This window comes from Anopheles cruzii, chromosome 3 (genome assembly GCF_943734635.1).
Source record: "Anopheles cruzii chromosome 3, idAnoCruzAS_RS32_06, whole genome shotgun sequence".
Classification (NCBI taxonomy): domain Eukaryota; kingdom Metazoa; phylum Arthropoda; class Insecta; order Diptera; family Culicidae; genus Anopheles; species Anopheles cruzii.
Window position 1 is genome coordinate 59,526,561 of NC_069145.1, and position 60,948 is coordinate 59,587,508.

At 45.6% G+C, this 60,948-nt stretch overlaps 1 protein-coding gene across 1 annotated transcript; it reads left to right on the top strand.

Moving 5' to 3' along the window:
* Positions 1-4,197: 4,197 nt before the first annotated feature.
* On the top strand, positions 4,198-57,243 carry LOC128270700 (angiopoietin-related protein 1-like). The gene is made up of 2 exons (XM_053008114.1): positions 4,198-5,224; positions 57,179-57,243. The coding sequence occupies exons 1-2, from the start codon at positions 4,198-4,200 to the stop codon at positions 57,241-57,243; spliced, it is 1,092 nt and encodes a 363-aa protein (XP_052864074.1).
* The last annotated feature ends 3,705 nt before the right edge of the window (positions 57,244-60,948 follow it).

Below are 60,948 nucleotides of genomic sequence, written 5' to 3' on the forward strand. Positions count from 1 at the left end.
CACCAGAAGGAGCAACGAAGCACTATCAGCTGTTGGTAGTAGCAATAGACCGCTGAAGGACATCTTCCATATGCCAGTCAATACCAGCCTGATGTAAGACTGTATCTGGTGCCCTGGGGCCGCGGAGTAGCAGTAGTACACACCATATTCTACTGCGCGCGGTGCAAGCGAGATAGGAAGGAGTCTGGAACAGGATACTATCAAATGGTCACGAATCTTTCACTCATAAAAAAAAACAAATTGGTTGATCAGCATTAGTCACTACTTTCATTAATGATCGTCCTGGTTTCTTTGGGCAATTCTAATGGTCTTAAATTTGGATTAATTATACGTGAAGTCAAGTAAAAGAGAATTAAAGTTCAATTTTTGGTAACTCCATCAGAGGAAAATGTTCCTCTGTGAAGGTCACGTTAGAAACGGAAAATACTTTAGTTACATGCTGCAATGATCACCATGCTTCATTAAGTACGAGTTTTGATTGATTCGTCTCCTCTCATGCCAACAATGGAGTGTAGCGTATGCAAAATAGAGTGAAACAATTGGAGCACACATTCGCACTTCGAACACGCCGATCGGCGAACAGCGAACAGCATCCGCCACACACCTGGACCAACCCCCGGGAAGTCGCTAAATATTTAGTGCACAAATCGTCGCTGCATTTGCGCAAACCCAAGCCCATCAGCTGCAGAACCGGTGGCGCAGACACCCACAGCCCAGGATGATTCGGAACCAGCCTCCCGTGGACTTGTGCCCGTGACCATCGGCTACTAATTTGTATCGACATTGTTCCGCCCGCCGGTCGGCAGACCGGCTCTCGTTGGCAAAAAGTTACATCCGCCCGGAAAGGCCGCTCCGCATTCTGGAAATCAGCGCCTCGATTAACAGCCACGGCACACAGGGTGGAGATGCATTTTGAAATTGTCCGAGATGTGTGTGTGTGTGTGCGTGAGCACATTGTGCAAATCGATGATGGTGGTTTTTCTTCACCGGCGTGCATTGTGAAGTGCTGATTCCTCCTGAAGGACGCACACACACTGGGCGATTCTGTAAACGTTGGCCGAATGCACCAAAACCACACGGGATGGGCCACCTTCGACGTCGTCGTCCTTGCCGATCGGATGCATTACGGTGATGCGTGCGGTGCGTGAAGCAATGGCTGACTCGGTAGGTCCTGCTGCTGCACCACATCATTACCAGCAGCAGCGCCGTCAACATCAACAATCATCGAACGGGCCGAGGACGCGCTCGATAATTATGATGATAATTAATGCTTGCGATGATGATGATGACGCCTATCTGCAGTTCGGCGATCGGACCACCGTTTCACAACACCCGTCAAAGCTCGACTGCAGCGGGACCAAATGTTGACTTTTGATCGATGAATAGTGTTCACATAATACTATTGAAATAAAATCCCTACGTATGGGTCGGCCGATGTTTGCTTAGAAAAACAATAAGCACGAGGCAGTAACTGAGACGAGATTTCTCAATATTTTCCCTGAAACCCCCAAATCTGTCCCCGTTTACTTAAGCCGATTCGGTGACACATGAGGCCAATAATGCGACAATCATGCATTCATTACCCTCGCACACCCGTGATCGATAATGCACGGCAAGGATGTGTCCAGAAAGGGTGGCTTCCGTGTCCGGCGGCCCTCTGCGTGGATGGGTCTTGTTCCGAAGGCCACTCCCAACCGCCGATGACGATGACGAGCTTCGCGTCATTTCCGATGTCATTTCAAACGCGGCCACCCGTTGGCCGATGAGTTTAATGTTTATGAAATAACGTTTGCATAATAATTAAACATGATCCCCCACGGTGTCGCAGCCGGGACAGCGCGTTTGCCGATGCGCCGTCCGGAAGCGAAACTGCAAGCGGCAAAGCACAACATAAAAAAATGTCACAACGAAATCGATGCTGACCGTTCCGGAACCGGAGCCTATGCTGCGTGTTCGCCCTGCACGCCCAAGCATACGGCCCGATTCGGGACGGTGCACTCGCCAGGGAAAATAGTTTGACCATTAAAATTACAATGGAATACAAATTAGATCCCTTCATGCTGTGGCCTCCTCGACACGAAGCCATTCGGGCGCGACAGTCACGGACGGATTTTATTTTTATGCTCACCGCGCTCGTGAATGGCGTTAATCGTTCAAAACTGTGGAGTGTTCGATCACAAAGCTCATTAATCCAAAGCTGGGCTCTCCACAATTTTAGTCATTAACTTTAAGGAATGGCAAGAGCATGAGTAACGCTTTCAAACCATCCCCAAAAGTGTGCCTGTCAATAGCGTGTTATTTGAAACAGATGTTAAAACAGCATACAAGCTGAAACACACCGTAACGTGCACCGTATCTTCCGTTACGCACTTCGGTGCACTCTGGGCTCGTCAGGCTCGGGCGTTTTGTTGACTATTGCATCGGAGTTCTGCGATGCGTCACCCCAACCGGGCGACTAGGACTCGCCCGTAAATGGGGCCTAACAAGGATTGGCAACGCATGGCGGTCCTTTTGGACGACGTTAGAACGTGAGCGTGTGTGTCTGTGTTCGCATATTGATGAGAGTGGTGATCGTCCGATGTACTGAGCTAAAATTGACGAAAGGGAATAAACGGTCCAGCGGAAAAAAAACTCACTCTCAAGCATTTAACACTAGATGCGACATTGAAGCGAAAAGGATTCGCACCGCATTGTTGCACCGCGCCATGGAGTGGTGACGGTACAGTCGAACCTTGGTTAGCGTTTAGTAGTTTATGCTACCAAAGAAGCTCATTTCGGTACGTTTTGTAAGAAACCACATCGCTACTAAAGTATAGACCACAACTTGTCAATCGATCACTAAGCAGATTTAGAAGTTGTCTTTAAAATTAGAAATCAACAGTAAGATTAGTAGTCGTGATTGTTATTGAATTGTAATGACAATGAAAACAATGGCAATGGCACAATACTGTGTTAATAAGCAAACGTGGGTGCGGCTATAGAAAGTTGACAGAGTGTATAATTGTTGTGTTTTTCGTCGCCAATTATTGTAACATAGTCCCTTTTTTAAGGCTCGTAACTGAGCTGTGCAGAAAATAGGAAAATATGAAAAATTTATTTCCAAAGTTGGGGGTCGTTCAATCATTCGTCAAAAACACATTTCATTGAAGCTCTTTTCCACCTCGGTGGCTGTCTTAATAAGCAGTATTGTGATTCGGAAAAGCCACATATCGTGCAAGAGAAGCCAATACACCCACAACGAGTGACTGTTTTGTGTGGATTATGGCCGATTGCTTCTTCGGCGAAATTGAAGCTGAGAGCTTGGACGACATTTGGTTTCAATAGGACGGCGCTACGTGCCATACAGTGACAGCCACTATCGATATTTCTGTTACGCAAACAAACCAGCAACTTTTAACAAATTCAAGATACTTTTGGCGAAATAAAACCAGATACAATCGAAATGTACTCAATAATAGGTCGACCGAATGGGATATTACAAAGCCAATCGTGGTGATCATTTGACCAAAATTGTTTTACATTAAAAAAATCAGAATCAACCTTTCAATCGAAAGTTCAAGCATCGAAAAATATTATCCGGTTTTGTTTTATGACCAAATGAAAAAGTGTGCGCTTATTTAACCAACCTGTACAAAGCAAATGGCAATCATGTTGTCCGACGTGTGACTTTATGTTGCTGCTCTTGTATGATTTGCTTTTGACAAGATACGATATTAATGGTCAGTGATGAAAAGCCTTAATGTGACTGAATAACGTGTTAAGAGTGCGCACTTTTTGTTCATTACTCATTGTTAAAACTGAAAGAAGAACACAGTCCAAGTCTAAGTAATCAGCAAACTTGTTCCACCCATTGCAAAAGTGTGCATCACCCCAAAGTTCGCTGTTTGACAAACACATTACAGTGTCACATCATTATTTAGCTATGTAATGAAGATTCTCTTATCACCAATTTATTTATAAACCATAGAATTTAATGTTAAATCAAGTTGCTCTCAGCTACGTTATCGCAATTTTAACCAACACCATGTTAACGCTTACTTTTGCGGTTCAGTAGACGAAAACGAATGACGAAGACGAGGAAGATTCTCACGTCTTTACTCCTATATAAAGCGAATTCTGGACGCTTGAGGTCATTTGTGTATTTTGGAAACGATAAGTCAGCAGAGTATCGTAGTGTCGTGAGTGTGTTTCGAAAGCATGGGGCAGCTAGCATGGACAGTGTTCTTGTGCATCGCCAGCAGTGCTAGATCGGGTGACACGATTTTCGATGAAACTGATTCTGACGCACCATCTACTGCTGGCTTTTCTGGATATGCTTTCGAGATGCTCATGGCAAAGCTAGACTACATGCAGCACAGTGTTCTGGAACTACAGACCGAATTGGCGAAGCAGCGGGAAGAGCAAGCTGACAGCAAGGCGCCCATGACCGAGGGACTAGACCACATACAGCACAGTTTTCTGGAGCTACAGGCCGAATTGGCCAAATACCGGGAAGAAGCTGCGCAAAGCCAAAATAACAGCGATAAGAGCCTGGTCGATATTAAGAGGATCGTGCAGAACAATCTCGATTCGATGCGTCGATTGGAGGATGATGTTGCGCAAATACTTACGCGTGTTACAACGAAGACCAATCCTCTTTCATATGCACCCTATCGTTCGTGCAGTGACATTCGGAATGCACAGTCTGGAGTATATATTATCCAGCCGAACGATGAAAGCAACCCTTTTATGGCGTACTGTCAGCGGGATATGAAGGGTGTAGACATCTGGTTGGTGATACAGCACCGATTCGACGGATCGCTAAACTTCTATCGCAACTGGACCGAGTATCGAAATGGTTTTGGTGACATTGAGAAGGAGTTCTGGATCGGACTGGAACGACTATATCAGCTGACATCGGGACGACCTCATGAACTGATGGTTGAGCTAAGAAACATTAACGAGACTTATAAATTTGCACTCTATACAGCATTCGAGATCGGCAGTGAAGCCGAACATTACAATCTAAAAACCCTTGGAGCGTACAACGGAACTGCAGGGGATTCTCTGTCACAACACAAGAATATGAAATTCTCGACGTACGATCGTGATAATGACTTGAGAAACGGAAATTGTGCCAAATTATTTGAGAGTGCCTGGTGGTACAGAAACTGCTATCATTCCAATTTGAACGGGCTATACAAAGATACAGACAAAACTAAATTGAACGACTGGACCTCATTCAGTAAAGAAGGACTGGCCTTTTCACGAATGATGATACGACCAAAAAAATCACTATCTTCTTCTATATTCAATTATATATGTAAGTAAGCCCATCTACACCATTCCTAGCGACCCTGCGAAATCATAACACATGATTGGAATGGGGTCTTGCAACCCAAGCAGTGACCACCAAACCCATAACCTATCTAAATGTTTGCAAGTGCTGGTATCATACTAGGGCAAGTGTTGCTCGACAAGCGGGCCACCAAGGCACCGAAAACCGCTGACCAAGCATTGAGGATTCATTGCGAAAGATCAAGCAGGAAGCGGCAAATGTTCACTTAAGTGACACACGGCAACGTGTCGTCTCGTTCTCGCTCATTAATCCATAGGTTAAGAACAAATTGTAAAACACTATACTATAAACCGTACATATAAACCGCGGACAAATGGGAAATAAATCATAATTGAATTCAGATCTGGAACATGAAGACTCTGTTCATTTCAGTCCTAGCTGGTGGTAGCCTTTCGGCTCACCCTAGCCTGGATGCTGACTAGAAAGAACTTCCTCCTTCTTTGATTAAATGTTCAGGCGACGAACATTACAGTAGTAACGTTAGTAAATTGTTTACTCAACTGAGAAGATTAATGAACTGCGAAGTAGAAGAAATGCTAAACTAGGAAAGAATTATAACAATATATTAACCGACTAAAACATACAAAGAAAATTTTCTTTTTTGATAGGTTTTATTTGGGCTGTAAAATTAGGGAAAAATAGACTAAATTATTAAATACAAAGCGATACTGAAGTTGACAGACTTAACTAACTTAGATCGCGGAAGGCATAGACACAAAGTGATTAATTGTTTTATTTGATGCATTGATTTGATGGAACAAATTTACTTCTTGTCGGTAATATTAAACTTCATATTTCCACATTGAATCACGTTATATTTGAGAAAGGTGACATTTAGAGGCTTTCGTCGCCATGCAGCTGCAGCTGCTTCACTAGTCCGCCACCGGGTGCAGTTTGGCCAACGTTACACAGATTGTTGCATTCCGAAATTTATGCAATATTTAACTTGCACTGCCTCGACCACATTGACCGCTGGACGCTATCGACGAGTGGTTAAAATCTTCAATTATCGCAGCTCAACCATCAGTTCCATTCCACGACGTTTGGACGTGGCCAAAGCTGACAGGCTTTTCGAAAAGCGCCACTAACTGAGATTGAACTGTACACTGTTGGACTTAGCCGGACACTGCTGGCAGGGCTCGAACGCTCAAAGCGCACTCTGTAAATGGACGTTATTGATTTGGAGCCTCGACCCAACTCTTCTTCGACATGGCTTCAGGGCAGGGAAGCTGAAATCGGTAATGTGTAAATGCAATACGCCACCAGAATCACTAATCACACATACACACGCACGCAGGCGGGAGAGGACAAAGTTCTCACAGCCCTCGGAAATTGGCATTTCGAAAAGCGCACCAGCTCCAGCGTTGGGACCGATTTCGGGACCCATTCTGAGTTTTGCATTCCGCCGATCGGAAGAGGAGCACAACACCCCCACCCCACACGACTGCTCCCGCGCGCGGTGGTGGCAAAAGTCGTGATTATCGCGCGAATCGCGAACGCGATCCGCCCCCCCCCCCGGCGCTTCGCGGATCGTCCTCGCGCGGGTTTGGCCCAGTTTTTAATGAGGACCGAACCGTGAACCAAAGGGACACACACATTATGTGGCGCGCATGTGTGCACGCGCGGTCGCTTGACAGTTTCGGTGAATTTTGTTTTTCGGTCGTTCGCTATCCTTATTTTTGCTGATTGCGAAAAAAGGTCACGAAATTTACACCCCACACGTGTGCCTCCCCGCACCAGGGAACCCCGGAACCGCCCCGGGAGCTCCGGGTGCGCGATCGTTGCAGTTTTGCAGGCCAGCGGCGCGACATTTTTTTTCCGCTGGCTTCATTTTCGCGCCCGAATATGGTTCGTGCGTGTCATCGGCGAGATTCTGTGCTGTGAACGTGTGACCTCAGCTGGGTGGCAGAAATGTGTGCCCCGCGATGTGCGCAAATTAAATCAAACAAGCGCGTAACGAACTGATAGAACAGAGAGTTTGTTTTTTTTCGGTTTCTATTGTTTCTGGTTGTTGGTAAATGTAAATACCGCGCTGGTTGACGCTAACCACGGATTCAATAAAGTGTGTAAGAGATTTTTTTTTGTGTTTAAGTAAACGAATTAAGGACGATAGGATACTTTAGCAATATTTAGAAGACTTATTTATTTCTTTAAAGATCACCAGATATTATCGTTTTCTTGGAATTGACCACCAACATTATAAAATATAATCTCAACCAGACAGACAAATAACATGTTTTACGTATGCTTCGTGCGGATGCGCGATCGTGCCGACACCTGGAAGCCCGCCGAAATGTCACCTTGACTTTTGCGCGAAAATAAAAATGCAACTCAGCTCAAGAGCGCTCATCAGGAAAGGCGAGACATGGTTACGGTACGCCACGTCATGTTCGCCTTTTCCACGATCAGCTCCGGTGTCGGTGTCCCGGTCGGATGATGTGGCCTGTTTGCAGCAACCAAAAAACAAGCAAACCCAGCCAGCAACCGACCCAGGACGCCACCGGAATAAACGAATACAAACAAATGCCACGGACCGACCCACAGTCAACCATTTGCCATTTTCGCCGTGTGCCGATGAAATTAGACGTCCCGCTCCAAGTGACAATATTTTGATTAATAATTTACTTTCATTATTATCGGGCAAGACCGGGCGAAGCTATGCATGCCACCTTCAGGGTGGGAAAACCACCGGAGACTTTTCACCTTCACCGAACTTTTCACCTTTTCACCGAACTTTTCACCTTCGGCACGGGTTACGCCAGAGAGTCTTCTGCGCGCATCCTAGTTCATTGCATGAAATTTTAAAAATAAAACATAATTAGAGCCACTTAATATTGACGGAATCACCAAATCATCTTGCCCGAACTCCGAACTTTACTCGTTTTTGAAGTGATGTTGACTGTTGCCAAACAAAGGCCATTATCTCTTCGCCGTCACTCTTGGGCTTTTACCATATTTATCAAGATTACGGCAAGGTGGTGGGCCAGAACAACAAATTGCTACTAAATATGTATAGTGGCTTTTAGTGGGTAGTGGGGATAGTTTTCACTTTGCCTGGTCAGTTAATATTGGATCCTCGGAGTTCTCCTCCGCTGGTTGCCGGTTCGTACGCTTGGTCCTGGTCACCGTCCGACGAAGTGCAAACTCACGAAGTGCACGGTGCATTTTATTTGCCGACTAAATGAACCTCACGGAACTTTCGATGATGGTCTGGTCTGATCCTTCGGCCAACTTTCTCGATAGCAGTAAACTTAGCAGGTACACTAGCACCACCAGCACCGGGCGCCGGTTACAGAACCACTAGCTTTTCGACCTTTTCCCGAAGCCAATCAGACGAGCGTGCGGATCACAGTGTGCGGCACAGGCTGTATCGGACAAACTTTGCATTTATCGAAACACGAGAAAGTTGGGCTACTTACTGCGTGCGGACCGGCCGCCACTCGCTGGCGGCGGGGACCATCCGGCGGGGCGATATGGAAAATTCGAAGTGCCACCAATCGGGCGATGGGCAAACGAGAAGGTGACCGATGACGATAATGATGATGATGATGATGGTGATGGAGGCCCCAGGATAAAGACGGCTCCCGTTCCTGTCACCATGGGAGATACTTTAATTCAATCCCTTGCGCCTGCGGCGCCATCGTGACCGACTCGCACTATCCCTCCGCGGCCCTCTGGCTATCTGGCCCCGATCCGAATCCAGCGGATGCCGTCCCATCGTTCCGGAGGGGAATCCGGGAAAAAGGTTGCTGAAAGATCACTTTTGACACAACTTGGCCGGCGGAGCAAGAGTAGAACTGTATCCTTGACGGGCAGGATGGCCGGGGGGCGTCGGGTGTCGTATCCACCGCAACCGGGGATCGTAATCTGGCGTCCTGGCTTCTGGGCAAGTAAGCGATAGCGATAACCGATGAAACTTTACCGATGGAAAGTTATCTCATGATGAGGTGAGAACAAAGTGGTTCATCTCTAGGACTTAGAGGGGGGCCGAGAGAGAGAGATAGAGACTCTCAAGGAGACAGAATACAAACACCTTGTTTGTTTTTTTCTTCTCCATAACACCTCGAAATGGAAAAGAAATGCAAAAAGGATGTTTCGCCGAAGCTATGATTATTATGCGAAACAGAGTGCCGGTATCAATGCGCCGCTCGCGATGAGACAGGGCACGATAGAAGCGAGGACCGCAAAGAAAACGGAGACGAGAAGATGATCCTTGAGACCCCACCGTCGGGCACGAGAAATCGAGGAGGAGCCGCATAAACTGTCCCGAGACTACAAACGAAAAATGATGATTGAGTCGTTGAGGTTTGCCCCGTTTGACCAAGCTATGATCGAAGATAAGTGGCTATCAGTGGACAATCGTTGACAGAGAGCCGGTACGGTGATGACAGGAGGTCAAACAAAATGCCGTCAATGCCCAACTGAGGTGGTCAACTGTCAAAGTACGTGAAAAGCACTGCATTAGGTGAAACGAAAGAGGAATTCCATTCTCGTACGTGTTTGTAACTTTCACAATGTCTCTAGTCTTTCTCGAGTCCTTTCATAGCTTTCAAACCGTAGAATGAATCGTCTCGTTAATTTTTTATAATTTTTTATAATATCATAAACGTCATCAGTCGTTTGAATTCAATTTTTAAGATTTGGCTATTTAAACAAAGATAAGTTGAAGTACTCAATCCAATGACATGAATTCATACTATAAGAACTATATTTCATTTACGGATAAGAAAGATTTGCTTAATGAATTTAATTTACTTTTAAATTAATGATCAAATCATGAAAAGCCTATTCCAATCTCAGACCCAGCATATCGCTCCACATCAAAAAAGCACGATGCCCGAATGAGTCTACGTCAAAAAAGTTCATCTCAAACTGGTAACCGCAACAGCAAACTTAATGGTCAATAGAAGATCTTACACAAAGCGGGTTTGCGCTGTGAGTTTTGAGTTTTCCATCAACCGAAACCCCCGCACAGAGGACAGACAATTCAAGTAAGTTTAATTGAAAAGTGATATCGCCACGTCCGGCATCTCGGCAGCGGCCACCAAACATTCCCACCCTGATGCTGCAGCGTCACCGGGGAGCATTACTCAATTACAGCGGACAACATTTTGCCTCCATTTCCGGGGAACCGGAATCAAAGAGACGCAACCCGGGTGGGAAGAAAACACCGACCGAAGCTCCACCGGAGAACAACCGACGCTCATTAGCAAGATGATCTGCTGTTGTGTTGCCACAATCAGGCAGCCTCCGGGCAGCCTCCCATCGCCCCCGGCTTTCGGGGATGCTCCGGTGCGGCTCCGGGAGTTCAAGAAGTAAATAAAAAGAAGTAGATTGCAGGCCCTGGAACAGGTCCTTTCGAGCGTTTACGATTGAAGCACGCCACAGCGTGCGGGAGCAAAGCAAAAAACCAACACCCCACGGCACAACAATGGGGAGCAGAAAGTTGGCAGAAGGTCCTTGCCGGCCGGCTGCCCCGTCGCTCCGTCTCGTTTCAAACTCATCAGATAACCGGTCCGACCGAAAAACGACGGCCATGACGCATTATTTGCTTTATTTTTATTTTCAATTAGTATCCTTTTTCTCACCAGCACAAACAAAGGGGACTCCGTCCCGAGGTTCCGATTTTGAAGGTCCCACCTCCTGTGGTGGCCATCGATTGCGCAGGATGGCTGTGGCAGCCGGGAAAGATTTCCCGGGAGGTCTGCCTACCGTGCCGTCCTGGCAGAGGATGTCGAACGTGCAGTTCTTCTTCTTCTGCTGCTTGTTGGGCGCGACAAAAGGACTCTCGGTACTTTCCGTACCGAGGGGGTTTTGTTTTGCGAAGCCCAGATCTGGGTACGATAGCTCTCGGGCTCTGCTGGCAGCAGGAAAGGATTCGTTTTGCCTTTCCGTGTGGCGAGGTTTGGCCGGTGCGGCTCTCCATTGTTTGCTGTGTTTTCATTTTCCTATCTTCACACTTGACACCATGCCCTCTTCGAAGGAAGGTTCGTCCTTTTAAGTACTGCACGGTACTGGCCACCGATAGTAATCATGCTCAATTATTATGGTGCTGCCTTGGTGCTGCCAGGACTCGCGCGAATTACGGTTACGTGTTACCAGTAAGGAAACGTAATCAACTGTTTTATATTGATTTTTTCACATTTCAGGCTATATTGCATCCTTTACAAAGGACTGTAGGTTATATTGATTGATTTTTTAAGTTGTCTTTCAGATTTTTATTGTCTTACAATAACTTTTCTACTTAGAGCATAAATCAACAATCAATTCTCTTCAAATGTTATTGTGGGGACTATACAGACAAATAATAATACTTGAAGGTAGATATTTTACTGCATCTAATTTAAAAAAAACCGCTTGAACCGAACATTGTTAAAGTTAGAGTTAGCGTACATAACGGAACGACTGAGTGAAAACCAAAAAAGTTATTCATTGCAATAGATTCGAACAAATATTAGATTAAATAGAAGTTGCGTTGGATCGTTAAACATCATGAATTGACGTTGGATTTATGAAATTGGTAGTCGGTGTTCATTTATTTCATTCCCAGTCTATGCTTGTGGCAGAAAACATTGGTTTGCAATAGTATCCAACGGGAAGGCCAGGCATGGTGCGTAAGCCGGATATGCTGTTCCTGCTAAACCTCAGAAACAGAAGCCAAAATTGATATGTTTTTATAGATTTGCTTAGCCTTTTTGTCCCTTTTCGTTCCTATGTTTAAACGAATCGTACAATTCAATTCCCAATTGACGAATATTTGCCGCTTACCGGAAATAAGGGATTGTTTGAAAAAATAGGCTCAATTCTATGATTCCATTAGTTTTCCGAAGTAAAAGCTATCGTAATCGAATGTTTCGGGGATGGTCTAAAACTAGCAATAATGGTCAATAAAATGTACGTTAGATGGAACATCAGTTTTTTAGTCGACTCACAACTGCATTTTATCAACAAAAGGGTTTGGGTCTTTTGAAAATATGGTACATATGTATTATTGAAAACCGCTTTACTAGTAAAAGTTACAAGATTTTCGTCAACCGTTACAACTGTCACACGAAAGAAATTGAAAAAAAATTTAATAAAAGGATTATAATTGTCTTAAACAAAACTAAAACATTTGGGTTCATGAGAAGGATGTCAAATGCGTGATTCGTGAAAAAAAAAGATGATAGTTGATGAAGCCCAAATTTGAACTATTTTGTACCGTTTTAAATGCCTTTTTCTACATAAGATGAGTGAAACATTTTAATTTCAATAGGTAACTAATAGATAATAAATTCTTAAGCACCAATTTCGAACACCAATCACGACCATCTATCAGCTAGATTCCCAACCATTCGCATCGTATCACTTCCCGATAATTAAAGCAGCTTTCTGAAACAAATACAGCTGTTGATGATGTTGGGGAATCATTTCTTTAAATAATAATAAGTCCCTTTTTCGATGGCCCCTTAATTTGAACTTGTAACTCTTGCGTCTCCAACGGGTTCACGGTCGGCTAAGGAAAGCAATATTTGCTTAGGAAAAAGGACGAACAAACGGAAAATAAGGTTTGTGGGCTGAGAGCCTGTTTCAGGCAGCCCATTCTTTTGCACCTTTTCTCAAAACCCTGTTAAGGGTTCCGTCCATGAGCTGCCATGCATCAAATTGTTTAAATTGCCCGAAAAGAATAAAATACCGCAACACTAAAACAAAAGTTTTGCAACTTTTTTACATGGCAAAGCAAACAGGACGAATGTACGAAAGTTAAACAATTTCGGATACAAAAACAAACCGAACTCCATTGCTGAAGTTGCTGTAAAATGTATGATATTCTCATTTTGCATCAAATTCATCGAAAAGTTTTCTACCACTTCCGAAACCAACGCCACCTTTTTATTTTCGGAATATTCTGTTCACGCATTTGTTATTTTGTTCATTGTGAAACATATCACTTTCGACAGAAGCATCACGGAGGAAGCTTTTAAGTTTGCTTTCAAAGTTATTAATGTAATTGAGGCTTCTAATTGTAAGTTGATATTTAAAAAGTGCCTTTGTTCTGTCATCAAATAAAAAAAACTTGTTTCGCTTGGACCAAACACGAAACCGGAATCTATTAACAATTGATCCGTGAAATGACTTTTATCAACCTTCGACTTACTGACCCATAAAACGGAAACAATTATGGCGTTAGCAAATAAGACCATAACTTTTTTCTGCTGATGGCATTGTCCAGTAATACGATTCTTTTGTGTGAGCTGTAGAAATTCCGCACCTTGGCGCACAATGCTGGGCTTCGAAGTTCTTCAGTTCGACGGAATTACCTGCCATCATCGCCGAAAGGAACTTCTTTATTTAATTAAGAAAGGACCCCGTTCAATCTCCACGGAGGTCAATCTGTTAGTTAAGTCCCATCAAACGCACACACACTCGCTCTCTCTGGCAGGCAGCAAGGTGGAAAATCTGAGATTGGTCCCGAGAATGGGGTCACAAATCAGGGCACCACATCCTACGTCACGGCACCACCAACAGATAACCGACGACAGTTTCTGCGGTGCCGGTTGATTGGTCTCCAAAGGGGACCACCACTAGAGGGACCTTTTGCACCTTTTTCTTCGAAAAACCGAGCCGTGTGTCCGGTCCGATTGCGTTAGCCAAATCTCGGTTGTGCTGTAAGAGCATTCGAAGAGTGGAATGAAAAAAAACGCGGCCCATTTTCTCGCCCAAACAGCTGCTCAATGGGAAAATCGAGATAAAAACGATAAGCTCGAAAAAGTTTGCTCTATTGGATTTGGACGGGACAGTGGAAAAGTTCTACGCCGGAAAAGCCGCTCCAAGCACATAACCCTTCCGCGGGCTCGGTTCCGGAGGGTGCCACCGGTGGGCGGCGGTGGGGTTTATGATACAAAGTTATTCTCTTAACGAGCCTACCATTAACCCAGTTTGAATGGCGGAGGTTGATATTTAAAATCGTTTGCGTGGATTTGGGAAGTTCAAGAAAACCAATTTCATTCGAGTTAATGCTAGTTTGCGAAATGTTGCAATAAAGAAATCAACTATCAACAGCCATAAACGGGCGGGTGAAAGTTTTCATTGCCGATGAACACATCACCCAGCGGCGTGCGGCGTAAGGAAGAAGCATACGAAGAACTGTGTTACTTGAAGTCCCATAAAACTTTAAAAAGCAGTACGTCTTTTCAATCTGCGTAAAAATAATGGTTAAGAATAGTAAAACAACGCCGAAGTAACATCAACTTATAACAATCTTAAGATAATCAATTTAAAACCTCTAAAAAGAATTAAAATATCCGAAAAAGCCATTCCTAAATTCGTTCACACGTATTGTAAGGTTGAAGAAAGCGAAAAACTAAAAACCATTTCAAATGAACACGACCATTAAATATACCATACAATTGAACGTACTCTAAAACAGCACGACAACAAAACCTGCACAGGAACGGTAGCGTCCTGATTAAAATGTTAATATTTTTTTATCTTCTGGCATGGCACCGATTCTGTCACGGTTTTTTTTTTCTCCAACGACCACCATCGGCTTTCCTCGGAAGGAACACCGCCACAGTAAACAAACATTATGGCTTTGGTGCGACCGGGGCCACATCTGTCGGTTGGTGTCCTTATTTCTTTCCTCTCAATAGTCTTGGCCGCCATTCCCGTGCCCTTCCGGGATGCCAGTTTTTTCCAGCATCCACTATTGAGGTAAGGAAAAAAAGGAAAACTTAAGTTAACGTCTTCTTCAAAGCCTCTCGTGTGGGCCGCGGCCACAGCAATCTGGTCGGCGAGTATTTTCCAGCTGATGGCGTCTCCGTCGCGCAGAACCAAGCTATTCATGCTTCACGGCAGCACAACGAAGCGAATGCCTCGCTTTTCTAGCTCGTACCTGCCGCGTCGAACCCTTTTCACACGGACCCGGACCCTTAAGCTCGGCGAAGAAAGCCCCGGAATGGGCGAAAAAACATAATTCAACTTCTTCATTCTTGACGATATAAAACGATTGTGGTTCACGTGACGGAAAAGTTCGCGTTTCAACGCGCTTCCGGCTTCCGGCTGAAGTGGCCCCCGAAGCTGTCAGGGAGCTCAGGGCCACGGCGCAACACTGTACGGACGAGTGTAAAAGAATTCGGCTCGGGAGATCACGAGCCAAATCACGCAGGCATCGCTGGTCCAAAATAAAATAGGCGGCTCTTAAATAGTTCGGATGTTTGTGTGCGGCCCAGCGGAGCGAAAATATCACCTTCCGAGTGGTAAACCCAAACTGGGGTCAGTTTAGAAATGTTGTTTTGCTGACAAAAACACATGAATAAGCATTCAAAAATGGGGAAAATTGCAAACGGTTAAGCATCACCGAATGAAAGCTAAATGCTCAGCGTAAGAAATATGCAAAGCGATGCTTCGAATCGTTTGAGAAAGATATTTTGGAGAAAAAATAACATTCCTCAGATAACGTTTACTATCAGATATTCTCATTTTACTACATTCGCTCACGTTATTTGACTTTCACGATAGGAGAAGTCTACGCCTAGGGCACGTTAAGGCTAGAAAGGATATAAAAAGGTAAACAAATGGTGATAAGGAGAAAGCTAACCGAACAAGAATTTATCAAAGAACAGGACACAGGACATTCTAATACCTAATTTTATCGATGGGCAAATTAAACTCCTGTTTATGCATCAATCAAACAAAAATGCGTTGCCGACCAACTTTTGCCTTGCATCTAAAGTCCTTTTGCCGAGATACTTTCATTAAAGATTTTAGATTTTTTTTAAATTTTCGTTTAAAAGGCACGGCAGGGATCAGTACACGACAACTGATTAATTGTGATTGATTCTGCAACTTATTTACGATTTATTGCAACTTTTTTGGAGCTCTTTAGTAAATCTGTAAATCTCGTATTAAAAGCAATCGAGATATTAAAACTGTCATTGATACAAAACTATTCTGAATTTTATTCGGAATATTCGATTCTTTTGATTACCGTCTCGTAATCTTCTTTATCCTGTGATGAAACAAATGTATTACGCATTCGGTAAACATTATCGAAAATATCCCTATTCACCACACATGAGCCATTCATAGTAAGTATAGTATACGCTCAGCATAAACACGACGACGACACTCTCCATTTTAAGCCGAAACACTCCACAACGATATGCATCGTAGCCATAGAGGCACTTTGAGGGACCAGACTTTACGACAACAAAGTCTCCTAGAAATACGCGAGGACGCGAACCGGAAACGATCAGCAGTGGCTGTTCGATACACGACGCCCGACGTGGCCCCGGACTGCATTTCAGGCCAGAGGACAAGCACCTTTCGGACGGCGCCCTACCATTGGCCAAGCCAAGGTTCAGCAGTTATGAACAACTTCCTCAAACTTGTTGACACACAACTCCCTCGTGCGCCAGGATATGGCTGGTGCTGGGTGGGGCTGGTCTCCACCCGTCCTCGCAAATCGCAAACATCTCGCTCCAGCAATTCCGACTCGCAATGGGAAACATTGATTTCGATGAAGTTTTAGCTAAATGCCCCGTACCCCGATTGACGTTCCGTCCGTCCGTCCGTTCCGGCTGAGCGGTGGAGCGCAAAGCGCCAGCGAAGGAAGCCAACAGCAAAACGTCAAAGTGCATAATTTAAACATCAACATAATATGGCACTTATATCCGATTTCCATGACAAACAGTCAATTCCTGCTGCTCCGCTCGGCGGCTGGCATGCCAAGTGCCGGGCTCCCCGGAAGTACCTGACGCAGCATGAGGCTCCGTGTGTGTGTGTGTGTGTCTGTGCACGTTTTTTTACCCTATTATTATTTCATCCATATCAAAGGCGAAAGAGCAAGACGGGCCGGCGACGTGGCCCGATCCCGTGTGTCTCGATCGGTGTTGGATGTCGGATAGGATAGAACGTAAACAGTTCCCCGCCAGCGACCCGACCCCGTTTCCGTCCACCGACCGTCGAAGCCACCGACTTCCGGCGGTACACTAGAAGTCGGTTGCCACTAACGGAAGTCTCATCTTTGCCAACGAGCATTGATTTTTAATCAATATTCCACCACACCGTCGGCTTCCGCCGCCGCTCCGCCAGCTGTTCGGGTGCTGGTGGGAGGGTTGTGGGTGGGTAAGGGCGCGGCAGTGGAATATGGAAAGAATAAATAAAATTCGTCTGCATCCTTTTCTCCACGGCAACGAAGTTGCTGAACGGAGCCAATATGCTGGAGCTCCTGCTGACTCCTACCGAGACCACCCAGGGGGCGGGGAAGACAAATAGGACCGACAGACGGGGCAAGGGGACGGTGTCGGCTGGCCAAACAGGTTCCACGCGATACGCACCGTTGCGCTCGCCGAAGCCCCCCCGACAGGATTCCGATCACAAACATCGCCCGCTCGTTTGATCGTCATATTTTTGCTGTCCTCGCCACGTTCGAGGGCCGGAAAGCGAAACAGCACAACCGGCGCGGTACCATTGGAGTATGAAGTCACAAATCGTCCTCCGCGTCACAGGCACGGCGTCGTGGCTGCATTTATTCGTTCGCGAGCTGCCGCCTGAAGTGCGATTTTGGTGATGCATAAATGGATTGATCAGGTTTGGGAGTCCTTTACCTTCGCCAATCCGATGCGAACGTAATTTCATGTAAGAAGTGTTCGAGTAGCTCCAACTTCATTCGATTCAGACCCGCTGGAGCATCACCCGGAAGGTGTGTTCTTGATCAGCCACGCTTGGATTGGCTATAACCGACATTTAAAATTTTAACATTGTTGCTCTATCGAATAGTATGTTGAATCAAATGGTGCGCGATTGATTTGTTGATAGGACAGGATCGTCCTTAAATCGTTGGATCGCAAGTTTGAAATCTATTTTGGAGTTAGTAGAAGCATTAAATTTCAGTATTATTCATGGTTATTGCGGAAACGAATAGCATTCAAGCCGGTAATAACTTAGCTTGTCACACGCAGACATGAAATTTAAACATTCGAATCCTCTTTAACTTGTATTTAAATGGAATTGATTTCTATACATAAAAGTAAAATGTCAATCAACAAACCGATTTCATTCTATAAATCGCTGTGTAGCAAGTTTGCGTGAAACAGAACGAAACTATGTTGCCAATATCTAAGGAAAACATCTTAAATTAACTAGCGAATCCGTACAACTGCGTAGTTGTTTGCACTAACAACCCTTAAAAAAACTCAACTGTGGAACGAATAAGTGGAATTGTTTTACTAGACTCTAAAATGTTCTAAGATGGATCCACCTATTCCAAGAATGGAACTTTTGTTTCACAGCAGATTCGAACCTCTGGACAATAAAAAAGCGAATAGTTTGAGCATTGTTTGATAGTAAAGCGAAGCGAAGTAGTCCCCGTCAACTTGTGGCAGCCATCAAGATCTTGGAGAAGCGCGAAGAAACATAGAAGTCTTGCTGCAAAAAGAGCACCGCGATCCACCGAAGCCCACCGCCGCAAATTCCCATAACGCACCATTAAAGTGCGCCCACTCGATGATCATCGACACCATCGGCCCTGGAAGGAGGCAGAAATTTACTACCGTCGTCCGTCGGTTGGCCGCGCCATTTCGTCGCTCGGCCCCGCACGAGTTCCGGTCCGTGGCCGAGGGAAAAGATCTAAATTGAATTACAACCGCCGTCGCCGGTTCCGGTCGCTTCAATCGACGTAGCTGACCGACGGCCGTCGGGATCCGTCGGAGCGTGGCGTACCCGGACTACCCGGGAGCAGCCCATATAACGTGCTGCTGTCCGGTGCAATAATATTAATGAAAAATTATTTATTTATTGCTTCCAAGGTAAATGAAGCAGGTCCGTCCAGCGCTGAAGCGCTCGGCTCGGCTCCATCATCGGGGGATCGCATGGAGGCGCCGATGCGGTTTCGCCAAAAATGCTCCGGGACTGCACGAGACCGGAACTTTTTCACCGGCCACCGGCCATACATCGCCCATTGACCGGCGCCCGGCGCTCCTCGACGGCTTCCTTGAGGGGTGATTGTGCATTGTACCAAGCGGCACTCTTTAGACGTCCTCTCCAGATCCGGTATCATGAACATATCCGTCGTTTGCCGGTGTTTTTTTTTGCTGTTCCTTCTTCGTGCTCTACTCTGTTCCAGAAAGGGACCTGTTTTCGCCGTGAGTCGCACCGTGCAAAAGAAACAACAGGACATGAGCGTGTAATGGGCGAAATTTACGCTGATCATTTATAATTTCGTTTGCTGCTCACTCGCCTTTCCACACTGGACGTCTGCAGTTGATTGGCTACCGGAACTGGAAATTCTTCGAACCGAGAGGTGGCCGAACGGCAAGAGGGAATGTTGAAGAATTTATCATCCCGGTGCAAGTGCTTCGGACACCGCCGGTTACCTTGCCGTACTTTGCACGATGAAAAGAGCTTTGAAATTGTGTAAATGGCTCGGCAGCTTCTGCAGTTCTAAATACGTATTACGTCATCAAGCGTCTATTGAGTTAAACATTTGGATGTTTCTTTCGCACTTTGATTTCGTCACAGCTAAGCTTGCTTGCAATTTTACTGTCACAGCTAAGCTTGCTTTAATCATTAGATTTAAATGTGATTAGCTAATAAAACTATATTTTTTTTACATAATCATTAAATAGTTTATTCAAATAATTAACACCAAGAAAGCTGGCATGTTTACCTTTATAAGCTGACCACGGTGTTAACGGTGTTAAGAGTTGAGTTGTATAAAATCGATTTCGATTCCGCAATTGAAGCACCACTTTTCAGCATGTCTACTATTTTGTAACCACTATTTTTAAATGACTAAATTCAAGTTGACACTAGAGCAAGAAATTACAACAAAAAACAATTAAACAATTAAAAAATGATGCAAATCTTTTGAACTAGATGCTTGGGACCAGGATAAGTATCACTTATAGCTACGGATAGTTTGTATTAAAAGAAATAGGAAAGTACCTGCTAAGTATCTCAACAGCAGCAAATAACCAACAAACAGAAATTAAATTAAATGTCTCTTCATATTTAAAAAAAATGTTGTTCAAACTGGATCAATCTAAAACCGTCAAACAATCTCATTAAAAAACCAAATAGGTAAAACTACAGCAACAGCAAAAGTTAAACTGTGAAAGAATAATAAACCATTCAAATGATAAATTTAACAATACAATGTGATTCGATAGTTCAGTGGGGAATCAATCGCAATCATTCTTCCTTAGACTGTCTAGACTCTAGACGATAGTTAAAGAGAAAAATTGTCTTAAAATATGTTGTAACTTTTTTGTATATGTAACTTTCGAAAGTATAAAAACTATACAAAACCCTACCACATTTGTGGTTCCCTAATGGTGGAAACAAATAAAGCAAACAAGGCAGAATCCACAGCGCAAAGCGTCTACCACACAGCGATACCGCGAACGCGACGATTGAATTGTACGAATAAAGGTCCCGAATAGAGTCTGGTGCCAATTACGATATCAAATAAAATCGGTGCCCGATATCTTTGGCGCACCACGCAATTTGTTCTTCATCTCTGCCGATCGGGCCCACGCTGGGTTACAGTGGAGCGAGCGGCTCTCGAGATAGGCCACCGGCAGCCAGTTCCCTGTTGGCCTCGGACGCTCCTTGGTCCGGAGGCTCCGGAGGCTCCCAAAGACTAGCCACCACGGTCGCTCGAGACGGTCGGTTGATTCAATTAAATTTATTAATATTAACTTTTTATCTTCATCGCAATTCAAGCGTTGGCACCAGGTTTATCGCTTTTAATTAAAAATTATTTATATGTTTTCCAACTTTCGTAAGTGGTTTCTACGACCGGCCCGGCCGGCTAGGCCGGTGACGATGGGACGACGGTGAAGAAGCCGGTGTATACCCCGGAGTCCGGAGTAAAGATTGTTTGGCCGTGGTCCGCAAGTCCACGTAAGTCCCACAGGCTCTGCTCGACATAAGAAGATCGGTGCGAAACTTTTCGCACCGCCAGCCACCGGTCCGGAGCTTATCAAAAACGCCGTTCGCCGAGACCCTTTCGGCTGGACCCCTGATGCTTTCGAAATCGGATTTATCGCGCTGGCCTTTATTTGCGGTATCGGATGTGGAGCACGCGATGTGTCCTGGACTCGAGGTTCCGTGGCCGAAACGGAAACGGACGGATTCGGTAATCGCGATGGTGCGGATGGGCCACATACTCCGGGCGCGTCCAGGTGGCCGCTGTTAATTACCTACAAATTATGTTAATTAAATAAATGACCCTTTCCATCGCGGGCGCGGGCGCGCGCGTAATCTCAGCGCCGGTCCCCGTGCATCCGGTTACGTGATCTGGCGACCGTAAATGAGCAAATGAAATACTTTTTTCCAACGAAATTGTGTTAAGCGTGTTGAGGTAAATCTGCTACCATAAACGCAACGCGGTGCGTATTTGCCGCCGACTTCATAGGAGCACTAGGTCAAGTGAGCGATTTGCAGTGAACACTTCAAATTTTTAGTTAACCCATAAAACTCAACCATTATGAATATTCTTTCAACAAATTTACCATTTGTGAATTTTTCTAATGGCATTAAAAATGTCCATCGAACAAAAACATAATCTCTGTAGACCCCCATACTTATGTGAGCAACAATATTTAGCCGACTTTGGCCACAAGTACGTTGTACAAGTGCCCAGATGCTTCTCGCCGACGACGGTTTTTCCACACAAAAGCTGATAAGCGTAGCCCGTACGACCCGTAAAGCGTGTAACAGATGCCCAGGGCCGGGCCAGCGTAACTGTTTTAAGATTTTATCAGTTTGGCAAAGATTTGAAGTTATTAAATTATATTACTCCAGCGCATACCTAGGAAATTTCGCTCCATAAAACGTGACTTTGCCAGCATCTTTGCCAGCCCCACAACCAACCTGCTCTCGGCGGGCACAGTTTAGTCCGCCTCCCCGGGACGTGCTGTTCTTCGCTCGTTTGGCCGCCGCATCCTTGTTGCTGGTAACTTGTTGGCAAACTATGGCAAGTGATGCAGCTATGAATCGTTTTTAGTCGTTAGTAGTTTTTTTGTTTCCCTCCGGCGGCGCTGTGTACCCGACGATAGTTACTTCCATCATGTGCTTGAATTTGTGTCGCAACGGCACATAACGCCTGGTAAAAAGTGGAGGCCTAAAACAAACCCGTAGAAATTATTAGGGCAGTTTATTTTATGCTTCAAGAGCAATTTGCACGGTGAATGGTAAACAATAGATAGTCATTTAATTTAAAAATGCATTTTCGCAGCGAAATGCCTCTATGGTTTACGGCGTACATATCCGGAACGCTTTTTGGCGCTTTTCGCGGAATAGATGGGTTTTTGGTTGTTGGATTTATCATAGTTTTACAGCTAGGATTTGCCATAAGGAATGCTCCAAAATGCTACTGCAAAGTTTACTTCCTTCTTTTATGTAAAAAGTTCGGTTAATGTTTTTATTCTACGATTCCCAATAAACTGCAGTGATGATGAACTGCACTATGGACAGAAACCCCCAGATTGGCTGCATATGCCTTTTACGCAGAAACGGTCCAAAACGAACGTTTTGCAGTCGGCTTAATCCTATTACGGGATCGTTTATTTTCCCGTTTTAATTTCAAATAATTGATTACCCATTCACACTCCACGTTCGTTTATGCTCCATGCTGTGTGTGTGCGCAAAGTCCGGTGCTTTCGGGACGGCAACGCGCTAGCAACGCTACAACCAACGGGGACCAACGTAGACCAACGGAGCGAACGCGCCACTTGGACACTTGACTGGGGATTATAAAATTTACTAGTGAATAAGTTATTTGGAAAACGGTTTGCGATCGGCGGATAACTGAACACGAGAATTCCATTTGTTTGCGACTGACCGACCGACTCTTCCGTCTACCGTCGGCCCTGCCGTCTGCGTCGGCCTCGCCTGAGCCACCTTAATTAGGATGCGATCGGGATGCGCGACATGCCATGCTAAAATTCTTATTTTATTCTATTCCACCCGAAAGCAAAATAAAAACCAAAACCCGGACCCGTAAATTGACAGTTGACGGTCAGCTTTCGTTTTTTTGTAATTCATTCCGGTGACCATTACGCTCTAAATTGAGTCTAAAAGTTTTGCGCTTTCGCTCCGCGTGACGGATGCTTGCTGCTGTTTGTGTTTTCCTCGCATCAAATATGCTAGTGCTCTCCATGCTCGGCAGTAAGTATTCTATGGCCAGTGTTTGAGAAGGGAAAAAAGGAACACAAACACGGCACAGCAAACGGCAAATGCCATCATCGGAAAAGCCTTGCCCGATACCGGGCGAAGCCAATTCAATTCTGCAGGATTTTCTTCGTCTTCGTTCGGGCCTCCGCAAACCGCTTGGGAACAATTATTTTGACATGAATTTAAATTTATTTGTTTACGTATGCGAAACCTCGAGTACGGGAGGGTCGGAGAAGAAGAAAAGTTCGTGGTTGGCGCTAGAGCGACGGTGCGGTAAGAAAAGTCGAGCCGTCGCGACAACCGCGTCTTCTGCCATCCGTCATGCTAAGCCGACAGACAGACACAGCATGAGGATCGCGGAAAAAACCCCGAATACATTTTTTAAGAAACCATTAGCCGTACGGTAATGGAATGCAATCAAACTTGAATTAGGGAGTATTAGTTTCATGATTCTATGTGTGTGGTTCGCTCGCCCCCCGGTCGGTCGGAGCATCCCTGCGGAGAGAGGGGACCATTGTTTGATAGCTTTTAAAACGGGGCTTTGGTCCTGGGACTCCCGGTGCGGGCTCTCGAAGGATTTACCATGGTAGCGGTGGAAAGGGCCATGAAGTATGATAAATATACTGGGCTGCATATGCCGATTTTCCCTCTACGTAACAGCGGTTCGGTGTTATTGAATTCGGAGGTTTTGATATATCGATTCGCTCGACTTCAGATACACACATCGGGAACGGGCAGATTGAAGCAGTGCTGTGGGGCGTTGATTGGACAGCATTTCCCTCGTACGATTCAGTAGGTAAATTTTGAATATGTTTTCCTCCCGAATACATTTTGTTTGCCGCAACTAGTTCCTTTCTGCAAATTCCATTCATGTAGGAAATTGGCTAACGATAGCTTCGTTTAGTGTTTTGAAAGGTTCTGGAATGTTGCGAAAATGACTCGTTAGGCACTGTTTTAGTAATTGGATGTACTCTTTGTTAAAGTGAAACAACGTGAAACAATAACGCGCTCAACAAATATTATAAAACTGTGGCCATAAAGTAAGGAGAATTTTGATTTAGAATGTGTTTTGGATTCCGATAGGGACAAAGGTTTTTATCTCTAACTTAGCATCACTGTCACCAAAATTTGTGTCAAATTATACGTGAAAGTCCTCATTAGTGTTTGTGATATGGATCCGTTTGTTAACAGTTAAAAGTAAATTCTTCGTTTTTCATAATGCCAGAAACTGTTCAACAAAGCAGTTCCATTAAATTTTGGGTGCATAGTAAAATTTCTGCCACTAAAGAGGTTAAAATTGTTACCAAAGACATTCGGTGAACAAGCTCTAAATAAAACAAGAATAACAAGAAATTTAAAAATGATAGAAAATGTTCAAAGAGGGTCGGAAAAACGTTCAAAACGAGGCACAATATTAAGAAATAAACAAAGAGTTTTTGAGTTATAAGCGAATCCCCGTAAGTTTTTGGTCACAGTACTATCACTTATATCATACTTTGATATTGAAGAATTGTTGTTTGCATTGAAATGTTTATACTGTTTCAAACATAACAAGTAACATTCACCTGCCGATTGAGGTGAAGATCACTACGCCACAGTAGACAGCGTTCCGATCAAATGTGACTTGACGAGGCACATGAACTGGGCGAAACACAGCGAACTTGTAACTGCTTCGCTTTCTCCAGTAATCGATCATTTACCTCTTGGCGCGGAACACCAAAAGCTCTATTCGCGCATAAGCAAGTCAGCCATGGCAGCCCACCACAAGTTACTATTCTTCAAACCGTAATAATTTTAATTAAAAGTTACATCAAAAGAGTAATGTCTGACAGCTATGAGCTATTGAAATATGCTATGAGCAATAAAAGTGCAACAAAGAGTAACTTACCATGTTATTACGCCACAATAGCTGCGGCAGCAGAAACCATTAAAAATATCTAATTCAAGTAACTTCACACTCAAAGCATCACAAATTACATTCGGTTCGGTTTTAAACCCATTGCTCTGTGCAGTCCCAGTAGAAATCCATCACGTAGTTGAAAGGTTAAAACCAATGAAATCTATTTGCGGATCCATCGCCATAAAGCATCTTCGGTGCATTCCATCGGAGAGATGGCTCCAAGAGCGCAAAGCATAATATCTCAGCCTCTCAGCCTCGCCATTGAAGACAAACATCGGACGACAGGATCATAAATTTCGAGCCCCAGCGCCAGCACCCGGAGCGAAATGGTGATGCGTCGCCGGCACCGGTGAACAATGGGCAATAAAATTCCAATTGACTAATTTTATAAACCATTTTCCATAAGTTAAAGGCCGCCCATTCATGGGCAAATTTTCAACCAGTCACCAGAGAGACTTCTTTTAGAGCTTTTGTTCGGACCACTGGCTCCGAGAACTGGACATGCTCCGGACCCGGAGTCCGTTCGGCCCCTGCTGACCGGATGTTCGATCCGCTTCGATCGCTGTCGGAGGCTGTATCGGTTTCCGGAACGGTGTTTCTTTTGCTTATTGATTCCGTGTAAGCAAGGTTCGATCGAAGAATTGTATCTTCGCTGTCGTCGGTGCAACGCGCAACGGTGGACTTCGCGCGATTTGCAGCGCAACCCGGCAGACCTGGCACAACGAACGAACGCAGGCAAACATGACGACCCTCCGCAGAGGTCAGACGAGCGCGTCCCGGCGAAACATAAAACGTGCTTGCATACGAACAATGTTTTAACGAAATCACGATCAGCGTCGCGGTCGCTCGCCGATCGTCGTTCTTGAGCCTGGCGCTTTATGCGCCGGCGTTCCGGAATGTGCGACGAACCGATCGGTGCTTTAGGCGCTGATTTTATGTTTCATAAATGCTTCGCCGGTGCGGCGCAAGGGTCAGTCGTGGCCGACCGGCGCCCCCGCACCGCCTGCCGCGCCCACCAAGCGGGCGTCCGGTTTCGCGTTCCCATGTGCCAAATTTTACGACCGTCCCGGCCAATTGAGTTCGTCAGCCCGGGCACGTCGCGCTTCAAAAGATGGACATTATTTATTCCGGCACGACCATCGCGAAACGTCTCCTTAAAACACATCTCGGAACATTATGGGCACTGCGCGCGCCCGCCAGAATGTCAGAAAGGGCATTCATTCTCTCATCGATGTCGTCCACGGTGCAGCGTCTTGGCCGCGTCTTCGGAGATGCCGCAGGTCATCGCCTTCCTCCGGCCGGATGGCTTGATCAGCGCACGACGGCGACCGCGACAGCGACCGCGACGATGGGAGACGCGATGGACGAGGTCACACAATATGCAGCTCGAATCGCTTCACTTTTTCGTGAGTCCCGCCCTCCACGCCAACCCCATCGCCGGTTCCATTCCCATCGCGCCCGCCCATCGGTCAGACGAGACGGGTCGTCGGAAGGTTTTCGGCCAGTGTCAGGAATTCCACGAATTCCTAAATTGACATGGACACTGAGAAATGGATACAGCGAATGCGCTCGTTTGCTGAACCGACCCCTTCTCAATCGATGACTCGACTTCGCGTCGATGGCTTCACGTTTGTCGCACACGCTTTCTTTGCTTGCTGAACTGTTGCCGACCTGGTTAACCTGTGGTCAGTATTACAGCAGAGTGGTGAGTCACAAGCATTAATGTTTTAAACCAGGGATCAATTTTAGGGGTTAGTTTAATTAAACTATCTACCAAGTCTCGTTTCGTATCAAAATCATTTCATGCGCCGCAAGAAGTTTATTTTAGTGAATCTTTTAAATTGCATTTATTTTTCACGATGTTTTTTCAACTTTTTCAACTATACCAACATTGGCAAATAGGCACACATCTTTTTGTAAACAACTATAATTTCGAATCCATGCCGTTCTATTATTAGCCATTGATAATAGACTTTTTTTGAATACTTTTCACAGTTACTGTATTCCAAAATTATCTAAATTTATTTAAGCAATAAGTACTTTTACTGCTGCTAACAATGTTTCAATGGTTCTCTAGCTCGGTGTTTCCGTTTTTTCGATCATTGATGATGGTTTCATTATCTTCAGGAAAAATATGTTTGGTAGAGACCATCTGCATCGGCTTCTTTTTATTGTTTTTTTATATAAAAAAAATCTCGAACATTTAATTATTCAATTAAACGACTCACAGACCACAAGTTCTTTTACAGAGCAAAAAGTTTTTTGACTACTTTTAAGGAATAAACATTGCCCTTTAAATGATCAAATTATCATTTAAACAATAAGAAATAATTCCTGTTTTAAAAGAATGTTTAAACTACATGCATCTCAAATAGCCTAAGACCCTTCGTTCGCTGTAAGTAGAAATCAACTGACTACCGCACAGATGTTGTGTGTCGTGTTCGAAATGGATCCCAAGTCGATTCCTTTTCCCTCCGACCTAAATTGTAATTTTGCGCAAGACCTGCTCATTCGATCGGTGGTACCTGTAGCAAAGGTCATTTGCAAGCTCCTGACACTGCACAAAAATTAGATTTCTCTCATACGGGGCCGGGCAGATGGCCGACCCGCAGAGGGTGGTCCGCCGGTCGGTGTGTTCGGAAACCCGTCAACTCAACCCGATCTCCGGTGATTTATTAAATCAAAATTCATTGCCGCACTGCATTCCTCGCATTGTTCCTGGCGTGCCCGGCGTCATCCAGCGTCCCGTCACTGGAATTTGTCTGTTTTAATTTAGATCAACCCCTGCGGGAGCCACAGCAGAAATATGTCGGGCCCAGTATCGGCTCAAAACTCCCAGTGCCGAAAAAACGTTGCGCTGCACGATGCTGTTGACTGTGTGTTTGGAAGGAACATTCATCCCCTGCAGTTTGCAGCATCGACCTCGGATCGGATCAAAACAGCCCCCGGGTTCAGCTTCGAGTTCGAGAGTATGGCTTCGGTCCACGGGGGACCCAAGACCTAATCCGGTGTCCCGTGTCCGGTCGGCAAACATTGCGCCAAGCCGGACCGCACCGCCGTCCGATCTGTCGCAGCCCAGCTGTGGAATGCACTGTGGTCGTCGCACTGTCAGAGGCCGCCAGCCGAAAGTGTCCCAAAATTCGGTTGAAAGTTGCCGAATCAACTTCCACCGCCACAGGTTTTCGGGCCAGTGGTGGGAGAAAATGTGACCATCTTCCGAAAGAATGTTCTCTCCAATGGACTTCGAAGGACACACATCCAAACTCCTGTAGCCCGATGCCAATTCACACCGCCCAGAAGAGCCAAAAGGCCTTACCATGGCAAGGGCCCAGTGCCCAGTTATGGACGGCACTCCTGTAACGTGGCCGGGCCAATCCAGCATCACCGGGCACTGAAAATAATAATTCCTCCTACGGAGCGGTGCTGTGCAGCAGCAGCTAAACTTAGTTTTCAACCTTCTTATCTACGCTCTAACGACCGGCATCTGAGAGGGACCTGGCTGGGTCGCCGGCTAAGGGCAAGGATTCTTCCCGAAAAGCGGATAGCCCGGAAGCTGGCTGCTTACGAAGCAAACTCTACTCGGGGCTGTCCATAGAAGTAACAAACACCCATCGTGGAGAGGCGTGCAGTGTAAGTTCGCAAAGAACCCTGCCATTCGTTCCATAATCAGAACAATTTCAATGCCTCTCATTCTGCCTAGAGGTCTAGAGGGCGCCGGGCAAAGCATTATAACTTAGCCGGATCAGCCTGCCTCCGGGCCGTATGTTGGCCCGCCGCCGTGGAAAGAGGGCCCCCATCTGGAATTGCCTGAGTAAGCCCTGAAATACTGGCTGTGAACTGTGGGACCTGTCCCATCCGTTGCAGCAGGTTATGAAGGGCAAACATTTCAATGAATTCCAGCTTAGTGTCGGAGACTGTGTAATCGATGAATATGTTTACCTTGTATCGAATCACACTTGAAGCATATTGTGTCGGGGAACGCCTTTCATAAGCACCTTGCATAAGACCGTGCCGATGAGGACCATATTGAAATCGAGCAGATGTGAGTTGAATTATTTTTAATCGCAAACCTCTTTTCACAAGGAGATCATTATTTCTGCTACTACCGAGTGGAGCTGGTAAAATGCGATGCAAAGTAACCAGTGCATTGGGGACGGTCACCATGGAAACAATAGCTATCTTGCTGAACTTGTTCAAGTGTGCGATGGCTGGATCTAAACTCACCTTTACGGGCTTAGGTTCCCTATCGGTATCGGTTTTTATCGGTATCGAGAGACGCAAAACTTTAAACATAAATTTAATATTAACTTAAAAAGTTTTCCTGGCACCCACTGCTCCTTCCGCCCGGACACAGAGTGTCGGTTGCAAAAATCCCATATCCAATAGAAAATAACGCAAGGTACAGAGACGGCATGGCCACGTTTAGTCCGGTTGCCAAACGGAGGAGATCATAAAAGTGCGATGACGGCCGAACTGCTAGAATCAGCGGTTTCTGGGCGACCCCGTTTCAAAACCAAGAATCGTTAGAAACAAGGGGTTCGAATGAAAATCCTTCAACTAAGACAGAGGCTTACCGTACCACGGACCATTCCTGTCAAACACAAACACGGAATGTCGCAAGAGACTGACGCAAGCTTACTCGTTCAATACACAAGCTTTGCGTCTCCGAACGCACGAACCGTTGTGAAAGTGAAAGAAGAATGCCACAAAAAAACTGGAAACCAATAGTACTATTACCATGTACCTTCTTCAGCCATGTTCAGAGCTCAGTGAGAGCCCTCTTCTCTGGGAGCGTTGTTTTTTATGCCTGTTTTCGACAATCCACAGCGACGGGCAACTACTAATACCTTTCTCGGTGCGGTGCGCGCCCGTGTGTACATTAACTGTGATAAATGTTCTAATTTAGAATTCTGGTCACAGCGTTGAAAGCTATTTTAATTTCACTTCAGACTAAAAAGTAACTAAACCGATACAAAACACTCAGCCACGCAGCATCTTCCACCGGTGCCGAAGACGGTGCCAGACGTGCCGGTGGCCGGCAGGCAGGCAGGCAGGCAGGCAGAGCCTGTGGGTTGCTCCTCTGCTTGCTGAGCAGACATTGTGAGATGGTTTTCGTAAATACCCGTCCGGACGGTTTTTTTTCCTTCTTTAAACCCAGCTGGCAGCACTGCCCAGAAGCTTCGCTACGTTCGTTCTCATTTTCCTCTATTTTATGTGTCTTCGGGTCCGGGCTCGGTCTGGTGGTGTCTACCGGGCTCAGAAGCTATAAATTCCTGGCCCGAAGCTTACCCGGTCGGACGTGCCTCCCGATTGGCGAGTGGAACCCCCAGTTGGCTCAACCTCATCGCTGGACCGCCGGAGAAAGGGTGAGAAGAAGTACACATTCAAGTATGAGTTACATACCCTGTGTGATGGTTGTAAAAGTGTTGCAAAATACACCATAAAAAGGAGAAAGTCGATAAAATAGTCTGTTTGGGTTTCCCATTCATTTTCGATAGACAGATCGTACTTCGTAAGAAATTACGTAAGTGATGTTGATGAAAGAAAGATTCCATTAGTTCCTTCACACTGTCTGTGAAATTAATTACGGTACAAACATTCGAATGAAGCGACCCACAATCGCCGGAAAATATGAACCCAACTCGGCCACCGATAGGCCAACATTCTTTGGTCAATGTTTGTCGTACCATTTACTGTCGGGATACAAGGATCGAGGCCCCTGTGAGCTAATACATGCATTCACTGGTCGCCTCTACTGGTCGTGGCTTGCAGCAAGCATCATTTGACTACGTTCGTCTTTCGGAGCAGAACACTACCAGCGCCACAGTAATCGCTGAGTGGGACAAAAATGATATCCTCGTGCACCCTGATCACCCACTGTTCGGGAGCTTCTGTGCAAGCTGCCAGCTGCCGAGTGGCTTGGAGTGCGTGTGTTTACGCAAGTCAACAAGACGGGCCCAACAAGTGGATGCTGCCAAACCGAAAGCGATGGGCTTAAAAGTGAAAAGTCAGCAGAAGTTATTGGATTGCCGTGCCGTAGTCGATATAGGGATATTTTTACGGCACGAGACGAGAATTTATAATGGCTACCGTATGGAGCAGGGTCCTCGATTGCAATTCCTAAACGACATGGACCAAATGGAAATTTCTGCCCACATCAGCAGCGTCCTAGTTATGTACGTTGTGGTTTCCAGAAACAAATTGAAGATTAATGGATTGGGGGTAGCCATCGACGATATTACACTGAATCCTTAAAAAACATATCATTTTGATGTAAACTCTTTCCGTAGTAAAGTTTGTTTATAAAGAAGCTTCACAACTTGTGCAGTACCCTCTGTACTGTACTTCAAAACCAATTTCTGGAGCACACACCTCGAACGGGTGCACACCAAGGATATCGATCAATTTCGACGCTGTCCGTTTGTAAAGTGCATTCCACAAAATGAAGAGTTTCCGGTCGGTGAAGAAAATGTTGCCGATCCCGTGAGGTTTTCGGGAAAACTTTAATGATTTATCACACCGAGGTATCGGTTACCGAGACCGAGCTCTCCACCAGAAGGCACCCGGCCCGAATGCTGACAAACGGTGCTGGTCTTGGTGTATGGAGTAGCTTGGGCTAGCCAGGAGCCCATCTGATGTCTGGCAGGAGTTGCGGTCGGAAAATGGAGCATTAAATATTTCGAAGAACAAACCCTTGGACGGCCACCCCTTAAGTGTTCCTTCTCATGTTGGAAAATCCAAAAATACCCAACATAGTGTGATAGGTCAAAAATTGTAATGAAATGAACACCCGCAACATGCATGGTGGGTGGACACATGCTAATAAAATTAGCACCCCAGCCCCGAGCCAGGCCGGTCTCTGGGATGGCACCGAGAGGCCCATCCTGATGAATCCGTTCGTGCATGAATCTCGGCAAAGGAGGGACTTCTATTTAATTGGAGCAACCCGCTCCATGCAAAACCGGCCGTGGCGTCCAGTGTTTCTTTGTCCAACTTGCCGATCCTTGGAACGCTTTCCACTTTGCCGAGAAGCCGAGACAAGGCCAGGACACACACATTCTTTGCTGTGCACATGCTGGATCATGCTTCAAAATCCCCGAGTGCGAGTGTCCCTTTGCCCGTAGTTGTCGGATGATTGGATAGTTGGTGAAAAACGAGTTTGACCTTCTCGTTTGAATCAAGATTAATTAAATTATTGCCTGCTTCATAGTTGCTGTTTCTTGGTGCCGGATCATGTTGATGTGTGATATTTCTACACAACACTACACGTGTAGATTAGCATTTTCGGTTCAAATATACGTATGAGCGGTTTTGGGTGACGGCCGGACCGCAAACGGGTTGCGCTCCGTTGTCACTTTCGCAAATTTGGATTTGTGTGCCGAAACCCATGCAAATTATTTTTGAGATAAATCATAATTAATGCTTTCCCAACTTTGCTTTTATTATTGTAGATATATTGTTTGGAGGGTGCTAACCCGTTTTAAACTTTTGGTGTCTCTCCGGGGGAAAATTGCTTATGATAATGTTCTCATGCCGTTTGTCTGCATTTGAGAGTTTGTTGTTTTTGAAACAATAATAGTTTTCGTCCGTTTACTCACGACTGACAAACCTAAAACTATTATCAAAAACTATAAACATCAGTACCTTTACAAGGACCACGAACTTTAAAAATAAATTTATCAATATTTTGTAAGATTACTCAACCGTTTAAAGGATTGTTTAAATCTTCTCCAAAATGAATTGTATTTTTTAAATAGTGACAGAGGACCAAATAGTCCGAGGTGTGATCATAAAGAAAATTGAATAGGTCAACATATTAGATTCAGAATTTTGCATGTTGTTTGTGATAGACATGTAGTTTTCAAATACGTTCACTGCATAAAAATATAACCGACTTATCTACATTGCATTTATGTATAATTTGTAACAAATTTATCGATCTTGGCTCCGTTCCATTGTATATTGTATTGTATTGCTATTGCAGAATATTTTTATAACATGTCAATACGTTCGGCAGACGGACGCTAGGAACGAGCTTATGCTTATGCTGTCCATAACAAAAACAGGGAGAAAAACATAAAATCCGACCATCCTCAGCATCCGATCCTGGTCCTGGCCAACGGCGGCAAGGACAAATAATCAACACAGCTCCCGGGGGAAGCCTACCTCATTCCGCCATCGCATATGTCACTCAGAACTCATTTTTCTACGAACCCGCGTCGTGGTCCGTGGTCCTGGTTCGCGCCAGGACGGAGCTACCCCCGGATGCACGTGAGGGCAAATGCACATTTTTCCACGCCATCGTCAAGCCGTTCGCTGTTGTTTCTACACTGCCGACGTGGACGCGCCCGCATATAATAGGATTAGGGTAATGTGTTGCATTACCAGTGCCATGATCTTCTTCGATGGCGCCGGCTTTGGAGGCCGTGGTGGGTGGAGATGGAGGAAATTGGCTGTCCGAGATCGGCAGCCGCAGCGGAGTCAGCTTCCCGGTGCTGCGGTTCGCCTGTAATCCGATGGCGGAATTTGTGGCCATGCATATTTCAGACGTGCCCCAGCGAAATGTCAGCCTTCAATTACAACGGCCAAGCCGTGACCGTGGCTGGCAGAAGGAAGTACAGCACAGTGTGCAGGGTTCCCGCGGTCGCGAGTGTTGCACGTTAAAAATGTCCCTCCATGTTGGGGGAAAAAAAATGAACCACATACGCTGACCGTCGGCTGATAATTAAGACGGAGCACTGTAATTACAGCTCGCTCGTGGAATAATTTGAGAGCTGTGTTGCGAGACGCAAACCGAAACATGTTTTTCTAGTCAAATAAGCTCACGATACTTCGTATTCGTACACCTCAAACATATTATTTGCATTACCATTGATGTGCAAACTACACAAAATAAGACATGAGACGCTTTTGACACTTTTTCAGTAACTATTGTTTTCATGTCTCTGGTCGGTAGAAAAAAGCCAACATGTTCCTGCTTTGGCCATTGTTTTGGTTTTTTGTTTGCTTATGTCGGGGATTCCGCATATTGCAAATATATTTCCAATCTTTTATGAACGGAACCGTGTCTAATTGGAGTTTCACACATTGGACATTTCACGTGAAATATGCCCAATGATTCAACTTATCGACTGACTTTCGAATGTCTTACAATTAGATACATCGATAGTTATTTTATCGAATATCGATTACTTGAAGCACTTTAACGTAATCCTGTTTTCCAGTATACGAGAATTATTGTAAGACCCTGACCCATTTAAATAGAGGATATAGTTATACACAATTTCAACCGAATAAACAAGTTATTATTCGTTTTGTTTATTGTTTTTATAACGGCCAGAACCGTATTAAGCACCAACTTAAGGGCTTTGCAGTCCAGTTGATATACACTGTTCGAACTGAGGTCTTTCGCATCGAAACCGACGCATAGACGGATGATCTACACACGAGCCAGGAGCAAACATGTTGCAGTACATGACCGAACCGATGCGTGTAGCGCATCCTCCGACTGTCGACTGTCATGCACCCAATGCGAGCGATGCAAAATCATTGGTAAGGAATTAATTCCCAGCAATGATCTCGCTCCAGTTTCTTTCGCCAGAACAGTTGCTGTACCTTCCCATAATTGCTGCGCTTGCCACGCAGATTTCGCATTGAAAGCGCCTCTAATTCCAATCAGCGCATAACACTACACGCATCGTATGATTGCCGTTATTGCACATTCACCGCGTGCTCCGGGCTGGGCTCCTTCGCCATCCGCTTCCTTTGGCGCACATAATCAAGTTTCGAAGCCCGAAGAGCGTCCCGACCCCGTCGGTAGATGCCGACGCGCCAGGACTACTGCTGGCAAGGAATGGCATCCTGTTGCTGGCAAGGAATCGCATACATTTTTATGAACTGATCTACCAAACGCCACCGTTTATGACCTGACATGCGAATGATCAGCGCCGCACAACCGGAGCGCTGCTTGGCACGCGCTGTCGGATGAGAAAGGATGATTGTGAGGAATTTCCCACGTCGTGAACGGGGCTTCCTGGCAGCCCGTTCCCCTTCCTGCTAGCCAGCCCGCCAGCCCGCCAGCTATGCCGGGCGCACTCCGTAATATGTGCATCTCTGCCGACGCGGCTGCGTTTGTAGCGGCGGTTAAGACCGGGCGCGCCCTTCCCGCTCTCCGCGCGTTCGGCTGCAGGCGTAAAACTCAATTTAGCCTTCCGCAATTTGCACGAAATTCAATTTGAAGCATGACGCACTCGCGCCGCCACTACAGCATCGCGGCCACATGTTTCCGCCGGCCTCGGACCGGGCCCGCGGCCCGAAATCCCGATAGTGTAGTTAAAGCAATAAATATGGAACGAAATGGAGCTATCATGGAACCCAACCGGGGCGGAGCACCGCATTAGTTTTTTTTTCGCTGTTGCTTTCCTTCTGTGTCGAGCATCTTTATTATTTTTTTTTGCCTCGTCCCCGAACGCTAACCAACTGCTAACGCAAAGGGCTCAGCTGCGTGGCTGAAGTTGAGACTCGTCCTGGGCTGAATAAACGCATCGCGAGCAAGAAGCTAACGAGGCCCAAGGATGTCCTGCCAGCAACAGTTGCCCACCGCGGTACGCAAACGCGAGGCACGTTCCACGGGCCACGAGGAGAACCCCGAGAGTCGGCCAATACCGGGCTGTGGGACCGGGTGTTCTGGTGGAACATTTGAGGGCCTTTCCGGGCGCGTACCGAGGCCCCGGCTATGATCTATTTCCCGGGAGGGTTCGTCCTCGACCGTGCGATGTAGCACCGCAACCTCATTACGCTTGTGTCTGCCGTTGGCTTACACTGTGAGCTGGCTGCCGAACGCTTTTTTAACTACGCCTTTGCCACCAGTCCTGCAAACAAGGGCAGGAGCAAGGAAAGACTAAGACGCACCTCATTCGATCCTTAACAAATCTGACTGCTGCACTGGAACCACAAGCCTGTCGCGCTTTTTTTTTGGGAACACAAACTGTAATATGGTAAAATGAGCTATTTTTTCTTAACATTTTGGTTTTTTTGTACATTTGATGATAACCTTTTTTGCTTTCAACCTTGAAAAAGCTGTCTGCGGTGTTGTTAGCGAGAGACTGCTGCGAAATTGTTATCGAATCCACCATAGAGTCGCTCCATTAAATAAAGAATCAGTTCCCTTTAAAAAAGGTAAAAGAAATGTTTGAATCATAGGAAAAATGTAAATGAAGCAGAACATACAACAAGCTAAATGAAAAAAAAAATACTTTCAAACACTAAACGCAGAATGATATACAATATTTTTAGTTTGAATGAAGAACTAAAAACTAAATTTTCCCAATAAATTTCGAAATTTTAGAGAGAAAAAAAAAGATAAAAAGGAATACTGATACATTTAAACATTGTGAAAAAGTACTAAATTCACTACCCCTGAGATTTTAGATTAAAAAAACCACCAAACATTGATGTTGGAACATCGACCAAAAACAATAATACTTCTCCGAGGACATCCTTGTCGAAACGGTAAAAGATTTCCAATAATCATTGAAAAAAGTGAAAGTACCGCGACGGCCCGACCAAAAAAAAAAAAATAAAGGAAACGGAAGCAAATCGCGGCCGCGACTATTGGTGGGCAAATTTTTTATTGCACGTCCGTTTGCCAATACCTGCGCCCAAGCGAAAAGTACTTTCGGCACCGCTTCGTTGTTGCCGCGGTATCGTTAACACCCCGGCGCTCGTATTTAATAATTTCGGGATTATTTCCATAATAATGTCTTACATTCCGATCCGATGGTATCGAAGTTTGACATTCAACAAAATGACCTCATTCGCGCCCTTCCGGAGGGCTTTCGATGTGCCCCGTTCTCCCCGGGGAATCCGTGTCGGTAGCGACTGGAGGAACATCCGAACCGCGCTCGTAAGAGTTTTCCCATTTTTTTCCCGATCGCTTTTCTTTTCTTCACTCACTTCCTAGCCGTTGGCCCACCGTTGGGTGTAACGAGAAAAAATGACAGTAATTGTACAGAGAGTGTCTTTTTTCCTCGGTCCCTCGATTCCGCCCAGTCTGTAGCCTCGGCACGCTTCACCTTCCTGCGAACTTCTTCGGTAGAAAGGAGACAGAGCCGTTGGTTGGTTGCTTTTCCCTTGGCACATCGCACCGCACGCGTGCAGCACCCTACGCAATCCTGCAGTGAGGACAACATCGTGGGAAATTGATCACTGTACGTAGCGGCAGACACTCGGCGCAACTGGAGACCGTTTTCCGCCGGCCGAAAAACCCCAGGGAACCGCCCGGAATGGAGTGTAATAAATGATTTCCTAATTTGGAGGAGATTACGCCCGGGCCCCGAAACCGGGGCGTGGAAGCGACAACAAGTAAGCGTGAGGTCATTTTATAAGGATTTTTATGTTCGCCCGCCCGTAGGGTTCGTGTCGGAGTTTTACATTTGTTTAATGCGAACCGCTAGCGAACCAGCTAGCGAGAGGAATAGTGCAACAATAAACTTAAAGACAGTACTCGATTGTAGGTGTCTCATCACAATAATGGAATAACTGTAATCACTTTTTTCATGTTTTAAAACTGAGAAAAAATCTTTCCAGAATTGAAACAGAATCATTAAAAATCGGACATAGATCTGAAAAAAATCACAGACATAATAAATGGGTTCTAAACTTAAACTACAATATGGTTTAATTTAACATATAGTTATTAACAAATTAGTAAAATCAGCAACTGAACAAAAGGAAAGGAAAAACTCTATCGACCACTGTAGGATGCATTAGAATAAGAAGGTTTTCGAATGTTATTCATTGGCAGACAAACTCTTCAAAACAAATAATTAGCTATTAAAACTAAGCCACTACAAAAGGTATATTAAAAACTAATTTTATCTAACCGAATAGGTGCTACTAAATTTTGAGGTGGCCAAACCGTTCCGTGTCATCAAATATCAAATAAACAAAGCTTAACCACGGAAACATATCACCTTAAATTGAAAATTAATAGATACACTGATTCAGCCATGCTGTCACTAGCTTCCAACCGCTAGAACGAGAATATTTTCCCTCGGCTTCGGATTTGTTATGATTATGAGAATCCACATCACCCAATGATTGTTTATTATGAAACAGGGTGTCACACCCGCGCCCGCGCGATACGCAAACGCCGCTGGCCGCCAACATGCCGATCTGTGGGACGTTCGCTCAAAACTGTCATGTTCAATGTCAAACGAATGAATCCGGAACGCTGCGAAGGCTGCGTTTTGGAACGCTTCTTGTAACAGGTTTGAAATACCCACAATCATTTTACACCACGTCCCGTGTCCCGTGTGCTGTAAATTATTGTCAGTTTACACTAACCTCGCCTCGAACGTGCGTGGTCTACTCCGGAGTGGCCACGTTGAAAGGAGGATTGGAATTAGTATTTCGTTTCGAGACGGCCCCAAACAGATACACCAACAGTGTGGCACAAAATATGTGTTTACGTTACTGTGATTTTGTTTCCTGTTCTTCAGGATTCAATTTTCGATCCAACACCACATTTTGATGTAAAAATTAGCTAAAGTTATTGCTAAAATCATAAAACCAGCTGTATGCTACAGGGAAACCAAAATTTGGCTCCGCACTGTACGATCGATGCAGACAGGCCCTGGGCCCTGTCCGAAGCGTGTCATCGACGTTAAACTAAGTCGTTACATCATACGAACACAGGAATGAAAACAACGGCTCCATGGTAACTGTAAATAACACGACGCATTTCCCAAACTTCTCCGGCACGGCCACCGGGTTTCTGTGGGATCTCGGAAAAGAAAGCCGTCGTCCGTCGTCTCCGTTAATCTCGATCGTTGTCCCGCAGTGTTTACCAAAACGTTGCCGAAAACCGGAAAGACACACCACTTTCAACATTCGATGGCCCTCTAATACACTCCAGCAGAGCAGCTCCAGTGGAGAAGCACTAAGCCAAGCCGCGGAGCCAAGACAGCTCGGGATTTCAGACGCTCCCCCGAAGACAACCTGCGAGACAAATGCGCACGATAAGTGTAATTAATTAGAATAATTATGTTTCCTCTGCTTGGCGGCGGCGGATCCTCTACTTTGCTTCCAAATGAGCCACTAAATTATGCTGTGTAAACATGTGTGCCGTGCCGTAATGAGAAGGAGCGTTCGTGGAAGCGCCCTCCCGTGCGTGCGTGCGTGCGTGCGTGCGTGCGTCTGCACTGCGTCACGGCGTACGTGCCACAGAACTTCAACTGGGACGCGGACTGGAAGGATTTATTTTTAAAACCCAAATTTGGTAATGTTTTTTTAAACTCCTCGCACTGCCTTGGCACATACTCAGGGCCTCGGCGTAAATTTCTCTTTTCCGGTACGTTTGCTTGTTGGGCACGCGTATGCATTAACACCGGTGACGGTTTTCCCGAAGTAATTAATTTTAAATTAATCTTGCGCCGACGGAACCCTGGCACCCACTAGGTCAGCCCGCGTGACCTTCGCGGCGTTTAGAACACAAGTGTTTCTACAGTTTAGAAGACATTTTTCGAAAAGTGCTCAAAACACACTACGCCTTGTTGTTTAAGTTGATGCGAAAAGTAACTCTTCTCAGTTGCAATAGCCCACCCAATAACTTAGCACATCAATAATAAATTAGCGTAATTATAAAAATTGTCAAAAGTACGAATCGAATCGATAGTGGTGCTGATATGCTGAGCTCACAGAAAGAAAGAACAATTAATCAAATGATGATGCGACAATTCATTTGTTATCAATCATGTTCGCTTAATTATATTACATGGTCAAATATCGATAAAACAAATAGCAATCATCATTTTTAACCCACAAAAATGCACATAGTAAAATGTAACACATTACATTCATATGATATGATTGATAGTAGGAGGATGAGACTTGAAACAATTAGAAGCACTTGGTTATGCAGAACAGATACACTATTCTAATCACTATTATTACTTTGAACAAAACCGTTAAATTCAGAAACTCCACTCTTACACTTTAATTTAAATTGAAACTGCGCGCAAAACATATCTGATTTGCATTTAGTCACACGTGAGTTAATTCAATCCGTACGCGACATTCTATTCATTCGAACGGAAATCACATACTCGTTCTGGTGCCGTCTGCTCTGCGTTATTCAATTTACATTTTTTTCTTCAAAAATTATCTTTTCCCATTCGTGATTCAAAAATCAGAAAATGTAAAAGTTGGCACCGAACCCTTAACCGACGCGCTGTTTTTTATGCCACCAACGGCGGGCAAAGCAGTCACAAATCATGCCAATTAACGGCCGCGACTGGCCGAGCCCAGGGCCCAGGCACCAGGAAATGAATGTGTCAGGATGCGCGCGTGTGCCTTATGGTGTGTGCTTCCGTTTCTGGAAAGGTTTTAAAACTTTCGCGCCATCCAGTTCGTATCGTGCCCGGCGTCATCGCTTGGGGTTGCAGACCCCGTGCGCACCGTAGACATTTCGAATTCCGCTCATAAATCTGCAATCTCCATCCGATAGCATTCTTCCAGGTGCTGACTGTGAGTGTCGCGCGGCAAGCGTGCTGGTTCTGCATGTTAATTGAATATTCTTAGCCGCCACCGCCAGCCGACGACACCAACGTTTCCACAGGCGACGAACAGGCAGGCAGGCAAGATGCTTGCACTTCTTGAAGACGCTCTCGCTTTTTGCATCCGCCCCACACGCTGACGCCGTCTCCTTTTGCGCGTAGAACTCGGAGTCACGCCGACGACGACGACGACAATGTTCGGTGGGAAGCAGAACCACCATCTTCTTGGCGTTCGCGGCATTAATTTCAAACCCATTCACATCGTCGGCTTCCGTGCAAAAACATTAGTCGACGCGGTTGTACTCGACTGTACTTCACCTTCGCACTTTTTGCGTTAACATCGGGCCGAGCTGTTCCGAGGAATGCGCGAAGGCGGCACTATGATACGATGCGTTCATCAACGCAGATGTTAATTCTTACAATCAATAAATATTAATAGTATCAATGATTTTAAGACATGAATACGTTGTTGTCGAACATATTTCAACAAATACCTATAACTTATTTAAGAACTTCATACTTCGCAAACCGGTCGACGGTAAGGTTGTCATAACGCTGTTTTCATATTGTGCTCAATGTTTCATACAATGTTTTTTGTGTAAAGCTCACGTACACGTTACACGCTAACGCACGTGATAATAGTATTTTAAATATTAATAATTCAAGACATTCATATGTTGTAAATTAAAGTGAGTATATCAATTAGTAACGTTCATCAAACGTTTGCATTACAAATCGTGAACTATCTGATTTGTCTTAAAACAATCCACAAAGCCAAACCAATTCAATAAAGCTCAGAATCAGCGAAAGCCGCCATGACAAAAAAATTTCTTAAATTAAATCACAAACAATGCAAAATTCATAATCAATGACTGCAAATTTGGCCACCTCCGTTGCCACACCCGTCCATAATCCAACCTGTTGTTGACGAACCGCGGCCCACCAGCGTCACCCACCCAAAAGGCGCAGTTAATAATCAACGGTTTCGGTCGGCGAAGGAAATGTACACTGCAAAAATTATTCAAAACAAACCGCGAAATCAAGGCAATATCTTATTAGCGACGGTACGAATATTTGCATAAGAATTGCTTCACGCTTTCACCAAAAACAACACGCACCACCTTCCCGGGTGCCCCCCCGGGGTGGCCGGGGCCAAACGACATGGCGCATTGTTTTTGAGACCTCATCCCTACGCCCGCCAGGAGAAGACGCCGGGACGCCCGCATCTCAAGAGATCTCGAGCTCGTCGGGGACCGAAAACGGCAGAAGGAAGCAAGGAAAAAAATACGCGCGACTCCAATTTAAGAACTTCCTTTACAGAAAAGGACATACGGACAAACTTTTCATAAATTACCCTCCGTTGGGCTCCGGCGGGACGGGGCCAATTCTTAGCGCAAAAAGAAGGTAGGTACCGTGCCGTGCGCCTCACGAGACATCTCGGGGAAACGCAATGTCGCACAAGTCTGCCATCATAAGTCTGCGCGTCTGCGAGGCACGATGGAAAGCGAAATAGAATCCGACACTTGTCAAAACCAATGCCATTCACATATTTAATTTATACATTCCTGAAATGTCTGCCGTTTCTGGCCAGATCCTTCGGCAGCGTCTCTATTGTTTAAATGTCGCCGGCGGCGGTTTGAACCGACCGCCAGTGAAATGATGTTACCTCGTGCCGAGGCTGATATGGAAAAATTGGTCCGGACAGTTCGAAGGATTCAATTTGAGGGAATGAGCTCAAAAATGGTTTGAATTGGCAAATTAATGTTGTCAGAAATGGGCGTTTGTTTTTATTTTTAATTTCACAGTAGAGTTCAACTTGATATGTAAAACCTATCAAGTTTTACTTTGATAAGTAAAATTATATCTACATAATTTTACTCATTCATATCATACGTTTACTCATTATCTGTACCGCACCATTAGACACATAATAGAACGAGTTCCAACACGTTCCATATCGAGATAATTTGCCCAGCACTGTGCCCGATTAAGTGGATTGACCACGATTTGAAGCTGTCGACACGTATTACGAACGTTGGTCTACATCGTTGCCTGTTTCCTGTCGTTCCATACGGACACTCTATAAATAGCCACAGGCTGTAACTCGGATTATGACTAGTAGTTTCCTCGATATCGAAATGACATTAAATTTTTACGCATCAAAACGTCAAATAAAACCGAAGGGTAATCATAAAAGCTTTTTCGTTTTATTATTCTACGGGCAAACCGAGTCCCGTCTGTCCCGCCGGGTTCGCCAGCAAGCCTTGTCAGAAGAGGCGTGAGTATTCCCAGCATCGTAAACGCTGCTATGTGCATATTGCATTATTGTTTCGTAGAAGACCACACGTCGATGGTGATTGCCTGACGATCACTCCACCACGCATCAATTATGGATCCCTGGCCTTGACATTATCTATGACCGTTGGTGGTTACGGCAACCAATTGTAGCTTGACAACAATTCAAGAAACTGTCATTTTCCCTTGTTGTTTCAGGGATCAGGTTTCATTCCTATGTTTAATAACTTAACTATATAACTATCAGATCACAAATTATTGACGTTTCTATTAAGAGAAAAATACTGTAATAAAGAAAGATTTTGTAATATCAGTTCAAATCAATTCTCTTTTTTGAAGGATAGGAGCACGAGCATTAATGATATTATAAAGTAGTCATTGTTGTAATAATAAAAACCATAAACAATTAAAACCGCAATAATTCTTTTCAATTTTAAACCCGGGTGCAGGTTCAAGTAGCAAACTTAAAGGATATATGAACATCCGTATCAAACGATTACTATCAAATAGAGAGTAAAGAGATATAAAATTCATGATTACTGCAAAATATGCAAATCATCAAAGGTTTCGTCAAAGCTCCAGTTACCACGCACACTGAATAGTGTTAGGCTTCGTGTCAATAAAAGTGCGACTCGGGATTTCTTTCCGATTCCTGTGCGCACTACCGCGGCACTACTCGCGGCTCGGTGTCGGATTCCGCATTTCATTCCGCGAAAGTGAAAAAGTGCACACGTACCACCCATTGCCGTGCGCCACACGCAGCATAAGGGTCGCACGAGATGATGTCCTTCGGCGCGCGCGCCCCGAGAGCACGGCCCGCGATCGTCGCCGGTTTGCCGATGGTTCCAAATTTGCTGTAGTAATAAATTTAAATTGGTTATGAATTTTTAACCTTCAACCTTCCCGAGCGCGGTAAGTGCGAAGGCGTGCTCGGGGTCGAAGCAACGCGTGCCCTTTTCGGGCCGCCAGCGTCTTGGCCACAGGTCACAGGAATGCTGCCGCTCCGAACCCGGCTCCGTGTGGCTGCGAGCGTTCTTTGCTACTTTTCCCCATTTTTCCTTTTTTGCCTTTACCAGGCTCGAGTAAAATCCTCGAGGGAAATTTTTAAGCGCATACCTTCACAATCTTTACATCCTCCCTTAAGTGTGTTGCTTTATAGACTTTTGCATTTTCAATTTCCTTCTTACGAACCTTGCGGCTGCTGCTGCTGCTGGTGGCGGAGTTATGGTTGTGTTGCTTCCCGAAAGCCCAGCGAAAGGACGAAGACGGGCGGGGAGATGTCACGGACGAGCGGCCACGAGCTCCAAAAAAGGATCGAACGTATTGTGTCGAACGCCAAGCAGGCATCAAACCAACCCGGGAGAACCGGGCAAAAGGGGTACACACGAGAGCATAAAGCGGATAGTTGTTTTCTGCATTTTTCCTCCGATTTTCTAACGCTCTCTCTCCCTGTCTCTTTCTCCTTATTTTTTTCTCCTTCTCGTTCCGGTTGACTTTCTTGAGGTATGCACATTTATGCTTCGCCGTTTGCTGAACAGCATCCGGCCTACATTCTTTGGCTGGTGTGCCCGCCCCGGGCGCTGGCCAGCTGTGAATTCTTGATGCTGACGAAAAAAAACTCCAGCAATTGGACCGCTCAGGGATATACTTTCCACGCAAATATGACGAAAGGGCCGACTCGTACAGAAAAAAAACAGACCGGCGAAAGGCTTGAGGCACCAACCGACATAAACATGATCGGAGTGCAAAGGCGATGACCAGAACCAGTACGGGCCCGTAAACCCTGAGGTGCCAACGTACGGCCCGGTCCATAGGAAGAAAAGCGAACGCTCCATGATCCTCGCGTTTCTTTTTTGCTGCCCCCTTTTATTTCGGAAGATTTCATCCGGCCTCTATGTGCAGATAATGTTGGGCGGTCAGATTGGGCCACAGGAAGAAGCCAGGATTCCTGGGGCAGGTATCGTTTCGATGAAATGTTGCCGGCGGCCGGCGGATGTTCCGGAATTCATGAGCTTTGTGTTGTCGGTCGGTGCTGCTTGCCACCGAACGAAAGATTGAATGCATAATTTAGCGCAGCAGCGGCACTACGGCTGAGCTATGTCGGGTTCGACGCTGTGTTGGGTTGGGAATCGCACTTTTGCAAGCCGGCCGCCTCGCCAGGAACTTCCCGTCGGTCGATTTGATGGGCCAACGGAGAGCGCACATAAAGTAGCGTGTTGGCCTCTGTCTGAATGCCAGAGTGCTGTGCATCAGTAGTTGAGCCATTGTCGTTGTCGCTGCCGATTCCGGTGAGCCCGTAATTCTATAAGGCAATTCAGGGAAAACACTTGTTTGGGCTAAAGTGCGACTCAAGACATATTTTGGTCAGCGCGAGCAATAGCATCAATTTCGCGGAAGGAAAATATAAAAATAATACGAAAATGTGGAATCCTTGCCACCAGGCGTGCTAGGGGAAATGTGTGTGTAAGATATCTCTAAGCGCGGAGTATGCACTTCCACATTTTGTACATGACCAAACTTGATTTCATAACTTGTTTGGTCTCATTCTGTCAAAGTAATAGCATCATAGATACTTACTTCCATCAACATGTCTAGTTTCATTGCGAATAAAGAACAAATTGCGGTATTCGTTGCTTTTCTTATTTCACCAAAAGAAACAAGTGTTACGGTGAGCATGTTGCACGGTTTAGAGCGTGTCAAAAATGGTTTCGTCAATTTAAAGGAATTGTAAAAAATGTTGGAGGTAGATCCAAATCAATCACAAAAACATTGGCGGAGGCACTTAATGTGTCCTAAACAGTGATTGGCCATTGTCTGCAAGCCATAGGAAACATACACGAGCAAAAAAAGGCTCTCTCAAGCACTGAAAGGCATGCAAGTAGAACATACAGTTTGTGAAATGATTCTACAATCTTTGGATTGTAACAGAACACGAAAATGGAATCAATTTTAGAAGCCTGAGCAAGAAAAGAACGACATATCGTTTGGTGGGATCAACTTGATATAATGTATCACAGCTTACTAAAATTGTGTAGAACAGTTGAGTCATGCGTTGATCGAAGAACAACCAAACCATCTTCGAAAACGTGGCAAAGTAATATTCCCAAAATCACGAATTTTCATTATTACAAAATTCCTTATTTCTAAATTCCGTCCCAATGTAAGAATATTTACAGAAACTTGATGTTTTAGCATTATTTTGCTACAAATGAAACATTGAAAATACTTTTGACTGTAAAAAGTGAGAAACAACGAAGCAAAATAAATGTTTTTCAAGGGAGTTTAGAGCCCAGTCTTAGGGAATACGGAAACAATTCTACTGTCGTTTCAGTCGCCGTTTAATTTTTATCTGTAAAATCATCTAAAACCTTATGTGGTCCTCTTTTGATACACAAAATATTGCGCTTTGCTAATAACAAATGGCCGCTCAATCGACGAAAATCCATTGAAAAGTCTGAGACAAAAAAACACAGCGCTGCTTGTAAGACAATTGCAGACAGTGGACGCTGGCGAGGCAAGCTTCCCTTAACCTACATCCGGGGTGCCGGTAAAAATGTTCCTTCGGGACACCGAAGGAATTCTTTGCGACCGCCTCAACATGCCAACGCTGGCCTAGATGGTTGCTATGCTCGTTTCGGTGGAAAATAAAAATGTCACAAACTTTTTTCTCTGCTCTCGTTCCCGCTTTTTACATACGACATCACCGCATACCGTGGAGTGCCGTGGGCCATGTTGTGTGAACTGATCGGTGGTTGCCGTACCTGGTGACTGCATGTGACATTCTGGTGATTGTTTTATCATACATCACATCCCACCTTCCGTCGGTCCCTCGGCTGGGGCTCTCCGGAATAGATACGAATTTGAAATTGGGCTCCGGAGTTTAGCCGGAATCGAATGCTAAGAATTCCGAGGCACGGATGGTTGATCACGGAATGGTTCGGGTGCCGTTCCTGTCTGCCGCACGATTTGGAGTGTCCGCATTTTGCAATAAAACTTTTGTTCATCTTATGAAAAATATAACCTCACATGTGCTGTGTGCTGTGGCTCACCGCGAGTGGAACATTCCTTCGTTAAAAAAACAAGACCCTCTCTATTATTAGATGGTGGACCAATTTCTTTTGCCCTTTAAACGCAAATAGATTGCTGCTCTTGATATGTTTTCGAAACCGGAATGGATGTTTCCATTCTTTCCATGAAAATGCTCAACAACACGAAGCATTGTGAAGAAGTGCAGCGCGCGTCAAAAACAAGCTCATTTCGTTATTCCGTTCCAGCCCGTGCGCCGGAGTGTTTCTGACACCATCAAAGGGCTGGGAGTGAAAATGAGTTCGTTTGAAGTGAGTGGCTCTTAAATTTTGATTAAAATCTGCATATCGGCTGCTCCATAATAGACCGTAAAAATGTCTACGCCTTATCTACCACCGACCAACACACACACCTCTGCAAGCAACCTTTTTCACCTGATTGCGCCCCACAACACTAACTCCGATCTTGGCCGACAAATAAGAGTGTTACAAAGAGCCCTACATACTTTAGCCGTATGCCGGATTGCCACTCTGAAATCCCCAAGGCTTCGAAGCTAATCTGGCCGAACGTGCATATACGCCGGTCACAGTAGATCTTTCTTCTCTTCCGAGAGATGCATCCATTGTGGTTTGCAGCCGAAGGAAACGACCGAGCTTTTAATGAAAGGCAGAGGAAAAAAAATATAAAAGTTTCAACAACGAGCATTCTGGAACGGGCATCCTTATTGTCGGGTCGGGTCCTGGCAAATGGAGTCGCCTGGTGTCTCACACGGGCCTAGGTGAGAAGGGTACTGAATATCGTTATTCAATTATTTCTTTAAAACGTCGATTCAACTTTCGGCCCTCTCTCTCTCTCTCTCTGGCCTGAAGCACCCGGTAAACCGGAGTGGTACTTCAGAGAGAGGCGGCCACCGAGGTGACAAACCGAAGCTGTCGGTAAAGGGTATCAGATGAACAGAAGATGGATGACACCACCCAGCAAGGTCCCTGCATGGGTGGCCTAATTACATTCGAACAGTGCAAGGCAAGGTTTCTTCAGTGGTTCCCCGATTAAAAACCGGGAAAAAATCATTCAAACTATGAGCCTTTTCATGAGTGGTTCACGGTTGGTATCAACTATGATTTAATATTATTATCCTTCCCGGGAACCTCAAACAGGGTCAGGATAAATGGAATGCTCTGCACGATCAAGTCCAAGTCATAAAATGTGACAAACTTCTCAGATCATCGCCCTCACGCCCTGCTAATGTTGTTTTGGCCTGCACTGTGGACCGCACAACCCGGTACAGGTGTGTGTCCGGGCACGACAGACGTCACCGTGGCCCTACGCCCTACAGACCAGAGGCCGGCCCCTCTGGCCGATCCCGAACGGGGTCATTCGGTGGTGCAATATTTATGTCTTTCGATGTTTGGAATTTGACAGCCAACGAACCACGATAAATAATCCATTTCATCGGAACGCTCCGGTGTCGCTCCGGTGCCAGCTCCGGTTCACTGTTTTCTTTTTTTTTTTACCGTTTACGTTTTTCTATGCTGGGTCACAGTGTGGTAGGCGAGTCGCATCCCGACGGGATGCCGCTTCACTCACATCGCATCGCAGCTCTTTGTTGTTGCATATCCCGGTGCCCCGATGCCAATGTTCGTAATGTAAAACCAAACATTTAATTCAATTTCCTCACGGCCCCCAACGGCATGCACCGAATCAACACGCATGGCGCCGCAACCTTGCACAGGCTGGGAGAAAAAATATGCTCCGGTCCCACTGGTGGAACCGGCAGCAATATGAAGCCTCCACCGTCGACAGACAACGTTGGCCATGATTCCCGCCACCGATAATGGGATTTGCCGTGATACAAAACTGGCACCGCATCCATACCTTAGCACCGAGCAAATAATATCGGCCCGTGGAAGCATATGGAACGCGAAATGTAATGGAATTTCCGTTCGGAACGGCGAGGAAAACACCGACGCCACGGTGCGCGAACTGGCGGCAGAAATATGAGTTTCTGAAATAGTTTTGTTTGGAACATTTGAGCGACTCAAATCGATCATCAAATCGAGGGTGACCGATTCGATGCAGTCGTCGATGCAGTTTATGTTCCAATGGCTTTGAGCGTTGGACCTTTGGCCATCGTGAAGGATTTTCGTGCGATGGACCTAGTGACTTTGATGCCAACGAAAACGGACACCAATATTTGGGACCCAAACCAACACCTTTCAATTAACTAAATATTTCACCCAACTACTTCTACACTGGTAAGCCTTTTTACGCCTCCGTTTGGAACATACTTTTCTACTGCTAATCGCATTGGCTTAAAGGGCCTACGCCCTAACGCCGGCAGCACACGTTACAACTGCCAATGACGTGACGCCGACGAACGCCCGACGAATGCTCGTGGGGCCGTGTACTTGTTATGAAAATTAATTCAATTTTTGCAAATCGGAAAATATGTTTGCGTGCCTGTCGGGTGCATGTCTATCAGCGCAGCGCCATGTTCGGTCGCCATCGCTGCCGTCAGCGCCGGTAGCGCCGAGAGCGCCTCGTCCTTCAGTTCGCGGAAAACCGACACTCATCTCTGCGGACGATAGAACGACTTACCGCGTTGCCTGACGCTGACGCTCGCCGGCTGATCTACGCCGTTCCAGATTACCTGGCACGATGATGTCGGTCCTCATCTGTCTTTCGTTGACACACACACACACGTGTGATGCGGAGCAAACAAAAAATAGAAACTTCAATCTGAAAGAATGCCCGGCTTCAGGCAGATGATCCCGAGCCAGGATCCTCCAGTGGAGGTCGTCCATACGCCCGGCCCGAGCAGAGCAGAGCACAGAGGAGCACCAGGACTATTTGAAACGCATTCGGTTGGTTATGGCCGACTGGCGGTTAGCAAATAGCAGATAGGATGACTTCGTTATCCCGGTTCCTATCCGGGGACCGGGCACAAAGTTGGCCGTCCTCCTCGACGCGCGCGTGGCCAGCCTCAGTCTCGCTCCGCCATTCGCTCACACTCCGACCGCCGGGAAAATCATCAACCTGGAATTGAGTTTTCTTGCCACCCCGTTTCAGCTCGCCCGACCCTCCCCGGATCCTCCGGCGGACGGAGTCAATTGGATGGAAGGAAATTAGAATGTTTGCTGGAGGAAATTTTTAATCAAAGTATTTCACGAAACTATGCCGCTGGCGGGGCTGGGACGGGCCGGACCAAGCCCGGGTGCCACCGGCCTAATGGGCACACCGTGCCGTAGGGGCGTCTCAAACATGATAGCCTGGCCGGCAGCCGGGCCCCCTGTTGCTACGAGCGGGTCAAGAGTCAAGCGGTGACAAGGCAAGAGAACGGGGACACTGCACTCCGCGCCCACCACCTGCTGGGCCGGCGGGAAATGGAAATGGCCATACGCCGAAAGGGGTCCGGTGATTGGTTAACGAGATATGAAATGATGGCGCCAAACTTCGGCACTAACTTCGTTTCGCTTTTGCCAGAGCTCAGCGTCCCGAGTCCCAGCGTCCCGGAGGGAGTCAGGATAAATAAAATCAATTTGCGCATCAATACGTGGACATTACGCACGGGATCTTCAATCAATTTTACATACTTCTGTAACTCTGCTCGTTGATGTCCATTCGTCAAATGTCGAAGGAATGTAATGGCTTCGTTAAGAACACTCTTTTCATTTAAAGTTGAATTTGTAAATTATTATTCTTAAGTTCAATTCAAAACTACGCTAATTTCTTCGTCATTGAAATATCTCTTGTTGACATTTTACCTGTTAAATTACTTTGTCTATTATTTTCTTTTTTATCTTATTTCGTATACTAATTAGTTAAAATAACGCGGAAGCAAACTTCCTTATTTATAAACTCAATCGACTCATCCATCGGTTAATTAAGCTAGTAAACTAATTATTACCCAAAATTACGAGGATATTGTGGAGATAGAATCAACGACCACAGCCGAGATGAGTATGAGATGAGTTCAATCAAAAAACTTATCTGAACAACACAATAAAGTGTCTTTTTTCTTACTCAGGCAACCTAAATGACATCGTATTTATAAAGCAACACGAATCCTTGTCAAATGTTGCTCACCAAGGTAGCAAAGCAAGTCATTTGGCCACAAAATAGCTGAAGATTGATAAAGCTTATCTCCTATCGCAAATCTTAAATCTGTATCGCTTGCAGAGATGAAGATAATAGGAACAAATGCAGTTTTAAGGACGTTGGCAGCCGCTGTGCAGTGGGCTAGCACTAAACGGATAGGTCCAATTGGCGATGCAAGTGTAATAAAACCATTTGTCATGCTGTGCGGGACACAATCATAAGTACGATCGCTCCAGGAGTTGCCATTATTCTCACGTTTTCCCTACTTATGAGAAGAGAAAAAGGAGCAAAACCGCCCGGTCGAGTCGTCCAAAGCGTCAGAGTCACAAATCATTCCGTGCTCCTTCCGCGCAGGGATAAACGAACACACGAGCGTGAAAAAAGTGCCCGTGTTCAACAAGCACTCAAGAATGATGGCAAAACTGCACCGAGGACCCGTTCGATAACCTGTGTAACCTGTTAACCGTACCCCGAAGTCGGCAGACACGCTTGGCAGGCTGGATGTCAACATCCAGCACCACGCAGCATAGAACGAGCAACGAGCCGGGATCGATGCATGGCACCAAACGTTTGCTGGCGCGACAGATAGACAGAAAAAAGGACAGGGCCCCCTCTTTAACCACCAGCACGCCAGCTGTGTGGAACGAAGTAAAAACACAATCAGCCAAAGTTAAAGCAAAAGTTCAGTAAGTCTCACAAAATAACATCATTTAGGTGCAAAACAGCTGGCACAAAGCTGGCCCCTGGCCCCCCTTTCGTGCGCAGCGGACCGGAGAAGGAAAACTAGCCATAGTTTGAGGCATAAAAACAACATCTAAGGCAGCGCAGAGCCGGGCAGCGTAAGGAGAGAGAAAATTATCAAACAAAAAGTAATTAATTTTCCTTCCTCTTTCGCAGCATCGTTCGTGTGGCGGCACTGGCGATGGTCGAAAGGACATCATTGGCGGAGCCGAGCACGAAGGACGCGGAGCGGACCAACTTCAATAACGATGCGAGGACGATGCTGTGCTGTCGAAGCTATATTAAGAGATGGTTGATTCACAACGCTTGATCAGTTTATTTTATTCCACCGAACGAACTGGGGGGGCCACGCTGCGCTGATGGTGTTGAATCGTTTGGAGTCGATGTAATAATGTGAGGATGTTGTCACAGCCAGCCAGGGATATTGCAGTCGACCCACTGGCCGGTGCGTGGTGACGAACGCGTCTGGCACATGCTTTATGAAAGTTAAATTGAACGGAGCACCACTTAGGACGAGCTGCGGAGCAAACTTACTCCATCGAAGGTCCCAACATTCGGAATCGCTCCAATTTGATGTTTAGAAAAACTGTCACATTTCACTGGCAAACAGTTTTAATGCTCCCTCGAGAGTCGTCCCATTTGAGGTGCAATTTTTATCGGACATTCGGTTGGCCCATAATTTTCTAAACATCGTCCCCTGGATCCCTCGGCCCGGTCACGGGAGGATCAACAACCGTCAATCGTGCAGCAACTTTTCGATTCAACACAACGCTTCGCCCACTCGGTCCAGCTAGAGCGTCCTGGGAAGGAACCGTGTTTCGTGATCCTTGCTTACACGCTCGCCCTAGAGACTCAATGTGTTATGTTCCGAAGCGTAAACGCTCCGGAATCCTTCGGCCTCCGGATTCGAAGAAATTCGAAAAAGAACAACTTTACCGGAACACGAATCCGCTCTCTTCCTGCGGTTTCTGTACACGTTCCCAGCGCCGTGGCCGTCACCGGGCGGACGGACGGACGGATGGACGGTAGTGCAGCATGGGTACATGTATTACGTGCCAACGGAGCCATCTAAAGCGGCGGGCCAACCGATCCAATCAGGACAAACTAATTTTGAGGAGATTTTCTCGTTCACTTCGTTTGCTCTGCTTTTGCCCATTGATTGTCGTCCTGCGCCCGGGCGTCCGGCTGCCTATTCTTGCTAAACACGCTAGCCCGCTAGGTGCCACGGATTCCCGTGAGCCTGATCGTGATGGAACCGAGGGACGCAAACGTGGTGCATTCCTCGTGCATTCCAACAAAGATAGTTACATCTTTCGCATTTGCTCTCCGGCCTGCCTATCCGCCGAAATTGGGTTGCACTTTTTTGATCGATCGATTGATGCGCATAGAAATCAGCATAAGAATCTTTATCCGATGCATACCACACATTTGCAATGTGCGTAGTCGGAGAGCAAATTTATGATGTTAGGTATACGTTCGATTAAACATGCGGTCAATGAATTAACCTTTCAAGAGCTCTACGAGGATTTCAATAATGTTATTTAGTTGCATTATCCTTCGAGAAATCCTAATCAGTTTTCCATACTGGTAGATTCCCAACCAATGAAGCTAAACCGTGTGTGTTTGAAACTCTTGTGTTTCAAGATAGCAAAGGATTTTAGTGTCCCAAATTTCTAGTTTAAAAATTCCCAAACATAAGGAGTTTATGCTACGCGGAATTTATGTCAAATTTGATACATGCTGACAAGGATGTTTAAAACAATATTAGGTGTTGTCTGTGTTAACCTCTCTCAAGGCTTTTACGAAGTTTCTATCTGCCAGTGACTTGTACATATTTTCAGTCTATAACAGCAATTAATCGGTGCACTACAAATATAACTCAAAGATGATGGGGACAGCTATCTTAGAAAATATTTAATAACGTGTAAAACATAGCATTCAAAAATATTTTGAGAAACGTGTTAAGACTTGGGCAAACATTTATGAAGCTTTGGAACTTATCTGTCAGACTTTATGGTTCAGTAATTTAAAAGTAAAACAAATTACCGTTTTGAAGAAATGCATTAAACACATGTTGAATAAAAGATAAAAGTCGTGAAACAGTTTTACAGTGCTAAAAAATTCAGTGAATGTTGTGTGGACCAACGACCACGTTTCATTTGATCGACATACCAAACTCAACCAACATATTTATCTTGAAGTGGGTGTGATAAATTTAGTCCAATTTGTTTAGGTCCGTAGAAGGTGGGCAGACAAACTTTCCATGAGACATAAATAATCACACGCCGCATCACACAGTAAAGGTAGCTTTCTCTTGGGAGAAAAGTATCCTAGATCCTGTCAGCCAACTTCCAAGTTTAGAAATTTCCTCCCATCTTTTAAATTTATATTAAATATCTGTCCCAAAGCGTACCGGCGACCATGCTTCCCGAGAGCTAATGGTCGAGCATCAGCACTTGTGGTTTTTTGTAGTTGCACCTCTTGCTCACTAACTGCTTCGCCCGCCATATCCTTATGAGCATCTTGAAAGCAAGTTTTGCAAATTGACAATCATCATTTTATCTCCATCCATTGCAATTAGGGCGAAGATTAGCTTAATCCTCGCGGCGACGGCGACGGCAGCTTGGCCGCTCTGCCCGAAACTGGCACCGAGCTGAAACACATTACCGCTGCGAAAGCGAAAGAGCGTAATAAAAGATCATATCTTCCAATGAGGCGAAGAAGCTGGCCGAAAGCTGGCAAATACAATTTGTATCTATCAGCGGCCATTTGGTGTTCGTTTCGAGTCCAGTGCCGTTCGAGTGCGACGAGCCCGGAGGGCGATAGTTGTAAGTTGGTATGGAAATTAATAAAGTACCATCTTTATCATTGTCCTTTACATCATACTTCGGAACTGGCGCACGAATCGTAAGCGTAGGGCGGGCGACAGAATTTTGCAGCCAGCATTCGGTGGAAGTTTCGTTGGGAAATCTGAGCCCCCTAATGAATGGCCCTTAGATTTTCCTACCGATGTGACATGGACTTGACTGTTGTAATGCAGATTAGCTTTGGTTTTCGTAGAATTTGTGCTTTTGTTAACTTGCAAAGTATCTTTAAAATAAATGCAAAATTAGTTTCGGAAGCATTGCAGCGTTTCAAAATTCGGGCATATTGAAGTTTGGGTTAATAACTATATTCGTGAAAGAAATTATTGGAACCATTCTCGACCATTGATAAGAAAACCATTCGCCTTTGTACTATTGCAATAGCAAGCATCGCGTGACTATCGTTCATGCCACTGGCGCTTCTGATGCAAAAAAGTGGCAAAAAACAGATTGAAATGTAACAAGAAAGGCATGGAAAGTGAAGCAAAAAATTACTTTGAAAAAAAGGAACACCCAAAGACAGTGAAAGACGCTGACTCGCGCGCCCAGAAAAACTAGACCCAGATGCGATCGGCAGAGTTTTAATCCCAGCCGGATTACTGCATTATTTATTAACAGTTTTTAGGTCCTTTTTTCCGCGGTCCCAAGGGACACGCGCACAGCCACGTGGCCGTAGGTCGTCCGAGTGAAGGAGAAGACAAAAAGGAAACCGCCCATCGCTTTATAAGCCTTATGCGCCCTGCCTGGGGGAAACGGGAAACGCGGACACTAACTCGATACCACCACAGACGGGGCTAGCCCGCGCATACACCCCCCGCCGCAAACGTAACGGTGGATCGGCCAATAGAGGCATCATTGTTTAAAAAAATCATCGTTTTCCAACCCACGCCAAAAGGGCGGAGCGGGGCTGGTAACCGACCGAGCGACCACCTCAGAGCGGTGGCCTCAGTGGTCCTCATTTTACCAGGCTTTATGGCTTTATTATCCCCACAAGTAACTTCGCGAATGTCACTGCACTTTATTAAAAAGAAGCAGCCCGCGAAGGATCCACGACGGCCGCGACCGCGAAGTGTTGTGTAACAGGATCTGCGCCAAGGGCCCCGGTCACACCGAGGGACCGAGGGGCCAGACAAGGACCAAATCCACGTAGAAAGCGTAGAGAATTGCGACCTCGCGGGTGGTTCATTATGGCTAATGGTCTATAATAGGGTCTCTGAAATATGTAGCAACTGAGCCGAGCCGAACGTTGACGAGCACGCGCACACGGGGCGCTCCTATCCATCGGCGGGGAGTGCCTACATTGCGAACATTGTGGCGCAAGTTGTAGCTTGCGGTAGCATAAATATCTATTTTCGTTCCGAACTCTTTTGGGGACCATCACCTCGGATGAGGTACGGCCGCATGTAGTGCGCGTAAATTTCGTCGAATTACCGCAACGTTTTTGGTTTCCAGTCGCCTACTTTATGGCCGTCAACAAGATGCTGATAAAATTTGAAATTATTTGCTCAGCTACGGGGAGCGGCTTCGTGTTTCAAGAGGTAATAGGGCAGGATTTTGATACAATCTCGAAAGACATAAACAATTCTATTAAGGACCGCAGGGGCTAATCAAGGTTTGGGCACTTTTTTACTGTGATTGACTTTTTAGTGTCAACACTGTTTATTTTAAAATATTTGTTATATTTATTGACAACAGGCGGTTTGAGGTTTTATTAAATCCGTTACAAAGTCACATAATAAATCGAAGAGTAAAAATACAAAAAAGGTTATTCAAATTCACTAACACAGAAAAACATTTTGACTTCGATGAAACAACTGCAAAATGAGAAAGATGTACATCATAAGAATGACAAATAATGTACAACGTTTGCATGTAAAAAGATTAACAGAGAAGGGGGGAAAACAAAACGAAAACAAATGATTTTGGTTTGATTTTTAAGATAGGTATTTCTTAGCTAAACCTAAATAAGGTGCAGCGAACACTAGTCAATGTCCAACACAGAAACTTGTTGAACAGGAAGCTTATCAGAAAAGATCCTTTAAAAATTGGATGTTGAATGGATTTAAATTATCATAGTTAAATTTGAACTGCAAAACATTATTCCAACAATGCATGTCCTTGCCATTTTTGATGCAAAAACTACAAGAGAGCTTGACTTTAAACTGGGTTCACTTCGGGTTCATTAAACGTGCCACAGGTTGGGCCGGGTTGGCCGTCGGCAATCCGTTCACATCGCACCGCCAACAAAGCATCCAGACGTGAAGCTCAAATGAACCCCCCTTAATTGTACACGGCACACCGGCGCACGTTATTTAAAGGGCCGAACGCCTATTCGAACCGAGAACAATTCGATCCGTTTGCCAAACAACGGCGCGCATATTACAGCGGCGCATGCATAATGCCGCCGGAGGAAAAACGTCCTTTTATTGCCACCGACGGAATGGAAAACCGAGCAGCGCGCAATAAAAAGAAAACCTCCCTAGGGGGGCCGGCGGTGAAGGTGTTGGTGGAAAATAGGACCCGCGCGGAGGGGCAAAGTATAACAAAATAAAAACATCAACCACGTGCTGCATCGCGGTCGACCCGGTAAAGTCTCCCCTGAGGCCGGGGCGGCCCGCCCGGTGGCAAACTGGCCCGCGCCGCTCCGGGAAATGTTTTCTTTTGCACGAAACGAGAAGATCCCGGTGGTGGTGGCGGCGGCGGCGAACGGTGGTGGCATTGTGCATTTATATTGAGCCTGGTTCATTCGGAATCGAATGTCCCACGGTATTACACCGAAACCGCCATCGACAGCAACGGTACACGGCCAATAAAACCGCAGATGGTGTCGTCCGCGTAACCAACCGCTGTGCAGTGTTGCCGTAAAAACAATATCTCTACTGCCTCGACTCTGCCCCAGTGACGACACAATTTATTCCACAACTTCAACAACACGGTTTGGAACCACGCTCCGGTCGCGGTCTCAGGACGTTGCATTCTGAGGTTGTTTAGTGTGGTGTCCTTAGGACCGGTGGACTCTGCGGATCGCATTCGGTAAGCGAATGCTAATGAAATGTGCAAATGGACGAGTTGTAACAAACTTTAACGAATGATATACCTTGCTGTTAGCTACCGAAACTAAAGAAAGAGATAAAGATGGTTCCAGTTATGCTTGGCGCATAAACAAAGCTTTGCAGAAAGTACCCCCGATGTGTGGCCTTCTTACAGCTGCAGCAGACCCATATGAGGTGAAGCGAGCTGATAACTGAGGCTGAAAGCTGATTTCCTTTGCTAGTCAGGGAATGCTTTCCATAAATGACAGATCCAAAATTGATTTAAATTTGTGTTCCTTGGATCAACTCTACACTACATTTCGATAACTTACTGTCGGACAGCACTCAAAACTCGGTCCACATTCTTCCGTGCGTGCCACGGGAACTGATTTGTTTTATTGTTTACTCGTTAAAAAGTACAACGGTAAACCATCCGGAGGTGACCGGAGCCACATTCCCATTACACTGCGCATAAACTGTAATGAGGCATAAAGGCGCAAAAGTACACTAAACTGGCAACACTGGCCCGACCGACGAGGCACACGTGGCCTCGTCAGTAAATTGCGTACACGTTGGCCGGCTTACTTCGCCTTTGCCGCACCGGACTGGCTCCATTCAAGCATTTGTCTCTCTACACTCGATACGTGTTCAGCCCGTGGCCCCGGGACCAACGGAAGTCCTTTTCCTTTTAGTGTTTTAATAAAATGCAATCCATCTAGATGAAGCCGTCGTATTTACAGTAAGCTTGCGGTATGCCCGTTTACTCGCAAAACACCTGCCAACGTCTATTAGGGACGGTGTCGCTCACTCTCTCTCTCTCTCTCCATTTTAGATGCCTTGGCAGTCCTCGGATCGCCATCCGAACGACCGTGTCCGCCCGTAATAATGACGAGCTGATCATTGTACCGCCAGCCAGCCAGCCAGGCAGTGAATATAATTCGCTACTTTACTGCGAGGGCATCTCGTGACGGGGAAAAAACAGGTCCCGGTCCACACTACTCCGGAAGCGCCGGAAATGGCCATGTAAAATTATGAACCTCGCCTAGGGGGCTACCTAATGGGGTAATTGCGGTTTCAAGCGCTGTTCGCAGTGCTCCGAGGAACCGAAGATATCAGCCGTGCTGAGTGCGGCTGAGATACATAAACGCCCCCGGATTCCATTTGCAATGTCCACGCGAAATGGCATCCGTCCTAATGCTGCTCATTTTCACGAAACCGAGGAGATTCCGGTGGCTAAAACAAAATCTCTTTAATGTCCCTATATTATAGGAACATTGGAACACCTCATACATCGTTCCGTACCTGATCCCTGGCCATCCCGGCGAGATGGTCATCCGGAGAGCCGGAGAAAGAAATGGATTCCCCAAATTCCCGGCAGACCACGCAGGTGTACGCATCACACTTTTTCCTGCCGGCCCGTATGTTCCGGTCAATAAATACCCCCTGCGCACGGGGGTGGACCCATTCCGAATCCCATTCTGATACTGATCCGGTCAGCGCGGCAACAACTTCGCGGCGCATTGGCCGGGCGGAGGGATCATCATCAATGTTCATGCACTGTTGGGACCATGCTTCCCAACAGCCGACAACGCAGTAAAGTTTATGCCTGTCGCTGGCGTCGGGCGGACAACATTTTCTCAAGAGAAACATAAATCCCCGCCCGAAAGGAACTAATGTAACGGCGTACGCACACACCACCACGGCGGTGCGACATCTCGCACCCCGCCACACACGGGGTGCCAAAATGGTGCCGACGTCAGGATTTATGAATCCAGATATCAAACCCAGCTCAGACGTGCACCGTTCCCAAACTTCAGGCCAATGGGGTCGCCAATGTCAAAGAGTTGCCGACGCTGAAGGATGGAATCGGAAGTCGAGGCTGCCGTGACTCCGTGCGACATCGGTCGCCTAGTACTAGTAGCGGCGAACAACATCAACGCCGAAGGACGACGACGACGACGACGACGGGATGGTGCAATATATAATAATTTATTATTTTAATAACATTTATTATCGCTCGATCCTTGCTCTAGTTTCCCGGGACCGCCGCGAATGAACGGAAAGAACTTTTTAGTCGACGAAGGACGGTCCGAGAGGGTGGCTACGAGGTTGTGTAGCCGTGATTTCCAAGCAGCTTGTGGTGTTTTCGTCGCTAAAATGCTTGAGTCGATTATTTGGTTTCGGGTTTAAGATTTTCTAATTTGTGTTGCCTTGTTTGCCTGCAATGTCTAAGGCATTGTGAGAGAAGGCTTTGTATTGAAAGATGTATGTAAAATGTGAACAATTCAAACAGCGTATGTTTATAACGGTGCAGGTTATAAGGCCTTACAGCTAACCATAATTCATCCAAAAAGAGAATTCAAGCTACCTTTGAGATGTTTTAGGCAAACAGACCATTTTTAAACGTTAACGTAATTAAATTTCAAAACTTCGCTTAATTAGTTCACCTCAATTATTCCATTTTGCACGGCACGGGTTCTCAGCGAAACTCTAACTTGTTACTATGGTTTTCGCAGCTTACATTCTCCTAAGCCCACTTAAGTTCGAAATAAAAATGGTTAAATACGGTAAAATCTATCTTTCAATAGTTCGTTCACTAAATTATAATATTTTACATAAATTATTTTACAAAATACAAATAGCTTGTGTCATAAATATAATCATCTCCAGACCGTCAATGACTACTATTAACGGTATTAATCACTGCTGTGTTGAGATTCTCCAGTGTCATGTAATTACAGCATTTGATATTTTGTTAGCTGTATTCAAATGGTTTCCTTTGACAATTTAACTGATACCTAAAATTCATTTGTCTTACAATTTAATAGAAATAAGTAAAAAAAAAAATAAAGATCAAATGCAAGTTACACATAAAAGGTTCAATACTTGTAATATCATGAGTTGTCTTTCTTATGCTTAAAATCCTTTCTACTAA

Bases quoted from the DNA above. Each gene is read 5' to 3' on its own strand.
- LOC128270700 (XM_053008114.1), top strand. From the start codon at position 4,198: ATGGGGCAGCTAGCATGGACAGTGTTCTTGTGCATCGCCAGCAGTGCT. The intron at 5,225-57,178 runs GTAAAGAAGGAC...AACGTGCCACAG, and splicing joins GAACGACTGGACCTCATTCA to GTTGGGCCGGGTTGGCCGTC.